Here is a 72089-nt window from a genome sequence, read left to right as displayed (position 1 = left end):
TTTAGCTCTGAACCCCATTTTTTAATAGGGTTATTTGTCTCCCTGTGGTCTAACTTCTTGAGTTCTTTGTATATTTTGGATATAAGGCCTCTATCTGTTGTAGGATTGGTAAAGATCTTTTCCCAATCTGTTGGTTGCCGTTTTGTCCTAACCACAGTGTCCTTTGCCTTACAGAAGCTTTGCAGTTTCATGAGATCCCATTTGTCGATTCTTGATCTTAGAGCATAAGCCATTGGTGTTTTCTTCAGGAAATTTTTTCCAGTACCCATGTGTTCCAGATGCTTCCCTAGTTTTTCTTCTATTAGTTTGAGTGTGTCTGGTTTGATGTGGAGGTCCTTGATCCACTTGGACTTAAGCTTTGTACAGGGTGATAAGCATGGATCGATCTGCATTCTTCTACATGTTGCCCTCCAGTTGAACCAGCACCATTTGCTGAAAATGCTATCTTTTTTCCATTTGATGGTTTTGGCTCCTTTGTCAGAAATCAAGTGACCATAGGTGTGTGGGTTCATTTCTGGGTCTTCAATTCTATTCCATTGGTCTATCTGTCTGTCTCTGTACCAATACCATGCAGTTTTTATCACTATTGCTCTGTAATACTGCTTGAGTTCAGGGATAGTGATTCCCCCTGAAGTCCTTTTATTGTTAAGGATAGCTTTAGCTATCCTGGGTTTTTTGTTATTCCAGATGAATTTACAAATTGTTCTGTCCAACTCTTTGAAGAATTGGATTGGTATTTTGATGGGGATTGCATTGAATCTGTAGATTGCTTTTGGTAAAATGGCCATTTTTACTATATTAATCCTGCCAATCCATGAGCATGGGAGATCTTTCCGTCTTCTGAGGTCTTCTTCAATTTCTTTCCTCATTGTCTTGAAGTTCTTATTGTACAGATCTTTTACTTGCTTTGTTAAAGTCACACCGAGGTACGTTATATTATTTGGGTCTATTATGAAGGGTGTCGTTTCCCTAATTTCTTTCTCGGCTTGTTTCTCTTTTGTATAGAGGAAGGCAACTGATTTATTTGAGTTAATTTTATACCCAGCCACTTTGCTGAAGTTGTTTATCAGCTTTAGTAGTTCTCTGGTAGAACTTTTGGGATCACTTAAATATACTATCATATCATCTGCAAATAGTGATATTTTGACTTCTTCTTTTCCTATCTGTATCCCCTTGACCTCCTTTTGTTGTCTGATTGCTCTGGCTAGAACTTCAAGAACTATATTGAATAAGTAGGGAGAGAGCAGGCAGTCTTGTCTAGTCCTTGATTTTAGTGGGATTGCTTCAAGTTTCTCTCCATTTACTTTAATGTTAGCAACTGGTTTGCTGTATATGGCTTTTACTATGTTTAGGTATGGGCCTTGAATTCCTATTCTTTCCAGGACTTTTATCATGAAGGGGTGTTGAATTTTGTCAAATGCTTTCTCAGCATCTAATGAAATGATCATGTGGTTCTGTTCTTTCAGTTTGTTTATATAATGGATCACGTTGATGGTTTTCCGTATATTAAACCATCCCTGCATGCCTGGGATGAAGCCTACTTGATCATGGTGGATGATTGTTTTGATGTGCCCTTGGATTCGGTTTGCCAGAATTTTATTGAGCATTTTTCGTCGATATTCATAAGGGAAATTGGTCTGAAGTTCTCTATCTTTGTTGGGTCTTTGTGTGGTTTAAGTATAAGAGTAATTGTGGCTTCATAGAAGGAATTCGGGAGAGATCCATCTGTTTCAATTTTGTGGAATAGTTTGGATAATATTGGTATGAGGTCTTCTATGAAGGTTTGATAGAATTCTGCACTAAACCCGTCTGGACCTGGGCTCTTTTTGGTTGGGAGACCTTTAATGACTGCTTCTATTTCCTTAGGAGTTATGGGGTTGTTTAACTGGCTTATCTGTTTCTGATTTAACTTCGGTACCTGGTATCTGTCTAGGAAATTGTCCATTTCCTGAAGATTTTCAAGTTTTGTTGAATATAGGTTTTTATAGTAAGATCTGATGATTTTTTGAATTTCCTCCGAATCTGTAGTTATGTCTCCCTTTTCATTTCTGATTTTGTTAATTTGGACACACTCTCTGTGTCCTCTCGTTAGTCTGGCTAAGGGTTTATCTATCTTGTTGATTTTCTCAAAGAACCAACTTTTGGTTCTGTTGATTCTTTCTATGGTCCTTTTTGTTTCTACTTGGTTGATTTCAGCTCTGAGTTTGATTATTTCCTGCCTTCTACTCCTCCTGGGTGTATTTGCTTCTTTTTGTTCTAGAGCTTTTAGGTGTGCTGTCAAGCTGCTGACATATGCTCTTTCCTGTTTCTTTCTGCAGGCACTCAGCGCTATGAGTTTTCCTCTTAGCACAGCTTTCATTGTGTCCCATAAGTTTGGGTATGTTGTACCTTCATTTTCATTAAATTCTAAAAAGTCTTTAATTTCTTTCTTTATTTCTTTCTTGACTAGGTTATCATTGAGTAGAGAGCATTGTTCAATTTCCACGTATATGTGGGCATTCTTCCCTTATTGTTATTGAAGACCAGTTTTAGGCTGTGGTGGTCTGATAGCACGCATGGGATTATTTCTATCTTTCTGTACCTGTTGAGGCCCGTTTTTTGACCAACTATATGGTCAATTTTGGAGAAAGTACCATGAGGAGCTGAGAAGAAGGTATATCCTTTTGCTTTAGGATAGAATGTCCTATAAATATCTGTTAAGTCCATTTGGGTCTTGACTTCTCTTAGTCTGTCTACGTCTCTGTGTAATTTCTGTTTCCATGATCTGTCCATTGATGAGAGTGGGGTGTTGAAATCTCCCACTATTATTGTGTGAGGTGCAATGTGTGTTTTGAGATTTAGTAAGGTTTCTTTTATGTATGTAGGTGCCCTTGTATTTGGGGCATAGATATGTAGGATTGAGAGTTCATCTTGGTGGATTTTTCCTTTGATGAATATGAAGTGTCCTTCCTTATCCTTTTTGATTACTTTTAGTTGAAAATTGATTTTATTTGATATTAGAATGGCTACTCCAGCTTGCTTCTTCTGACCGTTTGCTTGGAAAATTGTTTTCCAGCCTTTCACTCTGAGGTAATGTCTGTCTTTGTCTCTGAGGTGTGTTTCCTGTAGGCAGCAGAATGCAGGGTCCTCGTTGCGTATCCAGTTTGTTAATCTATGTCTTTTTATTGGGGAGTTGAGGCCATTGATGTTGAGAGATATTAAGGAATAGTGATTATTGCTTCCCGTTATATTCATATTTGGATGTGAGGTTATGTTTGTATGCTTTTCTTCTCTTTGTTTTGTTGCCAAGACGATTAGTTTCTTGCTTCTTCTAGGGTATAGCTTGCCTCCTTATGTTGGGCTTTACCATTTATTATCCTTTGTAGTGCTGGATTTGTAGAAAGATATTGTGTAAATTTGGTTTTGTCATGGAATATCTTGGTTTCTCCATCTATGTTAAATGAGAGTTTTGCAGGATACTGTAACCTGGGCTGGCATTTGTGTTCTCTTAGGGTCTGTATGACATCTGTCCAGGATCTTCTGGCCTTCATGGTTTCTGGGGAAAAGTCTGGTGTGATTCTAATAGGTCTGCCTTTATATGTTACTTGACCTTTTTCCCTTACTGCTTTTAATATTCTTTCTTTATTTTGTGCGTTTGGTGTTCTGACTATTATGTGACGGGAGGTGTTTCTTTTCTGGTCCAATCTATTTGGAGTTCTGTAGGCTTCTTGTATGCCTATGGGTATCTCTTTTTTTAGGTTAGGGAAGTTTTCTTCTATGATTTTGTTGAAGATATTTACTGGTCCTTTGAGCTGGGAGTCTTCACTCTCTTCTATACCTATTATCCTTAGGTTTGATCTTCTCATTGAGTCCTGGATTTCCTGTATGTTTTGGACCAGTAGCTTTTTCTGCTTTACATTATCTTTGACAGTTGAGTCAATGATTTCTATGGAATCTTCTGCTCCTGAGATTCTCTCTTCCATCTCTTGTATTCTGTTGGTGAAGCTCGTATCTACAGCTCCTTGTCTCTTCTTTTGGTTTTCTATATCCAGGGTTGTTTCCATGTGTTCTTTCTTGATTGCTTCTATTTCCATTTTTAATTTCTTCAACTGTTTGATTGTGTTTTCCTGGAATTCTTTAAGGGATTTTTGCGATTCCTCTCTGTAGGCTTCTACTTGTTTATTAATGTTTTCCTGTGTTTCTCTAAGGGAGTTCATCATGTCTTTCTTGAAGTCCTCCAGCATCATGATCAAATATGATTTTGAAACTAGATCTTGCTTTTCTGGTGTGTTTGGATATTCCATGTTTATTTTGGTGGGAGAATTGGGCTCCGATGATGCCATGTAGTCTTGGTTTCTGTTGCTTGGGTTCCTGCACTTGCCTCTCGCCATCAGATTATCTCTAGTGTTACTTTGTTCTGCTATTTCTGACAGTGGCTAGACTGTCCTATAAGCCTGTGTGTCAGGAGTGCTGTAGACCTGTTTTCCTGTTGTCTTTCAGCCAGTTATGGGGACAGAGTGTTCTGCTTTTGGGCGTGTAGTTTTTCCTCTGTACAGGTCTTCAGCTGTTCCTGTGGGCCTGTGTCTTGAGTTCACCAGGCAGGTCACTTGCAGCATACAAGTTGGTCTTACCTGTGGTCCCAAGGCTCAAGTTCGCTAGCGGGGTGCTGCCCACGGGCTCTTTGCGGCGGCAGCAACCAGGAAGACCCGTGCCGCCCCTTCTGGGAGCTTCAGTGCACCAGGGTTCCAGAGGCTTGTCTGCCTCTCTGAAGGTTTAGCTCTCCCTCCCACGGGATTTGGGTGCAGAGAACTGTTTATCCGGTCTGTTTCCTTTAGGTTCCGGCTGTGTCTCAGCCGCAGGGTTTCTGCCGCTCCTGGGCCCTCCCCTACGGGAACCCAGAGGCCTTATACAGTTTCCTCTTGGGCCAGGGATGTGGGCAGGGGTGGGTAGTGTTGGTGGTCTCTTCCGCTCTGCAGCCTCAGGAGTGCCCACCTGACCAGGCGGTGAGGTGTCTCTCCCACGGGGTTTGGGAGCAGAGAACTGCTGCGGGCCGGGATCCGCGGGTGTGGGACTTCCGGTAAACACAGGAAGTGCCTGGTCCTAGAGGAATTTTGCCTCTGTGTGTCCTGAGTTCACCAGGCAGGTTTCTTGCAGCAGAAAGTTGGTCTTACCTGTGGTTCTGAGGCTCAAGTTTGCTCGTGGGGTACTGCCTAAGTCCTCTCCGCAGCGGCAGCAACCAGGAAGATCTGCGCCGCTCTTTCCGGGAGCCTCCGTGCACCAGGGTTCCAGATGGTGTTTGGTGTTTTCCTCTGATGTCTGGATGTGTGCAGAGTGCAGTCTCTTCTGGTTTCCCAGGCATGTCTGCCTCTCTGTAGGTTTAGCTCTCCCTCCCACGGGATTTGGGTGCAGAGCTGTACAGGTTTTATACATGCTGAGCAAACTGGTCAAAGTTCCATCTGTGCCCATACCACACTGTATCCTCATAGTCACCCTCTACCTCTTTCTTGATGATCCCTGAGCCCTTGGAGGACATAATGTGGTATATGTGTTCATTTTAACCGAAGAGCCTACAGACTCTAATTCTCCATACCTTGGAAAGCTGTGAATCTCTGAGTTAATCACCATCTGTAATAAGTAGAAATTTCTCTGATGAACCAGACATTCTTAACTGATATAGTTTCAGGTGTGAGTTTCATTGTAAGGAGCAGGACTTAATTCTAAACTGTGGTTGGTTATTCCTATGATGTTTGTGTTGCTATTGTACCAGTGAACATATATCCTCAGGCAAGTCATTACTGTGGCTTGACAAAGTCACAGCTATATGATGCTGATCTTTACTTTTCTCCTCTGGTATCATGCATAGCACCTTCCAGTTCTATGAAAGCAAACTTGTAAGGATAAAGTTTCCAGGTGATGCCCCATTATAATATAATCCACCTTAAATAAGTTTCTGCATTTGTTCATTTCCATGTGACTCCTACAGTTCCTCTTCAACCCTCCTCTCCACTTCCCCACCCCTGTTTAACCCTTCCCATCCTACTATTCACTTTCAACACTTTATAAAAGTTAGTTTTCCCTCCCTCCACATAAAAGGCTTTTCTCATGGCCCCTTTGCAATTTCCTGGCCTCTGTGTATAATCCAAATGAAACACTTGCATCTGATATTCAGAACTAACACCCACAAATGAGAGAACATATGATATTTTGCATTCTGGATCTGTATTACCTTACTTGAAATCGGTGCTTTCAGCTCCATTCATTTAACTGAAACTTTCATAATTTCATTTTTTTAACAGCTGAATAATATTCCATTGGTTAAAAATACCATATTTTCATTATCCACTCATCAGTTGATAGAAATCTAAGCTGTTTCCATTGCCTGGCAATTGTAAATAGAGCATCAATGAGCACTGATGAACAAATGTAGCTATAGTCAGATATTGAGAAGTCCTGTGGATATACGCCCAAGGATGGTATAGCTGAGTCATGTGGTAGATGTTTCCCCAGTTTTCTAGGAAATTTTCACACTGATTTCTGTAGTAGTGACACCAGTTTGCACTCACACAGTCAGTGAATGTATCTCATCTTCCCATTTCCATGCCAGAATTTGTCATTATTTTTAGCTTTATAAAAAAAAATGTGTGTGTGCATGCATGTGTGCATGTGCATGTTTATGTGTGTGAGGGGGTATGTTGTACATGTAACTGCAGGTGCAAGCAAAGGCTAGAGAAGTTAGATCTCCCTGGAGTCCTTACAGGAAGTTGTGAGATGCCTGTTACACTTGCTGGGGATTGAACTTGGGTCCTCTGAAAGAGTAATACTTAATAAAGTGATCATGTGACTTCTGCCTTTTCATCTGTTTATGCAGTGGATTAGGTTGACTGGTTTATGTACAATGAATCATTCCTGTATGCTCTAATAAAGTCAATGTGATCATGATAGATAATGAGTTTTATGTATTCTTGAATTTGGTTGCCAAGAATTTTATTGAAAACTTTTTCATCTGTGTTTATCAAGGAGATTGGTGTGTGTGTGTGTGTGTGTATGTGTGTGTGTGTGTGTGTGTGTGTGTGTGTGTGTGTGTGTGTTCCTTTTTCTGGTTTTGGTCTCAGGATAATACTTTTTTTTAAAAAAAGGAATTTGAAATGCTTCTTTCTTCTCTGTTTTTGCATAATAGTTTGAGTAGAACTAAGGTCAATTCTTCATTGAAAGTCTATCTACAAATTCATCCAATTTTTTATTTTTCTAGCTGGAAGAGATATGAATTTTAAAGTATATTCTTATGATTCTCTGAATTTTTTCAGTATCTGGTTAATTTCTCCATTTCTGTCTGAGTTTTATTAATTCAGATTATCTTCTTCTAGTGGTTAATGTAGAGAATGTCATCAATCCTGTTCAGCTCTGTTTTGATGATTCTTTATTTTGCTTTTTGTGTCCATTAATTTAAACACAGATCCTTTATTTTCTTTTTCTGTCTACTTCTTTGGAGTGATTCTTATCTTTATAAGGCCTTCAGATACATTATTAAATTATCAATTTGTAGTCTCTCAAGTATTTTGATGTAAACATTAGTGTCATACACATTCTTTTCATACCTGCATTCAGTGTGTGTCCTAGATTTTAATGTGTTTTATTTCCATTTAATTTCAGGAATATTTTTATTTTCCTAATCTCTTCCTTCATCCCATTTTGATTCTGTAGAATAGAAGTTAGCATCTACGAATTTGTGACCTTTCTGTCATTTTGCTGAAATCCAGCTTTATTTCATAATGATCAGATAAAATGCAGGATATTATTAAATATTCCTATATTTACTGGAACTTTCTGCCTTAGAAGCATTCTATTTTGTAGAAAATTTCTTTGGGCTGCTGAGAAAATCAAATATTATTGACTGCCTTTGTCGAATGTTCTTTAGACATCTTTATGTCCATTTGATTTATGATGTCATTTAACAGCAGAGTTTTGGTCTATTTTTTTCCAGATTCCCTCTCTCTTGGTGAAAGAGAATCACCCACTATCATTGTGTTTATCTCAATCTGTGATTTTCAATCTAATTGACTTTGTTTTGGTTTGGTTTTGTGAAAGGATGTTTCTGCATTCTGTGTATATATGTTTAGAATGATAATATACTTTTCTTGGATTTTTTCTTTAATGAATATAAAGTGTTCTCCCTTATTGCCTCTGATTAGTTTTGATTTGAAGTCTATTTTGTCAGATATTAAAATAGCAATGCCTGCAAGTTTCGTAATTCTAGTTAATTAGAATACGTTTTCCATTCTTTTTGTGATAATCATAGTGAAATTTTTATTTTCAATTACTGGTGTCAATCAAGGATGCCAACATATCATCCTTAAAGGTGGCTCTTAGAAACGCTGTTATTTTTTTCAAATACAGCATTTCCCCTCAACCATAGTGTGATCAAACTGAGCTAAGGCTCCCAAGGACAAAACTCTGTCAGTCATATTTACATGATACTTATAAAGTAAAATAACCTTTTAAGTTAAGTACCATCTCTTGTTGGTCATGAGCTAAGTTTCTTGGTGGCAGCTAAAAAAAATGGATCTCATTTTTTTTTATTCAATCTGTTAGTCTCTGTCTCTTTATTGGGAATTTGAGACCATTAATTGTTATTTTTGTTTAACATTACTAGTTGCTGTCATTTTGTTGCTTTGATCATAGTTTGTTAGACCTCTCTGTATTCAATAGTCTGGGATTATTTGTTCCTTGTACCATTGTGGATATGTTCAATTTTTCTCTACAGATCCACGTATTTTTTTCTAGTATCCTCTTTGGAACTGGCGGTCATAAATTCCTTACAATTGTTTCAATCATGGATGAATGGTTTTTATTCCTCCTTCAATTATGACTGATAATTTTATTTGGGGTAGTAGTTTGGGTTGATATCTGTGGAATTTCGTAACTTGTAGAGGACTGATTCAATTATTTCTTTAAAAGTCTTCTTTATTCTATTATTCGGATAGGCCTGTCGTATTTGAGTTGACATTCTCTCTTGCAGATTTTAATATCTTTTTGTGTTCTGTACATTTAGTATTTTAAGTGTAAGATGATGTGGAGAACTTCTTTCATAATCCTGTCTATTTGGTGGTTTACATGTTTTTGCAATTTGATAAGTATATTTTAAGTTTTCTTCTATGATTTTGTTGAGATTTTTTTCCATGCCTTTAATTTGTGTCTCTTCTTATTAGTTATACATTTGGACTTTCTAGAGTGTCCTAGAGTTCCTACACATTCTGTTCTTGCAAATTTTTTTGGATTTGGAATTTTCTTTGACCATGTTATTTATTCCCTCTACCTTTTCTTTAGGATTTGATATTATGTCTTTCACTTCATCCAATATATTGGTGACAATTTCCTCTGAATTTGTTTGAATTCCTGAACTTTCAATTTCAAGTTTTACTAGTTTTGACTTTTTCCCAAAATTCTAAGAATATATTGAATTCTAATTTTATATCTTGAATTGTTACATTCAATTGTTTGTATTTTAGCATTCTTTATTGTCTTCTGTATTCATACCATCTTTGAATTTCTTGATCATGTTTCTTATTGCTAGTCTGAAATCATTGTTTTGTATATAATCTAAGTTACATTTCTCCAGGAACATTATTATAGCAGTATTAATTTTGGGAAGAGACTTATTGTTTACCTATTTGCAATGGAATATAGACTTAGGTTGTTGGTAATATTTCTTGGTAGGTAGATGTGTGTGTGTGTGTGTATCTGTGTGTGGGTCTGTGTGTGGGTCTGTATGTGTGCATGTGTGTGTGTGTGTGTGTATCTCTCTGTGTGTGCATCTGTGTGTGGGTCTGTGTGTGGGTCTGTGTGTGGGTCTGTGTGTGGGTCTGTGTGTGTGCATGTGTGTGTGTTGGGGGGTCTAGAAGTTCTGTTTCTGCTACCTACATAGTAAACGAAGAAAAGGATGCTTAGGGTTCAATCTTTGGGCAGTTCAGCAGTGAAATAGTCTAAGCTTAGCTTGGGCTAAATGAATTTGAAACCCAGGAGCAGACATTAAATAGAATTTGAAGATTCTCACGGGCCAATTGTCAGGATTCTAGGGACAGTGAGCAAGATTTTTCTTTAAACAGTGGGTGCTTGTGGAGAGGGCTGGGTAAGTTTATAGTACCTATCTAAAGAGGAAGAATAGAAGGGAGATTGCAAGAAAGATATGGTACATATGGTTCTCAGGAAGGTTGAAGGAGTGGGTGGAATTGTTGGTGTGGGTCTAGTGTTCCTCCTTGGAAAGGAGAACTCCTCAGATCTGGTGGATGAATGGAGTGGAATGGATTGATATAATCTAGTGTTTCTTCCTAGTAAATGGAACAAGTGTTTTGGGTAGCAATGGGTGGAGTTGGCTGTAGTGTGTGGAATTGATGGCAGAAGACTAGACTCCCTGCCTAGAAATATGGAGGTGAGGGGACTCAGTGAGCATGGATTGGATATTGTCATGAGTCTGGGCTTTGTACATGAAGAGGGAGCAGCAAAAAAAAAGGGGGGGGGAGGATACATGGATACATGGGTGTAAAGCCAGTTGTGGGCTGCTGGTTATAATTTTTTTAGTGACCCTAGAAGTCCCTAACATGATTATAGGAATTTTTGTTGAATAAAACAAATAATAATTTGATGATTCATGAAGAAAGCTAATGCCTTTTATTCCTCTTTTTAAAAAGCAATTACTTAAGCTTATCTTATGTTTGAAATACTAAATTTGCTGGGTTAAGAGAAAGAACCAGGGATCCAAGATAGGAAAGGAATAACTTTAAGCAGTAAACAAAATGGAAACTTTTAAAAACAATACATTAGAAATGATTACATCAGGGGTTCTTTTACTACTAAGAAAGAACAAATGCATGTTCCTCAGACATATACAGAAAAGAAATGGGTTGAGAACAACTGCTAAGTGTTCCAAATATTTTATTGTGTGTGAGTGTCTGTGGGGGGGGGGTTGATTACTTTAGTCTTCTCCATCCTAGTCAGAACAAACAGAAAATCTGAAAGACTGTTTTCAATAAAGTCGGTTTTATCCTGCTGTGAAACAAATGTTTCTATTCTTGCTATATTGGAAATCAGCAGTCGTACCTCTGCCACACATGGTCATAATTGTTGGGGTTATAAATGGTGATGCTTGAGAGAGTTAAATTCCTTATGAGCATATGGGAGAGAAAAAATTTTCAGTTGATGACCTTTGTTTCCAAGTTGGTGATGTGGCCAGACCTAAGGGCAGTTTTAATACCTATGGTATTTGAGGCCCTCATACTCTGTGTCAAAGATAATACATAAAGTAAGTTTTTATTATTCTCTTCTATTGACCATTGGACACAGAGGCTTTACCAGACTTCCACCTTTAGTCAACAGACCTTTTGCTAATAAATACTTTCTATATCCTTTCCTCTGGAGAAACAACAGATGATGATGTGACCCTCACAATGGACTATAGTGCAGAGAGGAGGCACTCTCACAGTTGCTGTCTCTCAACCTGTGTACCCTGTAGCAACATTGAACAATGCTTGGAAGTAAGATATCTGAGGAGAAAAAGCATAAAACAGTGCTATCCCAAGAAAACCAATTTACAAACTCCAAAAGAATTTGTCTTCTCTTCCTTCCTTAAGACCCACTTCCTGACTACAGTGGAAATATTTCACTGTTCACCTTGGTTTACTTAATGTGATGATTAGTTTTGTGTCAACTTAGCAAAAGCTGTAGTCATCTGACAGGAAGAAATCACATTGAGAAAATTCTTCTGTAAGATTGGGTTGTAGGTAAGCCTGTAGGGCATTTTCTTAGATTAGTGACTGATGGGAGAAGAACCAGTTGATTGTGGGTAGAGACACCCTTGCAGGCAGAGCAAGTTACAGAGAGCAAGCCAGTAAGCATCACCCTCCCATCCTCTGCATCAGCTCCTGCCTCCAGGTACTCGTTACATTTGATTTCTTATTATGAGTTCTCTCTCTCTCTCTCTCTCTCTCTCTCTCTCTCTCTCTCTCTCTCTCTCTCTCTCCCTTCCTTCCTTCCTTTCTTAGTTTCTTTCTTTAACTTTTAACTCTTTATTGATTCTTTGTGAATTTCATACCATGCAACACGATTACACTCATCTCCTCACCCTTCTCTTCACATCTGCCCTCCACCCCTGCAACCTTCCCCTAAAAAGAAAAAATAAAATAAAATCTCATCGTAAAAGTACACCATGTCACAATGTGTCACACAGTATACCCTTTTCTACATGCATATTTACTTGCAAAATGTTCATTGCAATGAGTCATTGCTTTGGTTCTAGGTCTCTGTCTTCTACACTATCAATAATGGATTCTCATAGAGACTTTCCTTCTGATATGCTGTTTTTGTACTGTGTCATGGAGATCTTACAGGTTTGGATATGCAGGACTGGTCCCCTCATATTCTCCCACAATTCATGGATGGTGTAGATGTTGGGTTGTGCCGATTCAAAGCCCTGGATCTAGTTTCTAGTGGAGCTATGTTAGTCAGCCAGCCAGATCTCCTGCACCCACACCAGAGCCAGCTCTGCAGCACTGTCCTAGCTAGATCACCCAATGCTGGAGCCTACAAAGGACAGGGCCAGCTCTTCCACTCACATGACCCCAGGGATAGCTCTCCTGCCTGTCCCAAGAGGCACAGAGTGAGGGGAAAGAGGGCATAATTCTCTCATCCATACCACCTCATAGCAGAGAAATGATGGAGCCAGCTCTCCTGTGTTTATGACCTAGGTCCAGCTCACCTGAGCTCTTGCCACTATTGTGTTAGCCATTAGCCAGAGCTCTACTGTGTAACCCAGGCATGGTGTAGTACCCACTCTTGTGATTGTTGCAGCTGGTGAGCACAGTCCTTGGACATCAGAGTTCCAGAAAGCAGCATGGTCATCTGTGAATATCTTATGCCAGTCTATGACACACAGCAGGTAGCCTATTCTGACTTCTTTCAGTGATGAACAGAAATATGGAAGTCAAATAAACCCTTTCCTCCCTAAGTGATTTTGGTTATGGTTTTTCACCACAGCAATAATAACCCTGAGATCATTGTATTTTCCTGAATCACAGTATTAATACTTGTTTCACTAATTTTTTCCACCATTCTGTTGGCAACTTTGCTTAGTTATAGTAGCCAGAACTGCTGAACATTGTCAGTGAAGCTAACTTAAACAGATAGACAGTCAGTCAGTCAGACAGACAGACAGACAGACAGAAATCTTTTATTCCCTACCTTTCTGGGGTGCATATGCTTCCAACAGGTATCAGATTATACACTGGTGCACAGTTGATGAACTGAAAGAGCATGTCCCTGCCCTCAGCAGGCTTATGCTTTGTAGAGGAAAATAGACAAAATCACCAAATACATAAATAACTGTCATGGCCATAAGACCATGTCTTGGTGGTTGTTGGCTGCCAGGACCATTATCACCAAATTATGTGCATTAATTATCCAAATTTAATAATGAAGAAATATGCATATGCAAGTGAAGTAATATATACTATTGGATTTAGTAAGAAAGAAGTGCTATGATTTGACCATAGACTGTAGAAGAATTGGTGGCTAAATTTTTGGTTCTGAGCTGGAATTAGAAAACACTGCAAAGTTATATCAGGTGCTGACTTAGATGATACAGAGGAGAAACAGTGTTTCAATGTAGCATGTTCAATGTACTAAGCCATACACACACACAAATATCATGCTTATCATGATATTTCTTGCCATATGAACAGTTTCTTTCTTCTGGTTCCTGGAAGAAGCCCTAATTTAAATAGAAATCAAGACACATTAAGCACATTAAGCACACTGAACACTGACTGACTGAGGGTATCTACATCCTAGAGTTAATTAATAAAAAGACATGTACAAGTGGTGGTGACACATGCCTTTAATGTTAGCACTCGGAGGTAGAGGCAAGCAGATGTTCATGAGTTTGAAGCCATCATGGTCTGCAGAGCTAGTTTGAGGACAACCAAGACTAAATGTGTGGGAGTACACACACACACACACACACACACACACACACACACACACACTGTCTTGATAAAAAACAAAAGATGACAGATGATAGATAGATAGATAGATAGATAGATAGATAGATAGATAGATAGGTAGATAGACAGATAGATGATAAATGAATAAGAAGCTTCTGTTAGGTTTATTTAGTGTAGCCCTAGGTAAAAGAATAGATAGTTGGGGCTCCTCAGTAACTATAACACTTAAATATTGTAGGAAACAGTCCAGAGGCAAGTGAGGACAGGTAAAACACTTGGTTTAATAGTGTTTACCGGCACAATGCAATGCACAGTGCCTACTACATAGGTGACCTTCAACGCATGTGAGGTGTATAAACTGAGAAGTGAACATGAAGATTTAAATTGTTTTTAATATTATAAGAAAAGGAAATGGGAGTAGCCCACAAAATTTATTTTAAAGTGTAGCTATAATAACTATGTGACCTAGCCATTACTTAGGTATCAAATAACACCTTTTCTAGAAGGCCTTTTCAGCAGCATCCTCACCAAATACAGAATTCTTCATCCTTCTTATAAAAGGACCTATTTCCATTAGCTTATATTTTCCTTAAATAATTTGCTTATTAAGTATGATATGTATATAACATTCTATCTCCTTATCTCATAAAGTAATTTTTAGGAGGTGTACTCACTTTCTTTCCTGTTTATTATCCCCTGAAGCATTTCCTATCTGCAAAAATAAAAAAAAATTTTAGCTATCTGGTATGTCTTGGATGGAGCTGAGCACACTTTTGCACATGTGTTGAATTAACTCTTTTGGTATTTCCAGTCAGTTGAAGGACACAACTGTACACTCTTACTACATCCTATTGCCTAACTTAGCAAGTACTTTAACTTCTTGTTGAATGTTCAGGAAGTTTTTGTTTGTGTTGAATGGAAGCCAAGTCTGATGAGATTTCTGGCACACAGGAAGTTGTTTACAGTTTCTCTTTCTCATTGGTACTATTGTGTAAAGGAACCTGCCTGGGGAGGTCCTTTACACCACAGTTGTGTATTCAGTGGCACACTGCTCAGCTGACCCATTTACCACTCAAATACTTAGGTAAGTTGTGCAAGCTTGAAATGTTTTCAGTGTGGGGCCATGTATGATAGATACCCTGCTGTATTATTTGCTTTAACATCACAAACAGGAAAATTCCCTTAAACACACAAATATGAAATATGAGCTAAATTTCTCAGATCACATGTATTAGTTGTATATGTTAAGGATATGCAGTATGTTGTTTCCATACAGGTATGTCACATACACTGATCAGATCTATCCATCTCTTCCCCAACCTCTCATTCCTCATTCCTAAATTCCTTATAATCTTAAGTAATCACTATCTCCTTTCAAATTCACAGTCTTTTTGAGGATCTAAATGTGAGAAGGAACACATAGTACTTGTCTTTCTGCATCTGACTGCTTTGTTTAGCACAATATCCTCTACCCACATCTATTCACTGCTAGTGACAGGGTTTTATTTTGAAGATAACCATTTGTGTGTGTGTGTGTGTGTGTGTGTGTGTGTGTGTGTGTGTGTGTGTTTCTTGGAGGCCAGAGGGCAGCCTCAGCTCTCATCTTTAGGTATTCTGTCCACCTCCTTTTAAAACAGGGTCTCTTTTGGCCTGAATCTCACGATAGGTTAGCCTAGAAGTTCTATGAATGACCTTCCACCGTCTCTATCTGCTAGGCACTGAGATTACAGTGTGGGCCACTATACCTAGCTTCCTTTTTTCTATTAATTTAATTATTTATTCACTTTACATTCCAATCACAGCTCCTCCCCATGTGGGTCCTGTTTCCCTTACTGAACTGCCTTCTCTGCCTCAGTGGAGAGGATGTACCTAATCCTACAGTGACTTGATGTGCCATGACTATCTTCTATGGAAAGTTCTTGGATTGAACTCAGGTCCTTATGCTTCTGAAGCAAGCACTTTACCAAGTAAGCTATTTCCCCAGCTCATATATCACACTTTCTTCTATCAGTTAGTAAGAACCTAAACTGGGGTTGTAGATTTCAGGGGTGTCCAACCTTTTGAGACTGTAACATGCTGTTGTCGTCCAAAAATGTGTAGGGCCACATCTGTAACTATTCTGAGATACCTAAGAACCATGAGCCACACCTTGGAATCAACTGGTTACCCACTGTGAATAGTGCCATAGTCTGTCACCATTTCTCCTCTATTCACAGACCCTATTTCCTCTGGATAGATACACAAATATGAGCATAGTGAGCCTCTCTTCATGTTTGTTTGAGATAATTCCAAGTTTTCTCCACATTCCATATGCTCATCCACAACATAGAAGAGATTTAGGGGCGGGTGATGTAGCTTAGTGGTAGAGTACTGTTCTACTATAGACAAGGTCATGGGTTCAGTTCCCAGCACTGAACAAAACAAACCAGATAAACAAAAGGAATACTGTTTTCCTCACATCCTTGCCAGCACATTTTTTCTAATAACCATTTTTCTAGTAATTACGTGTTTTTCTAATAGCTATTCTAATTGGAGGAAGATAGCATTCATTGTCATTTTGATTCACATTTTTTCATGTATATGTTAACTATCTGTATTTGTGTCTCTATTACGATCATATGCTTGGGTTTTTAAATTTTTATTGTTTGGCACATTTGTTTAGTCATATAATGATTCTTCATTGTTTCCCCTCCTCCTTCCCCTTTCCTATATGCTCCGCTCCCCCATTGGACACTTTCCTCTCAGCATATTCTCAGACATTTATATCTTTTTTTTCCTGCATGTGACCCACTGAGTTTAATTAGACTTTCTTGCTCAGATGTGAATGGGGAGTTACTCAGTGAGCAAGGACTACTTATCTGTGCTAACCAACTAAAGAAAATGACACTGCCTGTCTCAACTACCTTTAACTGTGAGTCTTTCAGGAAGAGGTGGAGTCTGGTGTCACCTCCTTCATCCATAATTAAATGTTGATGAACCCAGTCATGTGTAGATCTTATATAGATAAGCAGAGCTGCAGTCGGTCCAAGAGTGCCAAGGCTATATACTGTAAAGAAGTCATCCTTTTGTTGCTTATCCTTTGCCTTCTACATTCTTTCTACTCCCTCTTCACTGATCCCTGGAGGAAGTGGTATGGCTGCTCCACTTAGGACTGAGAATTCATTCCACCATTACTTAACCTCATCACTTTGGCCAGTTGTAGATTTCTGCATTAACTGCCACCTATGGCAATAAGAAGCTTTTCTATTAGAGGTTGATTGCTTCATTAATTTATGACATAAACATGAGTACAAAGAAAGAACTTTGATATTATAGACACTTAGCAAAACAATAATGTCCCTACCCCACACACACACAAAAGCATATGATAATATGGTAGGCTTGTGCCTAAGATTAAAGAATGAAGTGTGAGTTCTCTCTGTAGAGTGGGGCTCAAAGCAAATTGGAAAATAAATAGCTAAGTCTGTAAATGTTGTGCCACTATTATCTCTTACCTGGAAAGTCATTGTTTTAGCTAACGATATTTATAGCTCAGTAAGAAGACTTTTCTTCCTGAGAGACATTTATAGCACCTTCTGACACTATGAAGGCTAGCAAATAGGAGGAGGGCTCCCAACTCATCTCCAATTTGATTTCTTTATGTTCTGAAATGTGTGGTGTCTTAAGAGTAAAGTCATATCATAGCAAGAGCAGTGGCAATCACTTCTGTCATTAAATTATTTTTTGATAATTTCATAATGAATAGTATATTTACAATACTTTCAACCCACAATTCATCCTGCGTTCCCCCACTCCTTTTCATATTTATGTCTTCTTTATTGTGTATGCATGTAATGTGTATAACAATATGAATAAAGGAATGTATATATGTATTTATAAAACATATATATGTTATATATAACCACTGAGTCCATTTTGTGTTGCTTTCACGTACGAATGTTTAAGATTGACTATTTCAAATTTAATAACTTATCAGGGGTATCTTCTCCAGATAAAACAGATCCTCCCTTGCTCAGTATCCATTAGTTATCTGTAGCTCTTTTTCTAGAGGTGGGGCCTTGTGAAAGTTCCCCTGTCCACATTGGGACTCCCAATGGTATTGTCATGCTTTAGGCAACCTTGTTGTTAAGATATCATAAGCTTCCCTGTCATGTCTAGAAGACTCTATCTCTCACCAGGTAGCATTCTGCCCATTTTTCTTCAATAAGCCTTGGGTGTGCAGGTTGTACTGTAAAGGTACCAACTAGTTCTGGGTACCCCAATGGTCACTTGCTCTCAGTGGTTTGACCAGTTGTAGATTTCTGTAATTGTCTCAATTTTCTGCAAAACAAAGATACTTTGATGATGCATGAAAAATACACTTATTATAAGGTCAAGTATGTAGAATTCATGTAGGAATTAAACCAGCCATGGGTAGTTGTTTTCTTTGTTGATAGTACCAGACATGGACTTCCTCCTGTTCATCGGGCCTTAAGTCCAATTAAGAAGATGTTAGTTTATATTCAATAGTCAGAAATAGCACAAAGAAATTACTTAATGTTGCAACTCAAGAGTTTGGAAAAATTGAAAACAAAGAAATAACAAAATTTAGAGCAGAAATGAACTTAATAGAAATAAAGAAATACAAAGAATTGGTGAATTCAAGATCTGGTTCTTTGAAAAGCCCTTATACCAATTAACCAAAAGAAAGAGGAGACATAAGTTAATAAAATCAGAGATGAACATAAAAACATTACACAAGACAGAAAAGAAATTATAAAAAGAAACTTGAAAACCCTAAACATATTTTCTAGATTCATCCAATCTCTTAGTTTACACCAAGGAGATCAACAATCTAAACAGTCACATAACCAAAAAGGTGACTGAAACAGTAATAAAAGTCTTCTACTCGGTTTAATATACGGAAAACCATCAACGTGATCCATTATATAAACAAACTGAAAGAACAGAACCACATGATCATTTCATTAGATGCTGAGAAAGCATTTGACAAAATTCAACACCCCTTCATGATAAAAGTCCTGGAAAGAATAGGAATTCAAGGCCCATACCTAAACATAGTAAAAGCCATATACAGCAAACCAGTTGCTAACATTAAACTAAATGGAGAGAAACTTGAAGCAATCCCACTAAAATCAGGGACTAGACAAGGCTGCCCACTCTCTCCCTACTTATTCAATATAGTTCTTGAAGTTCTAGCCAGAGCAATCAGACAACAAAAGGAGATCAAAGGGATACAGATCGGAAAAGAAGAGGTCAAAATATCACTATTTGCAGATGATATGATAGTATATTTAAGTGATCCCAAAAGTTCCACCAGAGAACTACTAAAGCTGATAAACAACTTCAGCAAAGTGGCTGGGTATAAAATTAACTCAAATAAATCAGTTGCCTTCCTCTATACAAAAGAGAAACAAGCCGAGAAAGAAATTAGGGAAACGACACCCTTCATAATAGACCCAAATAATATAAAGTACCTCGGTGTGACTTTAACCAAGCAAGTAAAAGATCTGTACAATAAGAACTTCAAGACACTGAGGAAAGAAATTGAAGAAGACCTCAGAAGATGGAAAGATCTCCCATGCTCATGGATTGGCAGGATTAATATAGTAAAAATGGCCATTTTACCTAAAGCAATCTACAGATTCAATGCAATCCCCATCAAAATACCAATCCAATTCTTCAAAGAGTTAGACAGAACAATTTGCAAATTCATCTGGAATAACAAAAAACCCAGGATAGCTAAAGCTATCCTCAACAATAAAAGGACTTCAGGGGGAATCACTATCCCTGAACTCAAGCAGTATTACAGAGCAATAGTGATAAAAACTGCATGGTATTGGTACAGAGACAGACAGATAGACCAATGGAATAGAATTGAAGACCCAGAAATGAACCCACACACCTATGGTCACTTGATTTTTGACAAAGGAGCCAAAACCATCCAATGGAAAAAAGATAGCATTTTCAGCAAATGGTGCTGGTTCAACTGGAGGGCAACATGTAGAAGAATGCAGATCGATCCATCCTTATCACCCTGTACAAAGCTTAAGTCCAAGTGGATCAAGGACCTCCACATCAAACCAGACACACTCAAACTAATAGAAGAAAAACTAGGGAAGCATCTGGAACACATGGGCACTGGAAAAAATTTCCTGAACAAAACACCAATGGCTTATGCTCTAAGATCAAGAATTGACAAATGGGATCTCATAAAACTGCAAAGCTTCTGTAAGGCAAAGGACACTGTGGTTAGGACAAAACGGCAACCAACAGATTGGGAAAAGATCTTTACCAACCCTACAACAGATAGAGGCCTTATATCCAAAATATACAAAGAACTCAAGAAGTTAGACCGCAGGGAAACAAATAACCCTATTAAAAAATGGGGTTCAGAGCTAAACAAAGAATTCACAGCTGAGGAATGCCGAATGGCTGAGAAACACCTAAAGAAATGTTCAACATCTTTAGTCATAAGGGAAATGCAAATCAAAACAACCCTGAGATTTCACCTCACACCAGTGCGATTGGCTAAGATCAAAAACTCAGGTGACAGCAGATGCTGGCGAGGATGTGGAGAAAGAGGAACACTCCTCCATTGTTGGTGGGATTGCAGACTGGTAAAACCATTCTGGAAATCAGTCTGGAGGTTCCTCAGAAAATTGGACATTGAACTGCCTGAGGATCCAGCTATACCTCTCTTGGGCATATACCCAAAAGATGCCTCAACATATAAAAGAGACACGTGCTCCACTATGTTCATCGCAGCCTTATTTATAATAGCCAGAAGCTGGAAAGAACCCAGATGCCCTTCAACAGAGGAATGGATACAGAAAATGTGGTACATCTACACAATGGAATATTACTCAGCTATCAAAAACAACGACTTTATGAAATTCGTAGGCAAATGGTTGGAACTGGAAAATATCATCCTGAGAGAACTAACCCAATCACAGAAAGACATACATGGTATGCACTCATTGATTAGTGGCTATTAGCCCAAATGCTTGAATTACCCTAGATCCCTAGAACAAACGAAACTCAAGACAGATGATCAAAATGTGAATGCTTCACTCCTTCTTTAAATGAGGAAAAAGAATACCCTTGGCAGGGAAGGGAGAGGCAAAGATTAAAACAGAGACTGAAGGAACACCCATTCAGAGCCTGTCCCACATTTGGCCCATACATATACAGCCACCCAATTGGACTAGATGGATGAAGCAAAGAAGTGCAGACCGACAGGAGCCGGATGTAGATCGCTCCTGAGAGACACAGCCAGAATACAGCAAATACAGAGGCGAATGCCAGCAGCAAACCACTGAACTGAGAATAGGTCCCCTATTGAAGGAATCAGAGAAAGAACTGGAAGAGCTTGAAGGGGCTTGAGACCCCAAAAGTACAACAATGCCAAGCAACCAGAGCTTCCAGGGACTAAGCCACTACCTAAAGACTATACATGGACTGACCCTGGACTCTGACCCCATAGGTAGCAATGAATATACTAGTAAGAGCACCAGTGGAAGGGGAAGCCCTGGGTCCTGCTAAGACTGAACCCCCAGTGAACTAGTCTATGGGGGTAGGGCGGCAATGGTGGGAGGGTTGGGAGGGGAACACCCATAAGGAAGGGGAGGGGGGAGGGGGATGTTTGCCCGGAAACCGGGAAAGGGAATAACACTCGAAATGTATATAAGAAATACTCAAGTTAATAAAAAAAAAAAAAAGAAATTTGTAACAAAAAAAAAAAAAAAAGTCTTCTACTCCCTACCCCTCCCCCCAAAAAGCCTAGATTTTTAAATAACTAAGCCAATACTTCTAGACAATTTTTAAAAAAGAAACAAAGGAAGGAAGGAAGGAAGGAAGGAAGGAAGGAAGGAAGGAAGGAAGGAGAGAAGGAAGGAGAGAAGGAAGGAAGGAAATCACTTCCAAACTCCCTCTGTGAAGCCAGTGTCAGTCTAATGCCCATACCGGGTTAAGACTTAAGAACAACAATACAAACGAAGACTAGATGCCCATTTTTTAAAGTATGTTTCCTACTTTATTCTCTAGTAGCTTCACACATGACATGGAGGTACTTGATAAATTCTGGAATTGATTTTTATTTAGGATTACAAATATGTATCAAATTTTAATCCTCTGTGTTTAGATATACAGTTTCTCTGAAACCATTTGATAAAGAGGCTATCTTTTCTCCAGTGTGTTTTTTTGCCTTCTTTGTTAAAATATCAATTAGCTATAATTGAGAGGAATTGTATTTGAGTCCCTGTTCTATTGTATTGGTCTGTGTATCTGCTTTTGTGGCAGTACCATGCCATTTCTATTACTATCGCAAAATAATACCTTTAGCAATGTTCTTATTGTTCAACGTTGTTTAGGCTGTCTTCTGTCTTTTGTTCTTCCATATTAATAATTTTGCTATTATTAAATATTTCTCTGAATAACTGAATTATCATTTTCACTGGCATTGTATTGAATGTATAAATTTCTGTTAGTAGAATAGCCATTTTTATATTATTAATCCTAGCAGTCCATGATCACACTAGGTCATTCCATCTTCTAGTGTGTTCTTAAATTTCTTCCTTCATTGTTTTAGACTTTTGTTTGTAGTGGTATTTTGTCTCTTTGATTTGGTTTATTCTAAGATATTTTTCTCTCCAGACTATTGTGAATGGGCTTGTATTCCTAATTTCTTCATCATACTTACTGTCATTGGTACATAGAAAGTATACTGAGTTTATGTGTTATTTCTATATCCTACCACTTTGTCAAAAGTATTTATAACTTCTAGAAGCCATTTGACCATTTTTTAATTTGATAACTTGACTTTTTTAGCTCTCTTTTTTACTTGCATGTATAATGTAGGCATTAACCCTCTATCAAATCCCGACACATTCTCTCACTCTGTGAGGTGTATCTTTACTCTGTTTACTCTTCCACTATTGTACAGGAGCCTTTACCTTTACACTGGCTTTTCTTTGCTGTACTTTGGGATTCCATCGAGGAAATGATGACCTTGAAATCTTTTCCATGTGATTTAGAAGTTCAGTTCCTTTCACACATTTTGATTAGATTTCATAAAGGATGAAGATTGGGGTTTAAGTTATTTTCTTATTTTGAAATAGATCTCACTATTCGATACTTGAAATATGTCACTTCCTATACCATGAGGCATGCAGTTTATTTTGTTACTATTCCAGTCTGAGCTTTGGTCTTTCTTTCCCAAACTGCCACTGACAGTGTCTCCTTACCCATTTGAATAATTCTAGTTATATTATTTCAAGGGTTGTTTATATCAAAGATAACTGATTTTTACCTATAACTCATTGATTTGGCAGTATTTCCACTAGAGATGAACCATAATATACACAATGTTTTATATAAATAATAAAGGCATCAAATATACATTTTATTTAATTTTGATCATGGTCTTTCCCCTCTCTGAATTTCTCCTAGTTCCTCTTCTACCCAACATTATCCTCTCAATTTCATATTCTCTCTCTCTTTCTCAAAACAAAAGCAAAACAAGAAATAAAAAAACAATAAAACAAATATTAAAATGAAAACAAAAATCACACACACAGAGAGAGAGAGAGAGAGAGAGAGAGAGAGAGAGAGAGAGAGAGAACAAACAACAACAACAAACCTGATGGAGTCTGTTTCTGTTTTGCATTGGCCAACTGTCTCTGGGCATAGGGCCTTCTCCTAGAGTGTGATTGATAACACCCAGTGGCATTCCACCAGAAAGAACTGGTTTTTCATTTCCTAGCAAGGATCACTAAGACCTGAATGGAATGTCTTATCAAACCATTTGACAGGAAGACAGAAAGATTATAAATGCCAGAGGTGGTGAATGATGTCAGCACAATAACGTCTTCCCAATATAGTAGGACTGATGCACATAAGAACTCACAGAAGCTATATTTTACAAGTATATAGTTCATATATTTACAAAAAGGAAAATAACTTATGAATTAATTTGCAAGAAGTGCAGAGATTAAAGGTTTTAAGTTCCCATAAAGTCATGCATGATACTGAGCTCTATTTGTTAATATCTGGTGAACTGGACACCTTGTCCTTAAGATGTTCCCTAATGAAAACACTTTCACCACAAATTTCAATGCAATAGAACCTGCAATTAATGATATAATTGAGGATGAACCTAATTTTCTCAGAATAACAGTGCCACAATTTATTCTCATGTAATAGAGGAAAGTAACACAGTAGGACTTTGGAAGATAAATAAGAATTTGTAAGTGAATTAGAGAGAAAACACCGTACAATAAAAAGATTATGGGGGAAACTCTGAAATTTGAAGTATATCTTAGAGCATAAGGAGCCAAGAATGAAATTTTAAAATGCAATTTTAGGAGTAATTCAATCATATTCCCTTTGGGTAGATATAAAGCTTAATAATTATGCTGAAAATTGTCTTAATTTTTATTTTAGAAATCAATTTTAATGCTTTTTCTGGATAAGAACCTAAAATTAATCCTTTAAATGTACAGTGAGTTTTCCTATTCTTGCATTATAAAATGACAGTGTTTCTAATCTACAGTTGAGTTTCTACCCAACCCTTCCAACTTGTTGAAGAGGGTAGTACTCATACATGCCCCTGATCTTTGACACAATAATTGGTTTTCAAGGATTATCAATAATATATCAATTTACTGAGACATCTGAACTAGAGTTACAAATGATTGTGAACCACCATGTGAGGACTGGGACTTGAACCTAGGTCCTCTGGACAAGCAGCCAGCTCTGTTAATAACTGATCCATCTTGCTAGCACTTGACTCAGGCTTTCAGGTAGAACAATCTTCTTTACCTTTTTGTTAGCTCTTGCTCAATAATGACCCTTACCTAAGCTTGAGGGCAGACACTATCCATCTTACCTCCAAAAAGGTTTTATATGAGGCATACACCAAGATTTTTCATCTCACTGAAAGATGCTATGACAGAAGTCATGAAATAAAAGTATTGAAAATGATGATGCTCGACAATATACTTGTGTATATCATTATTTCTGTTTTAATTATTGCAGATTTAATGATGATTTTTAATTACAGTCAACTGCCACTGTTTTTTAATTTCCTACACAGATAATTGATACAATGAAATCAAATACTTAGAGATTTGAAAATATCTGAAGTCAATATACTATAATTCAAACACAGTTGGCATAATCATTTAGAGCTTTCATATACAAATATGTAGTTTTATTGGCATTTTTAGAAGCAAATATTTAATTTGTCAGTAGCAGTGTTTGTTGTGAAAAATCTGTAAAATAAAGAGAAACTAAATTTAAGACAATATTTGCAAGGAATGTATTGCACAAGACTGGGCAATTTAATGAGATGATCATACAGGCAGAATCAGGTCCATGAACATCCTTATTCTAAAGCTGAAGCAAATGATGAGAAGGCACAATTAAAATATCCCATAGTTTTTACCAATGAACCCTTTTTAATTAATGGCTTAAAGCGGAGAGCACTTTATATGTTTCTCCTGAACCCAAGGTCTCCATTCCTATAATGTCAGCATCTTATGATCAGCCACAGTCTGAAAATACTAAATAGAAAGTTCTCCCAAAGAAAGAAGAACACTCCTCCATTGTAGGTGGGATTGCAGACTGGTACAACCATTCTGGAAATCAGTCTGGAGGTTCCTCAGAAAATTGGACATTGAATTACCTGAGGACCCAAGCATATACCCAAAAGATGCCCCAACATATAACAAAGACACATGCTCCACTATGTTCATAGCAGCCTTATTTATCATAGCCAGAAGCTGGAAAGAACCCAGATGCCCTTCAACAGAGGAATGGATACAGGAAATGTGGTACATCTACACAATGGAATATTACTCAGCTATCAAAAACAACGAGTTTATGAAATTCGTAGGCAAATGGATGGAACTGGAAAATATCATCCTGAGTGAGGTAACCCAATCACAGAAAAACTCACAGGGTATGCACTCATTGATAAGTGGCTATTAGCCCAAATGCTTAAATTACCCAAGATGCACAGAACACATGAAATTCAAGAAGGATGACCAAAATGCGGATGCTTCACTCCTTTAAAAGGGGAACAAGAATACCCTTAGGAGGGGATAGGGAGGCAAAGTTTAGAACAGAGACTGAATGAACGCCCATTCAGAGCCTGTCCCACATGTGGCCCATACATACACAGCCACCAAACTAGGTAAGATGGATGAAACAAAGAAGTGCAGGCTGACAGGAACCGGATGTAGATCTCTCCTGAGAGACACAGCAAGAATACAGCAAATACATAGGCGAATGACAGCAGCAAACCACTGAACTGAGAACGGGACCCCCGTTGAAGGAATCAGAGTAAGGACTGAAAGAGCTTGAAGGGGCTTGAGACTCCATAGGAACAACAATGCCAACCAACCAGATCTTCCAGGGACTAAGCCACTACCCAAAGAATATACATGGACTGACCCTGGGCTCCAACTGCATAGGTAGCAATGAATAGCCTAGTAAGAGCACTAGTGGAAGGGGAAGCCTTTGGTCCTGCCAAGGCTGGACCACCAATGAACGGGATTCTTGGGGGGAGGGCGGTAATCGGGGATGGATAGGGAGGGGAACACCCGTATAGAAGGGGAGGGGGAGGGGTTAGGGGTATGTTGGCCTGTAAACCGGGAAAGGGAATAACATTTGAAACGTAAATAAGAAATACCCAATTTAATAAAGATTGGGGGAAATAAGAAAAAACAAGAAAGTTCTCCCAAATAAAGGCTTTTAAATTTATAACGTCATAGTTCTTCGCACAGCATAAAATTTCATGCTGTTCTGTATGAGCCTACTACATCCTGCTCAAGACACGAATCATTCCTTTATACAGTCTTTAAGCACTAGATAAGCTAACAGCTTGTTAGTCATTTAGTAGTTGTTTGGTAATTAGGTCAGCTGTTTGTTAACATAACACTGATGTGATCACAGTCTACATTTTAATAATATACCTATAGTTCAATAACATGATGCCGGCATGTAGGTAGGTTAAGAAGAAGGTATGGAGGGCTGGGGATTTAGCTCAGTGGTAGAGCGCTTACCTAGGAAGCGCAAGGCCCTGGGTTCGGTCCCCAGCTCCGAAAAAAAGAACCAAAAAAAAAAAAAAAAAAAAAAAGAAGAAGGTATGGAGTTGAAAAAATGACTCGGTCACTAAAGTACTTGCATGTGTCCATGTCCATGTGGGAGCCATGTGTGATGTTGCATATCTGTAATTCCAGCACTAGGAGGAGGTGTAAGCAAAGACAGGAGTGTCCCTGGGCCTGGCTGGATTGCCAATATAGCCAAATCTATGAGCTTCAGAGCTAATGAGAAATTCTGTATCAAAACCTATAGTGGGGAACAACTAAGAAGAAAGGAAAAGGAAGTCTTGATAGATTTGTTACTATACATACATACATACATACATACATACATACACATACATACATATTTACTATACTGTAACAACGTGTAAACATTACAAATGTTTAAACTATCAAATATAGTAAAGAGTTTGTTATAATAAAAGACATACTAAATTGATTGTTGAAAACATGAATAGGAAAAATGTTTCAATTGATAGCAAACTTAACATTTATGAATATATAAGCAAGGGGTCCCCTTAAAGTAATGGTCCAATTGTGGCCTTGAGTAATCATAAAGCTACTTATTACAAGCAAAAACTACTTACATAATTTCAAGAATAACTTTGGGCTGTAAGTTTTAAAATATACTTTAGAGGCCATGCTTGGCAATGACTAAAACTTACTGTCACATTTCAGGTAGAGTTGAAGAAGTTGGTCAAGAGAAAGGAAAACATCTAAAGTTTGTATGCAGTTTTGATGAAGCTGGGCTCTTCTGGAATCAGATGGTCAATACAATCTATTCTAATGGGACAAAGGAGGTACCAGGCCAAAAAAAATATGAGAGATGGAATAACCCTGCCACTGTGTGGCAGAGCTGCAAGACACATGTTAAAGCCAGGTATTGAGTGCAGTAAGAATAATCTATATTCTCACAAAACCAAGAACGAAGTATCTACCCAGTTTTGGCAATATGAGCTAACAATAAGGCTGACAAGTGTCTTGCTTGCCAAGTTATTTTACCACTGCTTTATCCTTGAGGTAAAACCAATTCTGAAGATGAAGAGTTAGCATTGTATGTTCTGTTTGACATAGAACACATCTGGCAACTCACAGTTTGTCAGGTATGAAAACGTCAATAGTCATGTTTTACTTTATCTCTACATTCAATCTCATATATTTAACTCTTTCAGGGCAAGTATTCAGATTGTCAAGACCAAATAAATCTTCCTGCTATTTGATCCCATTTACTCAGCCATTGGTATACACATTAATCTGGACATAATGGGGAGAAGGTAGCGCTTGGAGTCATTCACCATCATGATCCATCATGAGGGACTGGCAGTGTCCCTCAGCAGTTCTTACTGCTTGTATAAGTTTGGGAAAAAAGAGATCTAATAAATTCAGTCAGTTATAAGTTTTTCTTTTACTCATGTTGATATATTTTAGCCCCCTTTAGAACAGTGGTTCTCAACCAGTGCGTTTTGACCTGATCCTTTCACAGGGGTCACATTTCAGATATTCTATATATCAGATATGCAGGGTATCTGATATTTACATTACAGTTCACAACAGTAGAAAAATTACAGTTATGAAGTAGCAAATAATATAATTTTAGGGTTGGGGTCACCATAACATGAGGAACTATATTAAAGGGTCACCACATTAGAAAAGTTGAGAACCTGCTTGAGAACATCCTGTATCTTAGTAAGCTTTCCCCAAAAGTGGAATGTTTTATCTCAGAGGAAATTGCTAGATGGCACTTGGCCATGCATTTTTAACAGGTCAATTAAAGAGTAAGAATGAGAGGCACTGCAGTCTTCCACTAGCAGCCTTCAGATGAAACTCTCAGCTCCGCCTGCACCATGCCTGGCTGGATGCTGCCATGTTCCTGTCTTGTTGATAATGGACTAAACCTCTGAATCTATCTTGGTAATGTTCTGACCTCTTCAAAGCCAGAGCTGTTAATGATACAGCAGAGAGCAGTGATATTGGGGCTAAGTCTGAGGAAGAAGAGATCCAAGAAGAGTTAAAATGAGAAGAAGTGGCAGTGATGATGAGAAAATAAGAAATTGATGAAGAAATAAACAGATAAGAATTTTAAAATCTTGTGGGTATATGCCCAAGAGAGGTATAGCTGGATCCTCAGGCAGTTCAATGTCCAATTTTCTGAGGAACCTCCAGACTGATTTCCAGAATGGTTGTACCAGTCTGCAATCCCACCAACAATGGAGGAGTGTTCCTCTTTCTCCACATCCTTGCCAGCATTTGCTGTCACCTGAGTTTTTGATCTTAGCCATTCTCACTAGTGTGAGGTGAAATCTCAGGGTTGTTTTGATTTGCATTTCCCTTATGACTAAAGATGTTGAACATTTCTTTAGGTGTTTCTCAGCCATTTGGCATTCCTCAGCTGTGAATTCTTTGTTTAGCTCTGAACCCCATATTTTAATAGGGTTATTTGTCTCCCTGCGGTCCAACTTCTTGAGTTCTTTGTATATTTTGGATATAAGGCCTCTATCTGTTGTAGGATTGGTAAAGATCTTTTCCCAATCTGTTGGTTGCCGTTTTGTCCTAACCACAGTGTCCTTTGCCTTACAGAAGCTTTGTAATTTTATGAGATTCCATTTGTCGATTCTTGATCTTAGAGCATAAGCCATTGGTGTTTTGTTCAGGAAATTTTTTCCAGTGCCCATGTGTTCCAGATGCTTCCCTAGTTTTTCTTCTATTAGTTTGAGTGTATCTGGTTTGATGTGGAGGTCCTTGATCCACTTAGACTTAAGCTTTGTAAAAAGATGCCCCAACATATAAAAAAAGACACGTGCTCCACTATGTTCATCGCAGCCTTATTTATAATAGCCAGAAACTGGAAAGAACCCAGATGCTCTTCAACAGAGGAATGGATACAGAAAATGTGGTACATCTACACAATGGAGTATTACTCAGCTATCAAAAACAATGACTTTATGAAATTTGTAGGCAGATGGTTGGAACTGGAAAATATCATCCTGAGTGAGGTAACACAATCACAGAAAAACACATATGGTATACACTCATTGATAAGTGGCTATTAGCCCAAATGCTTGAATTACCCTAGATGCATAGAACAAATGAAACTCAAGACGGATGATCAAAATGTGCTTCACTCCTTCTTTAAAAGGGGAACAAGAATACCCTTGGCAGGGAATAGAGAGGCAAAGATTAAAACAGACACAGAAGGAACACCCATTCAGAGCCTGCCCCACATGTGGCCCATACATATACAGCCATCCAATTAGACAAGATGGATGAAGCAAAGAAGTGCAGGTCGACAGGAACCGGATGTAGATCGCTCCTGAGAGACACAGCCAGAATTCAGCAAATACAGAGGCGAATGCCAGCAGCAAACCACTGAACTGAGAATAGGACCCCCGTTGAAGGAATCAGAGAAAGAACTGGAAGAGCTTGAAGGGGCTCGAGACCCCATATGTACAACAATGCCAAGCAACCAGAGCTTCCAGGGGACTAAGCCACTACCTAAAGACTATACATGGACTGACCCTGGACTCTGACCTCATAGATAGCAATTAATATCCTAGTAAGAGCACCAGTGGAAGGGGAAGCCCTGGGTCCTGCTAAGACTGAACCCCCAGTGAACTAGATTGTTGGGGGGAGGGCGGCAATGGGGGGAGGATGGGTGGGGAGCACCCATAAAGAAGGGGAGGAGGAGGGATTAGGGGGATGTTTGCCCGGAAACCGGGAAAGGGAATAACACTCGAAATGTATATAAGAAATTCTCAAGTTAGTAAATAAAAAAAAATGCTAAAGTTAATGAAATGGGAGCTTGCTATTTTGTAGGAAATAAGAACAGTTCATGGCGAAAAAAAATTCACCCATTAATCTCCCTTTCAATAAAGTATATGAGAAAATAAAAAAAAATTAAAAAAAGAATTTTAAAATCATTGTTACCAATGGCTATAAAGATAGCTTTGCCCAGGATACAGTGACATTCCTAATGATTCTTCCTGGAGTGCCAGAAGCAGTGAAGAGGAAAATCCTGGAGATCTGAGCTTGCAAAAGACAGCAAATACTGAGTTCACCAAGCTACAAATGAAGATCCCAGTGAAGATGCTTCAGGAATACATCATCTGACAAATGACTCAGATAGTGAAGTATGCTGTGATTCTGTGGAGCAATTTGGACAAGAAGAGTATTAGGTAGGAGGTGTTCCCACTCAGCACTTAGAAAGTTCTGGTTTTTGTGAAGATGCTCAACTATCTCCTGGAAATGGCACCATTGGAAAAATGCAGATGGTAGCAGTCAAGGGAAAAGGTGAAGGGAAACACAGAGGAGAAGATAGCAGAAATAGCAGTGGAATAGCACACCGTGAGAAAACAGGTGGAGAGAGCAAGGACTTCTCCAGTGTCAGGAGAGGGAGAGTAGGGCATAGAATGCCACGTTTGAGCAAAGGAACCAAGGGTCAGCAAGTAGGAAGTGGGGGTGATGGAGAATGTGGGGGCTGGCTCAGACCGAGAGTCCAGAGGCAGCCTCAACATTCTTTGTGGTCTAATGTAGGTGGAAAAGTGTGTGACAACTCTTCAGACAGTTAATCAGATTTTAATTTAATCACACACAATCCTTTGTAACAGTTTTTCTTTAAGTGAGGATATTTACTGTCTGCTTCATAAGTGGTTTGTAAGAAAATGAAAACTTATTTATACCATTTTTATTAAGGCAGCAAGTGTATCAAAATCCTTTTTTCTGCAAGTTTTAAATGACAGTCTCAATTTTTAACCTCTTAGTGCCTCAGTTTTCCTTTGGGGTATACATCACAAGGTATCAGAAGTACTTTCAGTCTACAGGTCTCTATGACCACATAATTAAGGAATGCCTACCTAATGGAAACTTATGTTCCTTCTAGCCACTAGAACAAAAGGAAGATCGATTTAGATCCTGGAAGACTACATTTGATCTGCTCACTTTCTTTTTTTTTTTTTTTTTTCTTTTTTTTTTCTTTTTTTTTTTCGGAGCTGGGGACCGAACCCAGGGCCTTGCGCTCGCTAGGCAAGCGCTCTACCGCTGAGCTAAATCCCCAACTCGGAAGACTACATTTGAAAAATAATCATCCTTGTGTACTTTCCCACACCTGTGCTAGGTGATATACTTTATGCTTTGAAGATTTAATTTAAAAAGCTTATGGCAAACCCTTTGCTGCTTTTCCTTTTGAGACTTGGTAGTTCATGCCAGCCTCCAGGTCCCTGTGTAGCTAAAGATGACCTTGAATACCTGATGTTCCTGTCTCTAGGGCCACAGCCATGTACCACCATGGCCAGCTTTGCATAGTAAAACATTTTAATTTGTTCTTGATTTGTATGATGCTGGGAGGCGTTAGAATTATGTACCACATGTTTTCAGTAAGAGGGAAAGAATCAATCTCCATAATAAAGGGTTGTTCTTTGAAAAAAACATAATATGCTTGTCATAGACTTTACAAACACATTTTTTAAAATTGTAACTTCATTTTAAAATTGTGTATCACAACTTGGTTGATCTGCCTAAAACGATATATTAGCTTTTGCTTATGATTAAAAAAAACTCAAATATATTTTCTACTCTTTAGAAGGAAGACAAAAAGCAAATAACTGAATTATTATAGAAAGCTTTAGACCTATGGACATTTTGTTTTAAATTACAAAAGAAGGTGGTACGATAAAGGGATGGCTTTTTATTATGTAAATAAAATGCAAATCAAAGATGTAACCAATTGTGGTGCATTGAGAGTAGTCAAGTGTAACTAACTCCTAAGGGCAACCATTTGTATCTTACATATCAGAATTACTTTACAGTTTGAAAATACTTGGCACACACTTCTTGTATATAAAGGATATAATTACAGGATATGGTGGTAATGCTTTAAAAAATGAACCTCACTTTAAAAATTAACAGCTATGGTATTTTTTCAATAATCAGCTTTTCTGTTTATTGTAGAACTAAGCTAAGAATAAAAAGTTAATGAGGGAAAAAAAGAATGAGAGGCACTACTCACTATACCCACACTGAAGAAAAGAAAGTGGTTCAGTGACTTCCTCAAGACCATATTTCAGGTCCTAGTATGAGATGTTGGTTCATTTGTTTTGTTGCTATTTTATAGGGTTTTTTCTTCTTTTTTATTGGATGTTTTGTTTATCTAATTTCAAATGTTATCTCTCTCCCCAGTTTCTCCTCAGGAAACTCCCAAATCCATCCCTCCACCCACTGGTCCAACCACATCCTCTCACCCGCCTCCCTGCCCTAGCATTCCCCTACAGTGGAGCATCTAGCTTTCACAGGACCAAGATCCTTGCCTTACAAGGCAGTCCTTGGCAACATATGCAGACGGAGCCATGAATCAGTTCATGTGAACTCTTTGGTTTGCAGTTTAATCCCTGGGAGCTCTGGGGTGCCTGCTTAGTTGATGCTGTTGTTCTTCCTATGGGGTTGCAAACCCCCTCAACTGCCTCAGTCCTTTCTCTAACTCCATTTTTCAGTCCAACAATACACTACATGCATCTGCCTCTATATTTGTCAGGCTCTGGTAAAGCCTCTCAGGAAGAGCTATATCAGATTTCTATCAGAATGTACTTCTTGATATCAGTAATAGTATCATGGTTTGGTGACTGGATATGGGATGGAATCCCATATGTGGCAGTCTCTGGACGGCCTTTCTTCAGACTCTACACTTTGTCCACATATTTCCTTCTGTGAGTATTTTGTTCCCCCTTCTAAGAAGGGCTGAAGCATAACCAATTTGGTATTCCTTCTTCTTGAGCTTCATGTGGTCTCTGAATTGTATCTTGGGTATTCCAAGCTTTTGGGCTAATAACCACTTATCAGTGAGTGCATATCATGTGTTCTTTTATGATTGGGTTAACTCACTCAGGATGATATTTTCCAATCCCATTCATTTGCCTAAGAATTTCATGTAGTCATTGTTTTTAATAGCTGAGTAGTACTCCATTGTGTAGGTGTACCACATTTTCTGTATCCATTCCTCTGTTGAAGGGCATCTGGGTTCTTTCCATTCTGTGGCTTTTATAAATAAGGCTGCTATGAACATAGTGGAGCACATCTCCTTGATATGTGTTAGAGCACCTTGTGAGTATATGCCCAGGAGGGATATAGCTGGGTCCTCAGATAGTACTGTGTCCAATTTTCTGAGGAACCTCCAGACTGATTTCCAGAATGGTTGTACCAGTCTGCAATCCCACCAACAATGGAGGAGTGTTCCTTTTTCTCCACATTCAGTATCTGCTGTCATGTGAGTTTTTGATCTTAGTCATTCTGATGAGTGAGAGGTGGAATCTCAGGGTAGGATTGGTAAAAATCTTTTCCCAATCTGTTGATTGTTGTTTTATCCTAATGACAGTGTCCTTTGTCTTACAGAAGCTTTGCAATTTTAAGAGATTTGATTTGTCAATACTAGATCTTAGGGCATATGGTATTGATGTTCTGTTCAGGAAATTGTCCACTGTGTTAAAAAAAACTCTCCCCCACATTCCCTTCTATTAGTTTCAGTGTATCTGGTTTTATTTAGAGGTCCTTGATCCACTTGGACTTGAGCTTTGTACAAGGAGATAAGAATGGATAAATTTGTTCTTGGCTACATGTTGACCTCTAGTTGAACTAGCACCATTTGCTGAAAATGCTGTCTTTTTCCCCCCACTAGATGGCTTTAGCTCCTTTGTCAAAGATCAAGTGACCATAGGTGTGTGGGTTCATTTCTGGGTCCTCAGTTCTAGGCCATTGATCTAACAACATGTTTCTGTACCAATACCATACAGTTTTTATCTCTATTGCTCTGTAATACACCTTATGGATGGAGATGATGATTCCCGCAGAAGTTCTTATATTGTTGGGAATAGTTTTTGATATCCTGGGGTTTTTGTTATTCCAAATGAATTTGCAAAGAGCTCTTTCTAACTCTATGAAGAATTAAGTAGGAATTTTGATGGATCTTATTGAATCTGTAGATGGTTTTGTCATGATGGCCATTTTTACTATAATAATCCTGCCAGTCCATGAGCATGGGAGGTCTTTCTATCTTCTGAGTTCTTCAATTTTTTCTTCAGAGATTTGTAGTTTTTGTCATACAGATCTTTCCCTTGCTTGGTTAGAGTCACACCAAGGTATTTTATATTATTTGTGACTATTGTGAAGGGTGTCATTTCCCTAATTTCTTTCTCAGCCTGTTTATTCTTTGAGTAGAGGAAGGCTACTGATTTGTTTTAGTTCATTTTATATCCAGGCACATATCCAGCTGAAGTTGTTTAGCAGCTGTAGAAGTTCTCTGGTGGTATTTTTGGTGTCATGTAAGTATACCATCATATCAACTGCAATAATGATATTTTGACATCCTTCTTTCCAATTTATATCCCTTTGACCTTTTGTTGTTTAATTGCTCTGGCTAGAATTTCAAATACTATATTGAATAGGTAGGGAGAGAGTGGGCAGTCTTGTCTAGTCCCTGATTTTAGTGAGATTAGTTCAAGTTTCTCTCCATTTAGTTTGATGTAGGCTACTGGTTGCTTTTACTATGTTTAGGTATGGGCCTTGAATTCCTGATCGTTTCAAGACTTTTATCATGAAGAAGTGTTGAATTTTGTCAAATGCTTTCTCAGCATCTAGTGAAATGATCATGTGATTCTTTTCCTTCTGAGTTTGTTTATATATAGTGGATTACGTCGATGAATTTACATATATTAAATTGTCCCTGCATCCCTGGGATGAAGCCTACTTAACTATGATGAATGATTATTTTGATGTGTTCTTGGATTCGGTTTGGGAGAATTTACTTGATTATTTTACAATATTCATGAGGGAAATTAGTCAGAGGTTCTCTTTGTTTCTTGGGTCTTTGTGTCATTTAGGTATAACCATAATTGTGGCTTCAAAAAATGAATTGGTTAGTGCTCCTTCTGTTTCTATTTTGTTTAATAGTTTGGACAGTGTTGGTACTATGTCTTCTTCGAAGGTCTGATAGAATTCTACAGTAAACCCATCCAGACCTAGACTTTTTTTGGTTGGGAGACTTTTGATGACTGCTTCTATTTCTTTAGGAATTATGGGGTGGTTTAGATAGTTTATCTGTTCCTGATTTAATTTTGGTACTTGGTATTTGTCTAGAAAATTGTCCATTTCATACAGATTTTCCAGTTTCATTGATTATAGGCTTTTGTAGTAGGATCTCATGATTTTTTTGAATTTCCTCAGAATCTGTTCTTATGTCTCCCTTGTCATTTCGGATTTTGTTAATTTGGATATTTTTTTCTGTGCTCTCTGGTTAGTCTGGCTACGGGTTTATCTATCTTCTTGATTTTCTCAAAGAACCAGATCCTGGTTCTGTTGATTCTTCAAATCATTCTTTTTGTTTCTATTTGGTTAATTTCAACCCTGAGTTTGATTATTTCCTGCCATCTACTCATCTTGGGTGTGTTTGCTTCTTTTTGTTCTAGAGCTTTCAGGTGTGCTGTCAAGCGTCTAGTGTTTGCTGTGCTTTTGGAGGCGCTCAGAGCTATGAGTTTTCCTCTTAGCACTGCTTTCACTGTGTCCCATAAGTTTGTATGTTGTGCCGTCATTTTCATTAAATTCTAAAATGTCTTTAATTTCTTTCTTTATTTCATCCTTGACCAAGTTATCATTCAGTACAGTGTTTTTCAAATTCCATGTGTATGTGGGCTTTATGTTGTTTTTGTTGTTATTGAAGAACAGCTTTAGTCCATGATGATCTGATAGGATGCATGGGATTATTTTTATCTTCTTGTATCTGTTGAGGCCTGTTTTGTGACTGATTATATGGTCAGTTTTGGAGAAGGTGCCAACAGGTGCTGAGAAGATGGTATATTCTTTTGTTTTAAGATGAAATGTTCTATAAATATCTGTTAAGTCCATTTGTTTCATAACTTCCGTTACTTTCATTTTGTCTCTATTTAGTTTCTGTTTCCATGATATGCCCATTGATGAAAGTGGGCATTTAAGAGCACCTGGAAGTCAGGCTTCCTCTAGTTGTTGTAAGAGTGGGTGCAGAGCCAGCACCTCAGGTCTGCTCAGGGTCCACGTTCAGACCAGAAGGAACCTGTGCCACTTGCTGTGTGGCGGTTCCTATATCCCTGGATCCAGGGGAACCCAGTTACTCTGGGTGCTGGGGGTAAATGTAGCCTCTCCTGTGATCCTGGGCATTTCAGAGCACCTGGCAGTTGGGCTCCCTCTGGGTGTTGTAGGAGTGGGTGCAGAGCCAGCTCCCAAGGTCTGCTCCAGGTGCAGGTTCAGACTGGAAGGAACTGGTGCCACTGTGATCCTGGGCATGTTAGAGCACCTGGAGTCAGCTTTCCTCTGGGTGTTGTGGGATTGGGTGCAGAGTCAGTGCCGAAGGTCTGCTCAGGGAACTAGTTCAGATCAGAAGGGCATAGTTCTTTATTCTAAAAACTATTTTTTCAGTTTTTATTTATGTATATGTTTTTACGTCTATGTGGGTGTGTGCAATTTGTGTAATGGTGCCTATGTAAGCCCAAAGAGGGTGTAAGATCTTCTGGGATTGGAGCTTTAGGGCAATGTGAGCTACCAGATGTGGCTGTTAGCAACCAACCTTTTGTCTTCTGGGAGTTAGGAGAGAAGCTAAGATGTATGAATAACTAAACCAGCCTAGTCAACCATGGCCCTGCACGGCATTGACCCTGCACTGTTTCAGTTCAAGTCTCTTCAGCAACATAGTTTGACAAGTGATCAGCACTGTGAAATCTCTCCCTCGGAGGCAAGTACTCTCTCTTGTAGGCACTGGGTTTAAGCTTTCTCCTTCTCTTGGTTAGAGATTTTTTAGGGAAGTTCTTATTTCTTTCTTTTTTTTTTTCTTCTTTTTTTTTTCGGAGCTGGGGACCGAACCCAGGGCCTTGTGCTTGCTAGGCAACTGAGCTAAACCCCCAACCCATTTCTTTCTTATTAAAAAATTGTATTGCATTTATTTATTTGTGGGGGTGAGCTCACATATGACAGTGCATGTGCAGAGGTCAAAGGACAACTTACAGGAAGTAGCTTTCTTCTTCTACAATACGAGTCCTGGGGATTGGACTACCATGGTCTGCCTTAGCAGCAATGTTTACCTTCTGAGCCATCTCACTGGTCAAAATTCAATTTTGTTGAGATCCACTATTTCAGTGCTCTGCTAGACAAAAGGGCAGAGAATATCCCCTGAAAACATTCTCATTCCTGCCAGTATAGCTTACATTCTTCCTTCCTGGTTCTGCCAATTGAGACATCCTTCACAATTTGATAAAAGCAATGCATCATCCAAATTATCTTGCTCAAAAATTTTATCATTTTTGTCAGTTTCACAAGGAATTTTTCCCACACTCCTACTATAAAATGAACATATCCACAGGTGTCTTTTAAATACACCATTTCTATCTTTGGCTCATGCTAGGACGGTAGGAAGGCAATCTATGAGACTTGTATTTAGTCACCTAAGGAGAACCCTATGTACCCCAGTAAGAAGAACTCTTGTTCTCCAGACAGAAGTCAGCAAGTGGCTACATAGTCACGCTGGGCCTGGTGAGAGCTACCTTTGTTCACAGACTGTTGTCATGCCTAATGTCTGAGACTTTTGAATCCGGTCTTATTTTCTTTTTGTAATAATTCTCCTAATTTATCTTTAATGAACTTTACTACAGTGTCAAGAAGAAAGCAGGTGGCACAATTCAAAATGATATTTGAAAATTTTTTAAACTGTACAGCAAAGCTATTCTCTTATAAATCCTGTTCCCCATGTACCTACAGATTGCAATTTCACCAAGTTTCCTGTCATGGAAGACTGAAACTGCCTTCCCTTCTCTAACAATACTCTCCTCATTTCTGTCCTGAATCCATAAAGTTCAGATTTCCACTCACAGCTGTCCCTACAGCACCTCCTCTTCCAACCAGTTCCAAAGCTGTTGTTACTTCTCTTTGAAACACTTATTAAAGAATCACTTTAACATAACAAGTTCTATTGACTTTCCTATTTTTTCCTAAGAAGCTTCTACAAACACAGTGACTTAAGAAGCTCCCTGTTATGTGACTTTTCCTGGGGAGTCATAACTTACATCTATTTACTCTAAATAATTTACCATCAACATACCACAGAGATGGTTCCACCCTAGTGCAGCCTAATGAGGCATTGTGTTCCTTACAGCAGTACAAGGTGGAGGAGATTACTTTTGAAGGAAGCATGATGCTGTAACTCCATCACTCAAAAGTCTGCCCCAGAATGAAAAGAAAACACAAAAGCTGCAGCCCAGTAGCTTCCTGCACAACCCTCAGGCAGTTTGGCAAATCAGAGAGTCTCATTTTACTTGAAAGTTTTAGTTACTTTGGTACAGGGCCCTGAGTACTGAAAGGTTACCTGCCCAAAAAGTTAGGTGCTTGTCAATGGAACAAATAAATGTCAGCTTATATAAGGGGACAAAAAGAACCCACCTCTTTGCAGAAGCAATTAAAATTAGAACCTTTTGGTGAGAGGACTATCCTGGATTATCTGGGTTGGCACTAAAGGCAAATACATGTGTTTTTATTAAAAGAATGCTAATTAAGAAAAGACACACAGAAGACAGGGCAGGAGAACAGAAGTGTTGGCCTTTATCAAAGATCCATGTGACACAACCACACTGAGGGATGCTGGCTACTACACTCTAAATGAGGAGAAGGAGGACTTAGTTCTTCAGAAAGCTCATTACAGGTCTGCTCCAGCTGATGCCTTGCTTTTTAACTCTAGCACTGCTGGTTTTGTTCTTCATACTGCTAAAACTAAAAGATAATATAATATGTTTCTGTTGTTCTGCAGCCACCCAGTGTCTGGTTTATGTTTTTGTTTTTGTTTTGTTTTGCTTTTTGTTTTTTTACAGAAACTAATACCAACAACTTTAAATGAGTCTAGGAACTAGTAAGATGGCTCAAGGGTTCAGAGAATTTGAGTGATTCCTAACACTCCCATGGTGGCTCACAACTATCTGTAACTCCAATTTCAGGGTATGTGACACTCTTCTTGTCATCACAGGCACCAAACAGACATACATGCAATCACCCACACACATGGCAATGTTTAATGCATTTTTAAATGATACCAAAGTGTTACTTTTAAAATTTATTTAAGAGTTACTCAGTGAGGCTCAGTGCTTTCATAATATTTCTGACTAGTCATGCTTCTGCTTGTGAGTTTTTCCAACTTTTTTTTTATGTTTTTCTTAAGAATGTATTTTGTTTCTTAATTAATTAGTACTCTTTACCTAGTCTAACAGTATACCAATCCTATGTCAGGTTTACATGTTACTAAATAAGACTTTTAATAAGATTTTTAGCTTTTTTTCACGATGTATATTGAATTCGGGCTTGCTTTCAATGTATTTTTATCATGGAAATTTTAAACATTAGAATGGGAGAGACTAGTACAATAGACCTTCCCATTTCCCATTATTCAACTTTAATAATGACTGGCATATTTCCAAGAACTGATATTTTTCCCGTTAATAGTAATTTTTAAAAGATAGTGTGTGTGTGTGTGTGTGTGTGTGTGTGTGTGTATGCATGCATATATCTGTCCACGTGGATGAAGTTGTATATAACCATGCACTCACATGCAGAAGTCAATGATGGATGCTGAGTGTCTTCCACCATTCTTCTCTGCCTTATTCCCCTAAAATTGGGGTCTCTCACTGAACCTGCATCTCACCTGTTTGGTTAGACTGGCTGGGCTCCCAGCATCCAGAATCTGCCTGTCTCTGCCTGAAACCCTGACTGAGGTTACAGGTACATATGGCCAGGCCACATGAATTCTAAGGGTACAAACTCAAGTCTTCAAGTTTGCACAGTAGGTCCCCTTGCCCACTGAACCATCTCCCACACCAAATCCTTTCTTCTTTGACAGTTCCTAGGTGTAAATGGTAATTTTATCATCTACTTCCTCTAATCTACCCCAACCTCCCACTCTTGCTTAAACCCAGTCTTCCCTGAGAAAGTTCCCCTCCTACTTACATGCCTTTTGTTTTGTGGCCCATGGAGTTTAATTAAAATTGTTTTAATGAATATGGGTATGAGGTTAGAGTCGGAGAGTCATGATACTCAGGATCCTCTCCCCAAACCATGCTGGAATATTGACATGGCCCTATCCTGTGCAGAGCTTGGGATGGTAACAAGAGCTCCTATGAGTTCATGAGTGCTACAGCCATGTCATGTCCAGTATTCCACATCAATCCTTTCTTCTTCCAGCTCTTGGTCTTTCTGCCCTCCATTCTCTGAACTTGCTAGTGGTGATAAAGATGTGCCAATTAGAGATTAGCAATCAAATGTAATTTGTTCTTACTATTTTCATCAATTAATAAGTCTGCATTAACTATCATGTGTTATAAAAAGAAGCATCTTTGATGAAGGTTGGGAACAGTCTTGATTTTGACCAGATCTACAATAGAGTATACAAATTCCCTCCTGTGGAACAGACCTCAAATCCTGTTGTATACAGCAGTTGGGTACTTTTATAATAAGCATGCCTCCATTACAATAGCAGAACACATCTTGTCCAGGCGGGCAGTGTAACTCACAGAGGTCACAGGTGAGTAAAATAGGCTGAGGCGTGAGGTTTCGGAATGAAATTTTATGTGATAGTGAACAAATGGGGTCATTTGGCTATGGTAAATTCCAAGAGAATGCTAGCTATGAGAGTTTAGCTATGATGCACAAGTCATCAGAGAAATGCAATACAAATACTTACCTGTGTACATGGCTATCATCAACCAGATATAAAGAAGCAACCAGTTGCAAGTGTAGAGACAGGGTATTATGCATATGAAATTAGTAGAAATGTGAAATGGTGTAGTTGCTATGGAAACACATTTTGGAAATACCTCAAAAAGTTCAAATTAAAACTACTAGATCACTATTTTTGTCCCCTTTTAAGTGAGATTCAAGTATCCTCACTTGGGCCTGCCCTCTTGTTTAGCTTCTTTGAGTCTGTGGAGTGTAGTTTATGGCTGTACTTTATGGCTTATATCCACTTACAAGTAACTACATACCATAGATGTCCTTTTGGGTCCAGGGTACCTCACCCAGGATAATATTCTCAAGTTCCATCAATTCGCCTAAAATTTTAATCATGTCTTTTTTAAATGGCTAAATAATATTCCATTGTGTAGATTTACCATATTTTCTTTATCCATTCTTCATTTGAGGGGCATTTAAGTTGTTTCTAGTTTCTGGCTATTATGAAAAAATCTGCTGTGACCATAGTTGAACAAGCGTCTCTGTGGTATACCAGGGCATATTTTGGGTATATGCCCAGGAGTAGTATAGCTGGATCTTCAGGTAGAATTATTCCCAGTTTTCTGAGAAACTGTCAAGTTGATTTCCAAAATGTTTGTACAAGTTTGTACTCTCATCAGCAGTGGAAGAGTGTCCCACTCTACCCACATCCTCTTCAGCATGTGCTATCTCTTGAGTTTTTGATCTTAGCCATTCTGACTGTACGAAGGAATCTCAGGGTCATTTTGATTTGTATTTTCCTGATGACTAAGGACTTTGGCATTTGTTCAAGTGCTTTTTGGCCATTCAAGACTCCTCTGCTGATAATTCTCTGTTTAGCTCTGTACTCAATTTTTAAATTAGGTTATTTGGGTTTTGGTATCTAATTTCTTGAGCTCTTTATGTATTTTGGATATTATCCCTCTGTCAGATGCAGGGATGGTGAAGATCCTTTCCCAAACTATAGGCTGTTGTTTTGTCTTATAGACAGTATCCTTTGGCCTTTCAGAAGTTTTTCAGTTTCATTTATCAACTGTTTTTTTTTTTAATTTTTTTTTTAAAGATTTATTTATTTATTATATATAAGTACACTGTAGCTGTCTTCAGATACACCAGAAGAGGGCATCGGATCTCTTTACAGATGGTTGTGAGCCACCATGTGGTTGCTGGGAATTGAACTCATGACCTCTGGAAGAGCAGTCGGGTGCTCTTAACCGCTGAGCCATCTCTCCAGCCCCATATCAACTGTTGATCATAGAACTGATCTTATGTTCTGTTCTGAAAGTTGTCTCCTGTACCAATGAATTCAAGGCTATTCCCTACTTTCTGTTCTATTAGACTTAGTATCCAGTTTTAAATTGGGGTCTTTGATCCACTTAAATTTGAATTTTGTGCAGGGTGATAGATATGGATCTAATTGCATTCTTCTACATGCTGCCATCCAGTTGGACCAGCACCATTTGCCAAAGATGTTCTCCCTTTTCCATTATACAATTTTGACTTCTTTGTCAAAAATGAAGTGTCCATAAATGTGTGGGTTTATTTCAGTGTCTTCAATTCAATTCCATTGATAAACCTGTCTGCTCCTATACCAATAACATGCAATTTTTATTTCTATTGTTCTGTAGTGCATATTAAGGTCAGGGATGGTGATATCTCCAAAAGTTCTTTTATCAAGTGGAATGTTTTTTAGCTTTCTTGGATAGTTTGTGTTTTCCATATAAAGTTGAGAAGTGCAGGGAACTGTTTGGGAGAGGATACAGAGAGGGGAATGGGGTTGTTTTCAGGATCAGGTGAGGGAAGAGACTGAAGAGAGATCCAGAGGGCCAGGAGAATGAATGGATAATTGCAACTGGCAGGGGTAGGGGTAGAGGCATCTCAAGGACATGCTAGAGACTAGGGAGTAGGGAGGTTCCCCATTAATCAATGGTGGTGACCTTAGCTGAGACTCATGGCTGTGGGGATATAGAACTTTAAAAGGCCACCTCCTATAGCCAGGTCAAAACCCCATTGGAGCAATAGGGACAACAGCCCATCCACAAAACTTTCAACCCCAAATTTATCCTGACTACAAGAAATGTAGGGACAGGGATAGAGCAGAAATCCCTATTAATGATACTCTGTTATGCTTGCAGACAGGAGCCTAACATGACTGTCCTCTGAGAGGCTCTACACAGCAGCAAACTAAAACAGGTGCAGAGACTAATGGTCAAACAGGGGATGGAGTGCTGGGACTCTCTTGGAAGAGTTGGGGAAAGAATTGAGTGGCCAGAAGTGGATAGGCTCACCACAGGAAGACCAACAGAGTCAACTAACCTGGATCCTTGGAGGCTCTAAGAGACCTAATCACCAACCAAAGAGCATAGAAGGGCTGGACCTGTAGCAGATGTACAGATCAGTCTCCATGTGGATTACCCAACAACTGGAGCAGGGGCTATTCCTAAAGTCCCTAACTGAGCTGCCTTGATGGTCTCAGTGGGAGAGGATGCATATTACCCTGCACAGACTTGATGTGTGGGGAGATACCCAGGGGGCCTCTACCCTCCCAGAGGAGAAGGTGAGGGAGAATGTGATGAGGGACTGTGTAAGGAAGAACTGCAAGGGGACAGCAATCAGGATATAAAGTGGAAAAATAAATGAATTAAAAAAAGAAGTGTGTGGCATGTCTTACAAGGACATGACAAATTTCCTGTTTGTGTATAGTTTTCAGTTTCCTAAAATTACATTAATCAAGTCAAAATATTCCTACTGATAGGAACAATTCCATGACCACATTGATCATGAGAAATAGTTCTACTTTATTATAAAATATTTTAAGACTGTGAAAGATTTTATATAAACCTTGTTATTTAGAGCAAGAAAATTTGTAAACCATTTGTTCTTAATAAATTCTAGTAGTCAATTGTTCATTTGATGTAAAATGACTTAGAAATAATTATAGCTATTATCTGTCTGTGTAGACCAATGTTTTATCTGACATCTGCATCTGAAATCAATATAGTGTTAGTACTTTGCAGTGTAATGCCTTGTATGGGCCTATACTGGAAAGTTTAAATGTAAAATTCATTGATGACAACTGTGGGGGTTGGAGGGACTACCTGATCACACGGAAATCAATTTTCTAGCTTTTTATTCAAAAAGATAGAAATTCAGACCTTAATGTGATATTCTGTTTCTTGTTTATTCAACATAATTCACAAAACAAAGCTGTGATAATCACCTATATGACCATGAATAGATAATGAAAATAAAGATTTTGACACCATAATAATAATTAATCATTATTCCCCTTTAGAAAGGAGGAAGCCTTGCCACATGCATCACTGGATGAGCCTTAAGAATGCTATGCTGCTCCTTTTAAGTTAGAGGGTGAGGGGTTCATATCATCACTAGTCATCAGATGGCCAATGGGATCTACTTAGTGGAGACTGAATTTGGCCTGATCACACCATAGTGTGTGGCCATTCGGGTTCTCTTAGAGATTGCCTTGGTTTCTACCATTTTCCCAGCACGGGACCTGGAGAGCCCTGGTTAGAGGTCACTGGATCATTCTGAAATAGGGCCCAGGGGCACTGTGGGCAGTCCTTGCCTCTTGTAGATTCAGCCTTAATTTCTGACATCCCAGGAAGCCCAGACCCTGCACAAAGTGGATATCAGAGTGACTACTGTAAGGAGTAAATAACAAGAATAGTTTTACCAAAGAGAATGAGATGCCACATCACGTCTGCCTGTTACACTGATCTGAGTGCACCATTAGAAAACTGAATGTTCCAAAAACCCAGGACATTTTTGGAACTTGTATGCTGTATAACAACTTTGTGTAAATTTTTATACAAGGATTATTTTATTAATTGTATAAAATAGAAAAATAGGGGGAAAAATACTATGCTACCATCTTAAAGATTCTACCCAGCAGCTGACTGAGACAGATACAGATACCCACAGATAAACATTGAACTGAGGTTGGTGACCCTATGGAAGGGTAGGGGAAGGATTGAAGGCCCTCGAGGAGATGGCAACCCCACAAGAAGACCAACAGTATCAACTAACATAGATCTGGATCTCCCAGACACTGATCCACCAACCAAAGAGCACACACAGGCTGCTCTGAGGCCCCCTGGCACATATGTAGCAGAAGGCTGCCCTGTCTGACCTCAGTGGGAAAGGGTGTTGCTAATCCTGCAAGACTTGATGCACCAGGGTAGAGGGATAATGTTGGGGGTTGTCCTCTCAAAGGCTAAGCGGAAGGGAAAGAGGAGAAGAGCTCTGTGAGCAGGGACAGGGTGGAAGCAGCATTTGGGATATAAATAAATAGATAATTAAATAATTTAAAAAGAAAAAAGAACATTATACTGAATAAAATAAAGCAGTCAGAGGAGGGTGAACCCTGCATAAAGCTAAAGAAGTATATTAAAGAAGTATAGTTTTATGCAAAACAGGAAGTGCAGAAGTGGGGCCTAGTGAAAGTAGGAAATGCCACTGATTCAAGTAAATGAATGATCAAAGTCTTTCACTGTTGGAGACACTTGTACAGTCATGTGACCAGGGGAAAGGAATGAACCTCAAAGCTCTTGGAGGTATAACGTTCCACACAAGAAAGAACATACACAGGCTTTGAGTTGGAGGCAGGCCTGTCCTGTTTGGTAAGCAGTGGTAAGAGGCTAGTGTGTGTTAATTCCTCAGTGAGTCAGGGGGAAAGTAGAAGGAAATTAGATCCAAGAGGCAACAGGAACTATGTCACGTCTATCCTGCAAGTCACTGCCAGGACTTTGACTCTGGGTGAAGCTGTTAGGCAATATTGGGTACAGTACGTGGACTGACTCATGTATTGACGATAACAAGCTGAAGAGAAAGAAAAGCAGAAGCAGGGAGGCTTATTAGGAATGTAGCCCAGGCTGTGGTCAGGCATGAGTCTAAATCAGTGATTGTGGAGAACGGGCTGCCTGGAGAGGGGTTGTGTTTGTGAAATTAGCAACTATCACGGAGGAGAAGCCACAATCAAGGAAAGGAAGTGTTAAAGGATGAGGGAAGAAAATACCAATGTTTTAAATAAATGTTTATGGATTCTGAATTTACCCTGAGGGTGGCAGACAGGCAGGCAGACAGGAAGACAAACAGAAATGATCCGCATCGTTACCTATGTTGTGTATAAATGATGTGTCAATCATGTAATAGAGTTCATGCCGAGTTTATAGGTTTACTAACCGTAAAGTAATCTATCAGGTTAGTAAACAACTGTCTAGAAGAGTCTGGATGAGCATATCCTTATTCTAAATAAGCCTCTTGTGGGTTGTGCTTGTTAGCTAGTATTGCTATTACATATTACATCTTCAGGAATCTAGAGGTTGACATCAGAGCACATATAAGCCATATACCATATTCGTCTGTCTGCCATTGACTAGAAACTCTTTGTACTTTACTTCTTTATTTGATTATGGAAAATAGCCCCTAGTCACTTTATGCACAGTAGATCAATAAGTTGGGGAGTGGCAATTAAATATTAACTTTCAGGTTTAAAAATGAGATATACTATAAAATAATCACATTGACTTTCTTTCTCTCGCTCATAAGACAACTCACAAAACACTCACTGAAAAGAATGCTCTGAGTAGAAGCAAACTACTAGAATAAGCTGTGAAGCAACTAGTCTAAAAGGGCTTACTTATTAATGTGTTAGGTGGCAAGGTTAACTACAATTACCAGTGTAATTTATAAAGCCATTGTCAGCACTCAAACTTATACAGCTCATAGATTTCCCAAGCCATTTCTCATCTCTTTTTGCTGCTTAAAATCATTGCTTGCATCTCCATTTTTTTGTTTAATATCAAACCCCAAACACAGTGAGATTAAATGAGAATTTGTTTACTCTCTCTTTTTTAGTATGCAGGGGATCCTCTGAAGGGGAAAAAGATGCCCTTTATCCCAGCAGAGCTTAAAGAGTACAACAAAGGAAGTCAGAAAAGGAACAAAGAAACAACAGCAAGATAGGGGCTTCACACCTTTTAAAACATGGGAAGCGGGGTTGGGGATTTAGCTCAGTGGTAGAGCGCTTGCCTAGCAAGCTCAAGGCCCTGGGTTCCGTCCTCAGCTCCTAAAAAAAAAGAACCAAAAAAAAAAAAAAAAAAACCATGGGAAGTACTTCGTGTATTATCTCATTTAGGAATCATAGTAGCACTTTGAAAAGGGGGCTCTGTGTCAATTTCTCTTTGATGCACTCAAATATTTGAGAAGAAGCAACTTAATGAGGAGTAATTTACTGTAACTCAGTTTCATTGTGAAGAAGGCACTGTGTCTATGGCTCTATGTGGTGCAATCTTGTATCATAGTTACTCGCTTCCAAATGTTAGCAGTGGAGATGGAACAAAAACCAGGGCACTCAAAATCTCAAGACCTAAATCTCAGCAACCTACCTCCTCTAACTGAGATCTACCTCCTAAAGATTCCAAAATGATGCTACCAGCTAGAAATCAAGTATATAAACACACAAGCCTATGGGGACGTTTTATGCTCTAACTTTCTACTCCTGGCCTCCATAGACTCATGGCTTCTAATAATGCAATACACATTCAATCTGATTCTAAAAGTTTTCATAGTCTCGTACACTCAGCATTGTTCAAAGTTTAAAGTCTCTTCTAAGACTCCAGGCAGTCTCATAAATGTGAGTTCCTGTAAGGTCAGAAAACAAGTAATATATTTCCAACATACAATGGTACCGAACAAACATTGCATTCCAAAAATGGGGAATGGGGATGTAGTAAGGAAGATTAGACCAAAATAACAAAATAATAATGAAACTGGAAGGGAAACACTAAATCCCACAACTCAGTATTGAGCGTCTGTGATTGATGGCATTGTTTGGGCTCTAGTCACTGGGTAAGTGGTTCCTCAGTGCTATTGCCTGCGTATATGTGGTCCCTCTATATGGCCAGATCCACTTGATGCATGCAGCTTTTCTTTTCTTTTCCTTTTTTTTATTAACTTGAGTATTTCTTATATACATTTCAAGTGTTATTCCCTTTCCCGGTTTCCGGGCAAACATCCCCCTCCCCCCTCCCCTTCCTTATGGGTGTTCCCCTCCCAACCCTCCCCCCATTGCCGCCCTCCCCCCATAGTCTAGTTCACTGGGGGTTCAGTCTTAGCAGGACCCAGGGCTTCCCCTTCCACTGGTGCTCTTACTAGGATATTCATTGCTACCTATGGGGTCAGAGTCCAGGGTCAGTCCATGCATAGTCTTTAGGTAGTGGCTTAGTCCCTGGAAGCTCTGGTTGCTTGACATTGTTGTAGTTTTGGGGTCTCGAGCCCCTTCAAGCTCTTCCAGTTCTTTCTCTGATTCCTTCAACGGGGGTCCTATTCTCAGTTCAGTGGTTTGCGGCTGGCATTTGCCTCTGTATTTGCTGTATTCTGGCTGTGTCTCTCAGGAGCAATCTACATCCGGCTCCTGTCGGTCTGCACTTCTTTGCTTCATCCATCTTGTCTAATTGGGTGGCTGTATATGTATGGGCCACATGTGGGGCAGGCTCTGAATGGGTGTTCCTTCAGTCTCTGTTTTAATCTTTGCCTCTCCCTTCCCTGCCAAGGGTATTCTTTCTCCTCATTTAAAGAAGGAGTGAAGCATTCACATTTTGATCATCCGTCTTGAGTTTCGTTTGTTCTAGGGATCTAGGGTAATTCAAGCATTTGGGCTAATAGCCACTTATCAATGAGTGCATACCATGTATGTCTTTCTGTGATTGGGTTAGCTCACTCAGGATGATATTTTCCAGTTCCAACCATTTGCCTACGAATTTCATAAACTCGTTGTTTTTGATAGCTGAGTAATATTCCATTGTGTAGATGTACCACATTTTCTGTATCCATTCCTCTGTTGAAGGGCATCTGGGTTCTTTCCAGTTTCTGGCTATTATAAATAAGGCGCATGCAGCTTTTCTTGCGACCATCTATGGTTTTGGCTATCTCCAAATTTGTGGTGTCAACCCTGAAGCTTATGTTTCACCTTCCCGTTTCTGCCATGTGCCTTCCTGTCGGGACTGTGATTCTGCCACACATAACCACGTCTTGGTAATGTTCTGGTCATTTCCTAAGGCTCCATGACCTGTCATGCTTGCTCCTTAAGTGTGCTCATGCTTCCAGAGGAATGGCTTTTTGATGGGCTGCACCTGAGCTTCAGTTGTGACAGACAGTAAATCAGAGCTGTGATCTGTCACAGCCACAGCCATAGAGTAGCTTCTTCTCTCATGCCTCTGTTTCTCCAAAGAAGTATGGAACTTTAAAGGGGGAGTTTGAGAGGAGTAATTATACCATCTTGTGGAGTAGAGTCAAGTTGCTGAGGTATGTTAGGATTGACACGCATGAGGAAGAGTTCTTTCGGGTTAAAGACCAAATTGCTGCTCAACTTCCAACACAAAGAGGCATATAATATTCATCCATGGTTGTGCTTTTGTGCGAGGAATGGAATACTGGAAAATGGAAAAAGAAATCAAGGAGGTTAAAATCCAGTGGAAAAAAATCATTAAAGGTGAGTTTGTTGGTAGATATTAAAAGCAGAAGTATGCATAAAAGTTTGTGCAAATCAAAAATGGATCTTATTTATTCATTCAGTATATTCCATTAGCAATTAAGCTCCTACTGTGTGCAGGACTCCTTTCTGGCCCCATAGAGTTGGTTATGGACAAAACATACAAAGTCCTCTGGGATTAAAGGGAAGTGGACAACAAACAACTAAACTAATATATCAAAAGTTAGTTTTATAAAATATGAGTTTTTTAATGTCATGTGTGGCTGAATAGTACGACCATGTGCTGAATAGTTTTATGTCAGCTTGACACAAGCTAAAGTCATCTGAGAGGAGGGAACCACAATTAAGAAAATGCCTCTATAAGATTAGGCTCTAGGAAGCCTGTAGAGAATTTTTGTCATTAGTGATTGATGAGGATGGCTTAGCCCATTGGGGGTGTTGCCATCCCTGGGCTGATGGTCCTGGGTTCTATAAGAAAGCAGACTGAGCAAGCCATGGAGAGCACCCCTCCACAGACTCTGCATCAGCTCCTGCCTACAGGTTCCTGCCTTGATTGAGTTCTCATCCTGGCTTCCTTCAATAATGAGCAGGGATGTGGAAGTATAAGGCTTCCTCAACTTACTTTTGGTCATGGTAATCCATCACAACAATAATAGCCCTAAGTAAGTCAGGACAGCAGAGCCATAATAAACAAGATTTTTTTCTTTCCTGATTCTGTCTTTAAATGATGTTTTCATACAATTGTGACATAGCCGATTGTTACACAGAAGTCATTAGAGTGTGCAGTCAGGGTAAATAAAGGCCTGCTTTAGCAAGAAGATTTGTTTAAATTAATATAAGTGGGCCCTACTTGATAGATTTGTCTTCAGTTTATCACTCTATCCTCTAGTGCTAAATATTGGAATATCATCATAACAGGATTCTATTAATATTTGCTAAATGACATTTTATGTCTACATATAGTTTAACACTTAAAAGCACAGAACATTCCACTTAAAAGCTTTTCAAGGCAGTGACTTTTAATGGGAGAATGTGAATCATCCTTTTGCTCTGAGAGTACAGGACTTGCTTTGAAAAGCTTTATAAAAGACTTAAATACAGTGTGCATCCCACATGCTATAAAATTCACCCCTCTTAAAGTATATGGTTCATTGGTTATTTGTGTATTCTGTAAGTTGTGTAACCAACATAATTATCTAATTCCCAGAAGATTTTTATCAGTCCTGAAAGAGCCCTCATTCAGACCAAACCCATTAGCAGTCACCCTATGTCCTCTCTTTCATCTGCCCTTAGGCAACCACTGATCTGTCTCCTGTCATATGCAATTGCCTGCCCTGACATTACATAGAAGTAGCAAAAAGTATGTGGCTTTTGTTCTTGACTCCTTCACTTTCTATTAAAGTAGAATAATATTCATCGTGTGACTCTATTTGGACATTAACATTGTTGCCAATTTCAGGCTTTCTGAATAATGGTACAGTGAACATTGTGTGTGACTTCGCATGTGGGGGCAAAAGTTAACAGGTCTCTTAAATAAATATGTATAAACCCAAGTGTGTCTTAAAGCTATACAATTATGTCTTCAAATATTTCATATTGAAATGCATTTTTAAGTTTTATTTTTATCTTAAAGCACTGCCCGTGTGTGTGTGTGTGTGTGTGTGTGTGTGTGTGTGTGTGTGTGTGTGTGTGTGTGTAAGTGCCCACAGAGTTCAGAAAGGTTACCAGATCCAGATCTGCTGGTGCTGGAGGTACAGTCCATTGTAAACCATACCATGTGAGTTCCTGAAACCAAATCTGGATGATCTGCTAGAATAGCAAACAATTTTAACTGCTGAGACAACTTTCCAGCCCTCTCTATGTGTTTTGTTTTGCTTTTTTTTTTATTCTTTTTTTTATTCTTTTTTTTTATTAACTTGAGTATTTCTTATATACATTTCGAGTGTTATTCCCTTTCCCGGTTTCCGGGCAAACATCTCCCTCCCCCCTCCCCTTCTTTATGGGTGTTCCCCTCCCAACCCTCCCCCCATGGCCACCCTCCCCCTAACAGTCTAGTTCACTGGGGGTTCAGTCTTAGCAGGACCCAGGGCTTCCCCTTCCACTGGTGTTCTTACTAGGATATTCATTGCTACCTATGAGGTCAGAGTCCAGGGTCAGTCCATGTATAGTCTTTAGGTAGTGGCTTAGTCCCTGGAAGCTCTGGTTGCTTGGCATTGTTGTACATATGGGGTCTCGAGCCCCTTCAAGCTCTTCCAGTTCTTTCTCTGATTCCTTCAAAGGGGGTCCTATTCTCAGTTCAGTGGTTTGCTGCTGGCATTCGCCTCTGTATTTGCTGTATTCTGGCTGTGTCTCTCAGGAGCGATCTACATCCGGCTCCTGTCGGTCTGCACTTCTTTGCTTCATCCATCTTGTCTAATTGGGTGGCTGTATATGTATGGGCCACATGTGGGGCAGGCTCTGAATGGGTGTTCCTTCAGTCTCTGTTTTAATCTTTGCCTCTCCCTTCCCTGCCAAGGGTATTCTTTCTCCTCATTTAAAGAAGGAGTGAAGCATTCACATTTTGATCATCCGTCTTGAGTTTCGTTTGTTCTAGGGATCTAGGGTGATTCAAGCATTTGGGCTAATAGCCACTTATCAATGAGTGCATACCATGTATGTCTTTCTGTGATTGGGTTAGCTCACTCAGGATGATATTTTCCAGTTCCAACCATCTGCCTACAAATTTCATAAACTCGTTGTTTTTGATAGCTGAGTAATATTCCATTGTGTAGATGTACCACATTTTCTGTACCCATTCCTCTGTTGAAGGGCATCTGGGTTCTTTCCAGTTTCTGGCTATTATAAATAAGGCTGCGATGAACATAGTGGAGCACGTGTCTCTTTCATATATTGGGGCATCTTTTGGGTATATGCTCAAGAGAGGTATAGCTGGATCCTCAGGCAGTTCAATGTCCAATTTTCTGAGGACCCTCCAGACTGATTTCCAGAATGGTTTTACCAGTCTGCAATCCCACCAACAATGGAGGAGTGTTCCTCTTTCTCCACATCCTTGCCAGCATCTGCTGTCACCTGAGATTTTGATCTTAGCCATTCTCACTGGTGTGAGGTGAAATCTCAGGGTTGTTTTGATTTGCATTTCCCTTATGACTAGAGATGTTGAACATTTCCTTAGGTGTTTCTCAGCCATTCTGCATTCCTCAGCTGTGAATTCTTTGTTTAGCTCTGAACCCCATTTTTTAATAGGGTTATTTGTTTCCCTGCGATCTAACTTTGTGAGTTCTTTGTATATTTTGGATATGAGGCCTCTATCTGTTGTAGGATTGGTAAAGATCTTTTCCCAATCTGTTGGTTGCCGTTTTGTCCTAACCACAGTGTCCTTTGCCTTACAGAAGCTTTGCAGTTTTATGAGATCCCATTTGTCGATTCTTGATCTTAGAGCATAAGCCATTGGTGTTTTGTTCAGGAAATTTTTTCCAGTGCCCATGTGTTCCAGATGCTTCCCTAGTTTTTTTTCTATTAGTTTGAGTGTGTCTGGTTTGATGTGGAGTTCCTTGAACCACTTGGACTTAGGCTTTGTACAGGGTGATAAGCATGGATCGATCTGCATTCTTCTACATTGACCTCCAGTTGAACCAGCACCATTTGCTGAAAATGCTATCTTTTTTCCATTGGATGGTTTTGGATCCTTTGTCAAAAATCAAGTGACCATAGGTGTGTGGGTTCATTTCTAGGTCTTCAATTCTATTCCATTGGTCTATCTCTCTGTCTCTGTACCAATACCATGCAGTTTTTATCACTATTGCTCTGTAATACTGCTTGAGTTCAGGGATAGTGATTCCCCCTGAAGTCCTTTTATTGTTGAGGATAGCTTTAGCTATCCTGGGTTTTTTGTTATTCCAGATGAATTTGCAAATTGTTCTGTCTAACTCTTTGAAGAATTGGATTGGTATTTTGATGGGGATTGCATTGAATCTGTAGATTGCTTTTGGTAAAATGGCCATTTTTACTATATTAATCCTGCCAATCCATGAGCATGGGAGATCTTTCCATCTTCTGAGGTCTTCTTCAATTTCTTTCCTCGGTGTCTTGAAGTTCTTATTGTACAGATCTTTTACTTGCTTGGTTAAAGTCACACCGAGGTACTTTATATTATTTGGGTCTATTATGAAGGGTGTCGTTTCCCTAATTTCTTTCTCGGCTTGTTTCTCTTTTGTATAGAGGAAGGCAACTGATTTATTTGAGTTAATTTTATACCCAGCCACTTTGCTGAAGTTGTTTGTCAGCTTTAGTAGTTCTCTGGTGGAACTTTTGGGATCACTTAAATATACTATCATATCATCTGCAAATAGTGATATTTTGACTTCTTCTTTTCCGATCTGTATCCCCTTGACCTCCTTTTGTTGTCTGATTGCTCTGGCTAGAACTTCAAGAACTATATTGAATAAGTAGGGAGAGAGTGGGCAGCCTTGTCTAGTCCCTGATTTTAGTGGGATTGCTTCAAGTTTCTCTCCATTTAGTTTAATGTTAGCAACTGGTTTGCTGTATATGGCTTTTACTATGTTTAGGTATGGGCCTTGAATTCCTATTCTTTCCAGGACTTTTAACATGAAGGGGTGTTGAATTTTGTCAAATGCTTTCTCAGCATCTAATGAAATGATCATGTGATTCTGTTCTTTCAGTTTGTTTATATAATGGATCACGTTGATGGTTTTCCGTATATTAAACCATCCCTGCATGCCTGGGATGAAGCCTACTTGATCATGGTGGATGATTGTTTTGATGTGCTCTTGAATTCGGTTTGCCAGAATTTTATTGAGTAATTTTGCGTCGATATTCATAAGAGAAATTGGTCTGAAGTTCTCTTTCTTTGTTGTGTCTTTGTGTGGTTTAGGTATAAGAGTAATTGTGGCTTCGTAGAAGGTATTCGGTAGTGATCCATGTGTTTCAATTTTGTGGAATAGTTTGGATAATATTGGTATGAGGTCTTCTATGAAGGTTTGATAGAATTCTGCACTAAACCTGTCTGGACATGGGCTCTTTTTGGTTGGGAGACCTTTAATGACTGTTTTTATTTCCTTAGGAGTTATGGGGTTGTTTAACTGGTTTATCTGTTCCTGCTTTAACTTCGATACCTGGTATCTGTCTAGGAAATTTTCCATTTCCTGAAGATTTTCAAGTTTTGGTGAATATAGGTTTTTATAGTAAGATCTGATGATTTTTTTAATTTCCTCTGAATCTGTAGTTATGTCTCCCTTTTCATTTCTGATTTTGTTAATTTGGACGCACTTTCTGTGTCCTCTCGTTAGTCTGGCTAAGGGTTTATCTATCTTGTTGATTCTCTCAAAGAACCAACTTTTGGTTCTGTTGATTCTTTCTATGGTCCATTTTGTTTCTACTTGGTTGATTTCAGCTCTGAGTTTGATTATTTCCTGCCTTCTACTCCTCCTGGGTGTATTTGCTTCTTTTTGTTCTAGAGCTTTTAGGTGTGCTGTCAAGCTGCTGACATATGCTCTTTCCTGTTTCTTTCTGCAGGCACTCAGCGCTATGAGTTTTCCTCTTAGCCCAGCTTTCATTGTGTCCCATAAGTTTGGGTATGTTGTACCTTCATTTTCATTAAATTCTAAAAAGTTTTTAATTTCTTTCTTTATTTCTTCCTTGACCAGGTTATCATTGAGTAGAACATTGTTCAATTTCCACGTATATGTGGGCATTCTTCCCTTATTGTTATTGAAGACCAGTTTTAGGCCGTGGTGGTCTGATAGCACGCATGAGATTATTTCTATCTTTCTGTACCTGTTGAGGACCGTTTTTTGACCAATTATATGGTCAATTTTGGAGAAAGTACCATGAGGAGCTGAGAAGAAGGTATATCCTTTTGCTTTAGGATAGAATGTTCTATAAATATCCGTTAAGTCCATTTGGCTCATGACTTCTCTTATTCTGTCTACATCTCTGTTTAGTTTCTGTTTCCATGATCTGTCCATTGATGAGAGTGGGGTGTTGAAATCTCCCACTATTATTGTGTGAGGTGCAATGTGTGTTTTGAGCTTTAGTAAGGTTTCTTTTACATATGTAGGCGCCCTTGTATTTGGGGCATAGATATTTAGGATTGAGAGTTCATCTTGGTAGATTTTTCCTTTGATGAATATGAAGTGTCCTTCCTTATCTTTTTTGATGACTTTTAGTTGAAAATTGATTTTATTTGATATTAGAATGGCTACTCCAGCTTGCTTCTTCTGACCATTTGCTTGGAAAGTTGTTTTCCAGCCTTTCACTCTGAGGTAGTGTCTGTCTTTGTCTCTGAGGTGTGTTTCCTGTAGGCAGCAGAATGCAGGGTCCTCATTGCGTATCCAGTTTGTTAATCTATGTCTTTTTATTGGGGAGTTGAGGCCATTGATGTTGAGAGATATTAAGGAATAGTGATTATTGCTTCCCGTTATATTCATATTTGGATGTGAGGTTATGTTTGTGTGCTTTCATTCTCTTTGTTTTGTTGTCAAGACGATTAGTTTCTTGCTTCTTCTAGGGTATAGCTTGCCTCCTTATGTTGGGCTTTACCATTTATTATCCTTTGTAGTGCTGGATTTGTAGAAAGATATTGTGTAAATTTGTTTTTGACATGGAATATCTTGGTTTCTCCATCTATGTTAATTGAGAGTTTTACAGGATACAGTAACCTGGGCTGGCATTTGTGTTCTCTTAGGGTCTGTATGACATCAGTCCAGGATCTTCTGGCCTTCATAGTTTCTGGCGAGAAGTCTAGTGTGATTCTGATTGGTCTGCCTTTCTATGTTACTTGACCTTTTTCCCTTACTGCTTTTAATATTCTTTCTTTATTTTGTGTGTTTGGTGTTTTGACTATTATGTGATGGGAGGTGTTTCTTTTCTGGTCCAATCTATTTGGAGTTCTGTAGGCTTTTTGTATGTCTATGGGTATCTCTTTTTTTAGGTTAGGGAAGTTTTCTTCTATGATTTTGTTGAAGATATTTACTGGTCCTTTGAGCTGGGAGTCTTCACTCTCTTCTATACCTATTATCCTTAGGTTTGATCTTCTCATTGAGTCCTGGATTTCCTGTATGTTTTGGACCAGTAGCTTTTTCTGCTTTACATTATCTTTGACAGTTGAGTCAATGATTTCTATGGAATCTTCTGCTCCTGAGATTCTCTCTTCTATCTCTTGTATTCTGTTGGTGAAGCTTGTATCTACAGCTCCTTGTCTCTTCTTTTGGTTTTCTATATCCAGGGTTGTTTCCATGTGTTCTTTCTTGATTGCTTCTATTTCCATTTTTAATTCCTTCAACTGTTTGATTGTGTTTTCCTGGAATTCTTTTTTTTTTTTTTTTTTTATTAACTTGAGTATTTCTTATATACATTTCGAGTGTTATTCCCTTTCCCGGTTTCCGGGCAAACATCCCCCTCCCCCCTCCCCTTCCTTATCGGTGTTCCCCTCCCAACCCTCCCCCCATTGCCGCCCTCCCCCCATAGACTAGTTCACTGTGGGTTCAGTCTTAGCAGGACCCAGGGCTTCCCCTTCCACTGGTGCTCTTACTAGGATATTCATTGCTACCTATGGGGTCAGAGTCCAGGGTCAGTCCATGTATAGTCTTTAGGTAGTGGCTTAGTCCCTGGAAGCTCTGGTTGCTTGGCATTGTTGTACTTTTGGGGTCTCGAGCCCCTTCAAGCTCTTCCAGTTCTTTCTCTGATTCCTTCAATAGGGGACCTATTCTCAGTTCAGTGGTTTGCTGCTGGCATTCGCCTCTATATTTGCTGTATTCTGGCTGTGTCTCTCAGGAGCGATCTACATCCGGCTCCTGTCGGTCTGCACTTCTTTGCTTCATCCATCTTGTCTAATTGGGTGGCTGTATATGTATGGGCCACATGTGGGGCAGGCTCTGAATGGGTGTTCCTTCAGTCTCTGTTTTAATCTTTGCCTCTCCCTTCCCTGCCAAGGGTATTCTTTTTCCTCATTTAAAGAAGGAGTGAAGCATTCACATTTTGATCATCCGTCTTGAGTTTCCTTTGTTCTAGGGATCTAGGGTAATTCAAGCATTTGGGCTGATAGCCACTTATCAATGAGTGCACACCATGTATGTCTTTCTGTGACTGGGTTAGCTCACTCAGGATGATATTTTCCAGTTCCAACCATTTGCCTACGAATTTCATAAACTCGTTGTTTTTGATAGCTGAGTAATATTCCATTGTGTAGATGTACCACATTTTCTGTATCCATTCCTCTGTTGAAGGGCATCTGGGTTCTTTCCATTTTCTGGCTATTATAAATAAGGCTGCGATGAACATAGTGGAGCACGTGTCTCTTTTATATGTTGAGGCATCTTTTGGGTATATGCCCAAGAGAGGTATAGCTGGATCATCAGGCAGTTCAATGTCCAATTTTCTGAGGATCCTCCAGACTGATTTCCAGAATGGTTTTACCAGTCTGCAATCCCACCAACAATGGAGGAGTGTTCCTCTTTCTCCACATCCTCGCCAGCATCTGCTGTCACCTGAGTTTTTGATCTTAGCCAATCGCACTGGTGTGAGGTGAAATCTCAGGGTTGTTTTGATTTGCATTTCCCTTATGACTAAAAATGTTGAACATTTCTTTAGGTGTTTCTCAGCCATTCGGCATTCCTCAGCTGTGAATTCTTTGTTTAGCTCTGAACCCCATTTTTTAATAGGGTTATTTGTTTCCCTGTGGTCTAACTTCTTGAGTTCTTTGTATATTTTGGAAATAAGGCCTCTATCTGTTGTAGGACTGGTAAAGATCTTTTCCCAATCTGTTGGTTGCCGTTTTGTCCTAACCACAGTGTCCTTTGCCTTACAGAAGCTTTGCAGTTTTATGAGATCCCAATTGTCGATTCTTGATCTTAGAGCATAAGCCATTGGTGTTTTGTTCAGGAAATTTTTTCCAGTGCCCATGTGTTCCAGATGCTTCCCTAGTTTTTCTTCTATTAGTTTGAGTGTGTCTGGTTTGATGTGGAGGTCCTTGATCCACTTGGACTTAAGCTTTGTACAGGGTGATAAGGATGGATCGATCTGCATTCTTCTACATGTTGCCCTCCAGTTGAACCAGCACCATTTGCTGAAAATACTATCTTTTTTCCATTGGATGGTTTTGGCTCCTTTGTCAAAAATCAAGTGACCATAGGTGTGTGGGTTCATTTCTGGGTCTTCAATTCTATTCCATTGGTCTATCTGTCTGTCTCTGTACCAATACCATGCAGTTTTTATCACTATTGCTCTGTAATACTGCTTGAGTTCAGGGATAGTGATTCCCCCTGAAGTCCTTTTATTGTTGAGGATAGCTTTAGCTATCCTGGGTTTTTTGTTATTCCAGATGAATTTGCAAATTGTTCTGTCTAACTCTTTGAAGAATTGGATTGGTATTTTGATGGGGATTGCATTGAATCTGTAGATTGCTTTTGGTAAAATGGCCATTTTTACCATATTAATCCTGCCAATCCATGAGCATGGGAGATCTTTCCATCTTCTGAGGTCTTCTTCAATTTCTTTCCTCAGTGTCTTGAAGTTCTTATTGTACAGATCTTTTACTTGCTTAGTTAAAGTCACACCGAGGTACTTTATATTATTTGGGTCTATTATGAAGGGTGTCGTTTCCCTAATTTCTTTCTCGGCTTGTTTCTCTTTTGTATAGAGGAAGGCAACTGATTTATTTGAGTTAATTTTATACCCAGCCACTTTGCTGAAGTTGTTTATCAGCTTTAGTAGTTCTCTGGTGGAACTTTTGGGATCACTGAAATATACTATCATGTCATCTGCAAATAGTGATATTTTGACCTCTTCTTTTCCGATCTGTATCCCTTTGATCTCCTTTTGTTGTCTGATTGCTCTGGCTAGAACTTCAAGAACTATATTGAATAAGTAGGGAGAGAGTGGGCAGCCTTGTCTAGTCCCTGATTTTAGTGGGATTGCTTCAAGTTTCTCTCCATTTAGTTTAATGTTAGCAACTGGTTTGCTGTATATGGCTTTTACTATGTTTAGGTATGGGCCTTGAATTCCTATTCTTTCCAGGACTTTTATCATGAAGGGGTGTTGAATTTTGTCAAATGCTTTCTCAGCATCTAATGAAATGATCATGTGGTTCTGTTCTTTCAGTTTGTTTATATAATGGATCACGTTGATGGTTTTCCGTATATTAAACCATCCCTGCATGCCTGGGATGAAGCCTACTTGATCATGGTGGATGATTGTTTTGATGTGCTCTTGAATTCGGTTTGCCAGAATTTTATTGAGTAATTTTGCGTCGATATTCATAAGGGAAATTGGTCTGAAGTTCTCTTTCTTTGTTGTGTCTTTGTGTGGTTTAGGTATAAGAGTAATTGTGGCTTTGTAGAAGGAATTCGGTAGGGCTCCATCTGTTTCAATTTTGTGGAATAGTTTGGATAATATTGGTATGAGGTCTTCTATGAAGGTTTGACAGAATTCTGCACTAAACCCGTCTGGACCTGGGCTCTTTTTGGTTGGGAGACCTTTAATGACTGCTTCTATTTCCTTAGGAGTTATGGGGTTGTTTAACTGGTTTATCTGTTCCTGATTTAACTTCGATACCTGGTATCTGTCTAGGAAATTGTCCATTTCCTGAAGATTTTCAAATTTTGTTGAATATAGGTTTTTATAGTAAGATCTGATGATTTTTTGAATTTCCTCCGAATCTGTAGTTATGTCTCCCTTTTCATTTCTGATTTTGTTAATTTGGACACACTCTCTGTGTCCTCTCGTTAGTCTGGCTAAGGGTTTATCTATCTTGTTGATTTTCTCAAAGAACCAACTTTTGGTTCTGTTGATTCTTTCTATGGTCCTTTTTGTTTCTACTTGGTTGATTTCAGCTCTGAGTTTGATTATTTCCTGCCTTCTACTCCTCCGGGGTGTATTTGCTTCTTTTTGTTCTAGAGCTTTTAGGTGTGCTGTCAAGCTGCTGACATATGCTCTTTCCTGTTTCTTTCTGCAGGCACTCAGCGCTATGAGTTTTCCTCTTAGCACAGCTTTCATTGTGTCCCATAAGTTTGAGTATGTTGTATCTTCATTTTCATTAAATTCTAAAAAGTTTTTAATTTCTTTCTTTATTTCTTCCTTGACCAGGTTATCATTGAGTAGAGCATTGTTCAATTTCCACGTATATGTGGGCATTCTTCCCTTATTGTTATTGAAGACCAGTTTTAGGCCGTGGTGGTCCGATAGCACGCATGGGATTATTTCTATCTTTCTGTACCTGTTGAGGCCCGTTTTTTGACCAATTATATGGTCAATTTTGGAGAAAGTACCATGAGGAGCTGAGAAGAAGGTATATCCTTTTGCTTTAGGATAGAATGTTCTATAAATATCCGTTAAGTCCATTTGGCTCATGACTTCTCTTAGTCTGTCTACATCACTGTTTAATTTCTGTTTCCATGATCTGTCCATTGATGAGAGTGGGGTGTTGAAATCTCCCACTATTATTGTGTGAGGTGCAATGTGTGTTTTGAGCTTTAGTAAGGTTTCTTTTACATATGTAGGTGCCCTTGTATTTGGGGCATAGATATTTAGGATTGAGAGTTCATCTTGGTTGATTTTTCCTTTGATGAATATGAAGTGTCCTTCCTTATCTTTATTGATGACTTTTAGTTGGAAATTGATTTTATTTGATATTAGAATGGCTACTCCAGCTTGCTTCTTCTGACCATTTGCTTGGAAAGTTGTTTTCCAGCCTTTCACTCTGAGGTAGTGTCTGTCTTTGTCTCTGAGGTGTGTTTCCTGTAGGCAGCAGAATGCAGGGTCCTCGTTGCGTATCCAGTTTGTTAATCTATGTCTTTTTATTGGGGAGTTGAGGCCATTGATATTGAGAGATATTAAGGAATAGTGATTATTGCTTCCCGTTATATTCATATTTGATGTGAGGTTATGTTTGTGTGCTTTCATTCTCTTTGTTTTGTTGCCAAGACGATTAGTTTCTTGCTTCTTCTAGGGTATAGCTTGCCTCCTTATGTTGGGCTTTACCATTTATTATCCTTTGTAGTGCTGGATTTGTAGAAAGATATTGTGTAAATTTGGTTTTGTCATGGAATATCTTGGTTTCTCCATCAATGTTAATTGAGAGTTTTGCTGGATACAGTAATCTGGGCTGGCATTTGTGTTCTCTTAGAGTCTGTATAACATCAGTCCAGGATCTTCTGGCCTTCATAGTTTCTGGCGAGAAGTCTGGTGTGATTCTGATAGGTCTCCCTTTATATGTTACTTGACCTTTCTCCCTTACTGCTTTTAATATTCTTTCTTTATTTTGTGCTTTTGGTGTTTTGACAATTATGTGACGGGAGGTGTTTCTTTTCTGGTCCAATCTATTTGGAGTTCTGTAGGCTTCCTGTATGTCTATGGGTATCTCTTTTTTTAGGTTAGGGAAGTTTTCTTCTATGATTTTGTTGAAGATATTTACTGGTCCTTTGAGCTGGGAGTCTTCACTCTCTTCTATACCTATTATCCTTAGGTTTGATCTTCTCATTGAGTCCTGGATTTCCTGTATGTTTTGGACCAGTAGCTTTTTCCGCTTTACATTATCTTTGACAGTTGAGTCAATGATTTCTATGGAATCTTCTGCTCCTGAGATTCTCTCTTCCATCTCTTGTATTCTGTTGGTGAAGCTTGTATCTACAGCTCCTTGTCTCTTCTTTTGGTTTTCTATATCCAGGGTTGTTTCCATGTGTTCTTTCTTGATTGCTTCTATTTCCATTTTTAATTCCTTCAACTGTTTGATTGTGTTTTCCTGGAATTCTTTCAGGGATTTTTGCGATTCCTCTCTGTAGGCTTTTACTTGTTTATTAATGTTTTCCTGTGCTTCCCTAAGTGTGTTCAGGTCTTTCCTGAAGTCCTCCAGCATCATGATCAAATATGATTTTGAAACTAGATCTTGCTTTTCTGGTGTGTTTGGATATTCCATGTTTGTTTTGGTGGGAGAATTGGGCTCCGATGATGGCATGTAGTCTTGGTTTCTGTTGCTTGGGTTCCTGCGCTTGCCTCTCGCCATCAGATTATCTCTAGTGTTACTTTGTTCTGCTATTTCTGACAGTGGCTAGACTGTCCTATAAGCCTGTGTGTCAGGAGTGCTGTATACCTGTTTTCCTCTCTTTCAGTCAGTTATGGGGACACAGTGTTCTGCTTTCGGGCGTGTAGTTTTTCCTCTCTACAGGTCTTCAGCTGTTCCTGTGGGCCTGTGTCTTGAGTTCACCAGGCAGCTTTCTTGCAGCAGAAAATTTGGTCTTACCTGTGGTCCCGAGGCTCAGGTTTGCTCGTGGGGTGCTGTCCAGGGGCTCTCTGCAGCGGCAGCAACCAGGAAGACCTGTGCCGCCCCTTCCGGGAGCTTCAGTGCACCAGGGTTCCAGATGGTCTTTGGCTTTTTCCTCTGGCGTCCGAGATGTGTGTGCAGGGAGCAGTCTCTTCTGGTTTCCCAGGCCTGTCTGCCTCTCTGAAGGTTTAGCTCTCCCTCCCACGGGATTTGGGTGCAGAGAACTGTTTATCTGGTCTGTTTCCTTCAGGGTCCGGCGGTGTCTGTGGCAGGGGTCCTGCCGCTCCTGGGCCCTCCCCCACGGGAGCCCAGAGGCCTTATACAGTTTCCTCTTGGGCCAGGGATGTGGGCAGGGGTGAGCAGTGTTGGTGGTCTCTTCCGCTCTGCAGCCTCAGGAGTGCCCACCTGACCAGGCGGTTGGGTCTCTCTCTCACCGGGTCTGGGAGCAGAGAGCTGCTGCGGGCCGGGATCCGCGGGTGTGGGACTTCCGGTAAACACAGAACGTGCCCGGTTCTAGAGAAATTCTGCTTCCGTGTGTCCCAAGCTCACCAGGCAGCTTTCTTGCAGCAGAAAATTTGGTCTTACCTGTGGTCCCGAGGCTTAAGTTCGCTCGTGGGGTGCTGCCCAGGGGCTCTCTGCAGCGGCAGCAACCAGGAAGACCTGTGCCGCCCCTTCCGGGAGCTTCAGTGCACCAGGGTTCCAGATGGTCTTTGGCTTTTTCCTCTGGCGTCCGAGATGTGTGTGCAGGGAGCAGTCTCTTCTGGTTTCCCAGGCCTGTCTGCCTCTCTGAAGGTTTAGCTCTCCCTCCCACGGGATTTGGGTGCAGAGAACTGTTTATCCGGTCTGTTTCCTTCAGGGTCCGGCGGTGTCTGTGGCAGGGGTCCTGCCGCTCCTGGGCCCTCCCCCACGGGAGCCCAGAGGCCTTATACAGTTTCCTCTTGGGCCAGGGATGTGGGCAGGGGTGAGCAGTGTTGGTGGTCTCTTCCGCTCTGCAGCCTCAGGAGTGCCCACCTGACCAGGCGGTTGGGTCTCTCTCTCACCGGGTCTTTTTCCTGGAATTCTTTCAGGGATTTTTGTGTCTCCTCTCTATGGGCTTCTACTTGTTTATTTATGTTTTCCTGGAATTCTTTCAGGGATTTTTGCGATTCCTCTCTGTAGGCTTCTACTTGTTTATTAATGTTTTCCTGTGTTTCTCTAAGGGAGTTCTTCACGTCTTTCTTGAAGTCCTCCAGCATCATGATCAAAAATGATTTTGAAACTAGATCTTGCTTTTCTGGTGTGTTTAGATATTCCATGTTTGTTTTGGTGGGAGAATTGGGCTCCGATGATGCCATGTAGTCTTGGTTTCTGTTGCTTGGGTTCCTGCGCTTGCCTCTCGCCATCAGATTATCTCTAGTGTTACTTTGTTCTGCTATTTCTGACAGTGGCTAGACTGTCCTATAAGCCTGTGTGTCAGGAGTGCTGTAGACCTGTTTTCCTCTCTTTCAGTCAGTTATGGGGACAGAGTGTTCTGCTTTCGGGCGTGTAGTTTTTCCTCTCTACAGGTCTTCAGCTGTTCCTGTGGGCCTTTGTCTTGAGTTCACCAGGCAGCTTTCTTGCAGCAGAAAAGTTGGTCTTACCTGTGGTCCCGAGGCTCAAGTTCGCTAGTGGGGTGCTGCCCACGGGCTCTCTGCAGCGGCAGCAACCAGGAAGATATGCGCCGCCCCTTCCGGGAGCTTCAGTGCACCAGGGTTCCAGATGGCCTTTGGTGTTTTCCTCTGGCATCTGAGATGTGTGTGCAGAGAGCATTCTCTTCTGGTTTCCTTGTATGGCTTTTTTAATACCTGTGGTTTTTGCGCATTGTTTTCTTAAATTATCAATTGAGTTGCTTAACATCAGCCACCAACAAGGCCCTGTATATCTTGGCTCTGTAGCCCCCTAACTTGCGGCCTGGAAGGTGTCTGCTTTGGGTTGGCACTCTGGTTTGGTGGCACTCTAGAGTAGTGCAGTGCACTTCTGAGCAGCTTGTGTTTGTCCAGAAATATTGCTTCTTTCTAGAGGAATCTTGAAAATGTAAACATAATAGGATTCTGTGGATCTGTCTAATCCAGTCCCTTTATTATACAGAGCTGGGAAATGAACAAGATTCATGAGGCTCAAAATGGTTGCCCAAGTACCCCCAACTACTTAGAGACTTGTGTTGGTTGTTTATAACAAGGTAATTTACAAACTAGGATATGAAGCATGTTTCTTGGCTCAGTGCTCCATCTCATTGGGTTGCCTGTTTGTCCGAACTTTAAAATCATAAAAGGAAAAAGAATCTATGTAGGTGATAAATTCCACTTAAAAGCTTAAGACAGTGGATTTAGAGTCACATAGGTGGAAATAATTGTCAATCTTGTAGTTGTTAATTCACAGAGGTATGGAGGAATGATAGAATTAATGAAGAAATACTGATTTGTGCCTAAAGAAGAACAATAGGGGGTTGGGGATTTAGCTCAGTGGTAGAGCGCTTGCTTAGCAAGCGCAAGGCCCTGGGTTCGGTCCCCAGTTCTGGAAAAAAAAGAAGAAGAAGAACAATAGACTTCTACAAACAGAGGCAGTCTTAAACAAATTTCTAGCTTTTCCTACTGACTGCCCTTGGGTGCTATCAGATCCAAAGAAAACTCCCATTTTCCCAAATCCAAAAGGCAGAAGGGGACTAATGGCTATCTGTGTTAGCACACCGAAGTGCATACTGACCTCCAGGCTCCCTCAATATTACAAGTAACTGTTACACACCTCAAAGTCTGTGAATTGTGGTTCTTTTTTTTTTAAATCTCCTCCTCTATGCTAAACTCCCTCCAGTTCACAGTCTTTCCTCCCCACAGAGATTCATTCTCCTTATAACCCCGCTATTTCTCTCTCTCTCTCTCTCTCTCTCTCTCTCTCTCTCTCTCTCTCTCTCTCTCTCTCTCTCTGTTGCTGTTAGATCCTCACCTTTTTATGTTTCTCTCTCTCTCTCTCTCTCTCTCTCTCTCTCTCTCTCTCTCTCTCTCTCTCTCTCTCTCTCTCTCCACTCTGTTCCTGTTTCTTTATTGCACAAGTCCAGTCTGCTATCCATGTTCAGTCTTCCTTCTCTTTCTGCTCTGGATTCTTCCAGATGCCTCTGCCTCTTCCTTCTCTTATATCTAGAATATAAATGTTTCCCTTACCCATACTATGCCATATACATGTTGTCAGTTTATACAGGTGCCTTGTTTCTTTTTATCATGTTCTAGCATTTATTTACCTATAGTTTTAAAAGGAAATACAAAAACTAATCATTTTATCCAATTTTAGTCAAGATGGGCAATGGATTATGTGTTTAATCACTTGATCTCCTACATGGCGTGATGGACGTAGTTTATCCCATCACAGTCAGTCCAAAGTGGGAATTGGTTCATTCACTATTTACAGTAAATCACCTGCCATAAACAGCTGTTGTAACTGAAAAAAAGCACAGCACTACAGCATGGACTTGTATGGAGACCTCATAAATGTGTCCTTAGGTCTTTGTGTAAGGCTGTAATAAGAACAGTGGCAGCTGAAAGTCTTGGCAGCTCTCCGTCCCAGAAGAGGTTCCTGAGCCTTTCTGAGTCTGAGAATATACTGTTCTCAACAGGTGTCAGGACGGGATCCAGCACAAACATAATTGATGTTGGTCGTTTCTGTATGTGATGTTGGGAATGTCACTCAGAATCCAAATCCCTTGTTTTTAATCTTAAAGTGATACCTTTCATCACCTTCTTAAGTAGCAAGAACAGACTTCCTGGTTCCTCAGCACCGTACTGACTTCTGACCTAAATAATTCTGGAAATGTTCTTCTCCCCTGGAAGCTGCTTTTCTTTCCCTTGTCTGAAAAAGACCAAGTACCCTAGTTATAAGGATTCTCTGGGCATAGTTTTAGCAATACACCAAAACAGAGAGGTGTGAAAAAAATCTCTAAAATCCAAAGGTGAGCGGCAAGGCTCTGTAGCCTATGATGGAAGGCTAAGTCCAGTCTCTATAACTTGCTCCAATTTCACACTTTGGGGTTCTTGGGAATTTTAAAAAATTTTTATTTGCTCTTTGTGAATTTCACTTCATGTATCCCAATCCCACTCATTTCCCTCTCCCTTTAAACCCACCCTCCATCCTTGCAACCTTCCCCCAGACAGAAAAAAATCTCATTGTAGACGCTGTAGAGTGTCACAGTGAATCTCCCAGTATACTCTTTGCCTACACATCTTTGCTTGCTTATGTTCATTTCAATGACTCCCTGGTCTGGTACAAAGCCTTTAGCTCCTGCTAAACTATCAAGACCGGAACCTCACTAGGACTCCTCTTAGATATCCTGCTGTTGCCCTGCATCATGGAGATCCTGAGTTTGGGGTCTGTAGCATTTACTCCTTCATGTACTCCAGCACTTCATCAATGGGGTAGATAAGCCAATTGAAAACCACTGTATTTGGACCTGAGAGATGTGTGAGTTGGTAAGCCTGCTGGCTCTCTAGCTCTCATTACCTAGGGGCTGCCTCACCAGCAACCCTCTAAACCTGGGCCATCTCTACCCTGTTGCCCAGGCAAGGTACAGGGACTGATCTCCTGAGTGTTGCAGCTGGTGTGGGACATGGTCAATTGTCTCACTCTCATGACTTCTACCCAGATCTCCCACTTGCCATAGATGGTGACGGATGAGAGAGAGGAGGAAGGCCTCTCTCCCTCATCCTCAACACTGCCCAGTGGTCAAGAGGCAGGACAGGATCTCCTGCTCTTAGAATCATTGAGCCAGCTTTACCACCTGCCATACATAGGTGACAAGGGGTGAAAGTGAGGAAAGGTTTCTCCCCTTATCCATATTGTGACCCTACAGACAAGTTGGGGGGCAGCTTTCCCATGTTCACACACGGGGAGCCAGCTTAGCCACACTCCAGCCATCAATGTCAGCTCTACAGTGCGGCAGCAGGTGAGGGACAGGGTCAGCTCTCCTGCTGTCCTGCCCCCAGGGTCAGCTCTCCATGATGTCCAGGTGAAGGGTGGGGGCAGTTCCCCACAGCCCTCAAACATTAACATGTCCCTAGGTGACAGCCCAGACCAGAGACATATACCTGGCTTTTGGTGGTAACAGACTCCTGCTACTGTAGGGCACAGATCCAGATGTGGCCCCCAGTGGCAGCCAAGACTCCACCATAGTTCCAGGTGGCATCACCAGCTACGCACATCAGGCTGTTCCTCACTATCCTTGAATATTTTTCTCTTCATTGCACCCACATCCTTCTTTTTCTCTTTCTCTTCCAAGTCTCCACCACTCGCTCGCTCCTCACAGTGGTGCCCAGGGTCTCTAAGTGCCTGGAGTCATCTCAGGAGTGATTTCAGGAGTGCTATGCCTTGTTCATGCAGTATGGCAGTAGGCAGGGGTCATCTTAGGCATAGTATGCCCACTCTCTCCACCAGCCCTGCATGTCACTAGACTGGTGGTCCTCTCAGGCTAGCTCCCTGTCTAGGTCCCATAGCACAGATCTGGTTATTGTCTTGGGCTCCGATTTTTCAGGGAATGTTAGGCTCCTTCTCATTCTGATGTTCACGGGTCAGAACACTGAGTGTCAACGTAGCCTCTCTCCCCCTGCCACCTACTGATGCACAGGCACTGTGTTTGTGTTTTAATGGGTTACACAGAGGAAGAACACATTCGATTTAGAAAATTTAGTCTAGTAAATTTAGTAATTTTACTGAATTGTACTAAGAAAGTTCTACACAAAATAAAAAAAACATCAGGACACTCCTGTTACTACACAAAGTTAGTTTCCACTTCGTATGAAATCAGTTTATTTTTGCTTCAGTGTGATTCCTTTACTCAGAAGAAACTGCCTGAATTAAACAAGTTTTTATATTGCTATGAAACGTGCCAGAAGCACACCAGAAGTATTTTCCTTCCTAAGAAATGTGAAGTATCCAATTCTAATTTTTCTTCTTCAAAATAGAAATAACTGGGCCAGCAGTGGGTGAAGATCTTCACACAAGCCGTGGTACATGCATACCTCCATAATAAATAAATGTAAACTAGAAATAATTTCATGGAGTTTCTTCATATTCAAGCAAGAGATTATTATTAGAATAGAGGATAGTAGTAGAAAATTGAGTGAATCTTAAAATAATGATTATTACAGATATGGCATAATAAAGAACTAACGTATTAAATCATATTAGTTAATCAAAATTCCAACTACACATTATTATTCTTACAGAAAAAAGAAAAAATCTTATAATCCCAAAATATGTCATAAAGACCTCATCATTTGTCTACTCAGAAAAAGTTATCAAATTAATTTAATAACCCTTTTAATAGTTTATATTTATGGGATATATACATGATACTCCAGACTAGTCCCTTTGACATTTATAGAGCTGTTTTTTCTCCAGTGTCCCAGATTTTCTTGAGTTAACTATCAGAAACATTTAAAGAAATTCTTGTCTCTTGCTGTTAAGCACAAGTTGCTATAAAAATAATTAAGGTTTTATTTTCACAGGCAAATCAAGTGAAATATTGTGTCATTTCTTAATGGTTTATTTGTAACAATGGCACATGGCTTTTTAGAAAAAAATTCCTTATAAATTTGAATCCATTTTGATTTTCATCTGGAAAGTTACTTCAAATATCTGTTTTGCTTTCCTTTCTGGAGTCGAACAACCTTTTGTTTGGTTTTCATGGAAATGTTTGTGTGTTGACTTGCACATGTTTAATTCACATACACATTAGCAATGATGCCTATTACTCAGTTAGTAAGAATTTGGTATCAGGCAGGTGAGCTGTTTCTGCAGGGAAAGGTACTTTTTGCCAAGCCTTGCAAACTCAGGTCAATCCTCAAGTCTCAGGTGGTTGAAGAACTGAACCTTCTCCACCAAATTGTCCTCTGGCCTCCTCACATGCACAGTGGCAGGTACTACAATCTCCCACAAAATAAATGAATAAAAACCAAGTGGACCCATATATATATATATATATATATATATATATATATATATATATATATATATATATGTGTGTGTGTGTGTGTGTGTGTGTGTGTGTGTGTGTGTGTGTGTGTGTGTGTATATATATGTTGACCTTGGTGTTGCATTCATGAAACAAAAGATTTTCAACACCTAGTGAGCATGATATAACCATTCTTAAATAAAATTTTCTTGTGAACTCGGTATAGTCACTTCAAGGGTCAAGACCCTAAGTGAATCACTTCCACAGTGAGGTTCTAAACTCTTTGAAAGAGTTCTATCAGTCTCGTTAGATTTGTCTCATTTGTTAAAGTCTAAAGAAATGGATAAGTTAATGTATGTGCCCTCATCCTCCTCCATCTATCAGTCTGCCTGGCTTATGGCTCAACTCATTCACAAGAGAAATTATTCTACATTCATTCTTTACGCTATGGTTTGTAACTTTAGATTTCTGTGGACTTACATGATTGAATCTCACTTTACATGTTCAGTTTAGAGATGATCACATGCTGATTTCAACTCCCCGTGATAAGCTAGAGCATGTGAGTACAGAGGGTTGTTATAGAACTAACTCTGTAACCAAAGTATTTGTTTGCTTGGTATTTGAAAGAGGAAGCTGCAAACATCTCCGAGATACAGATAGTGTACTCATTCCAAAGTGTCTATGTGAGCTACGAGAAGGATATATGTGTCCTCAGTATTACTGTTAGCCATCTGGCTCCCACCTCTGTCTTTCTCAGACATCTCTAGTTACAGCTTTATTTGCCTTGGCCAGACAAGTATTTTTGATCCCTACATAGGCCAGAGATATGAAATGACCATCAAGCAATGGCATCTGTGCATTGGCTCTGGGACAGCTCCCTAATCTGTCCCTGTATTTCCTCTGCCTCCAGTTGTCTTTGCTCTTGGGCAACGACAATGATTATATTTCTCTCCCTTCCTTCCAGAAAGCCTCTTTTTGGTTTGAATCCCAGACGATAAAAATGTACACCATGTCATAACTTACTGGATAAGCAATGACCTCACGACAACAGGGCAAGGGACATGCTCATCCAACTGCCATTCCCCAAACTGCACTAACTACAGACGCAAACGAGCAACTGGAGTAAATAACATGGAAGAAAATTTTAGACTTAAGTGAAACTATGTAGACAGTAAAGGCAAAGCCACAGCTCCTGGTAACCCGGCATGACTGTGTTATTAGAGGAGATGAAATCTATCTCTGTCAAAAAATAAACTCTTTATCTGAACCACCCTGGAATCCCATACTCATTGCTCACAGCCTAAGTATTGAGGGAAGACCAGCAAGCTGAGAGAAGGCTGCCTTTCCTCTTTCTTGCCATGGATTTGGGGTGGCCTAAACTGTCATCCTGCACCTTGGCCTTAGCAAATGCCATGGTAGGGTCATCTCAGGAGGGTGCTTAGACTCGCTCAGTCGAAAGACAAAGGGAGATAATAAAGACGACTCATTTCCTTCCTGATTTTGATCAGTGAGTTTAAAAAGT

General features: G+C 39.6%; 1 non-coding gene and 1 pseudogene across 1 annotated transcript; one reads left to right on the top strand and one right to left on the bottom strand.

Annotated features, from left to right (window-relative positions):
* The first annotated feature begins 28992 nt into the window (after window positions 1-28992).
* On the top strand, window positions 28993-31609 carry Acbd5-ps1 (acyl-CoA binding domain containing 5, pseudogene 1; annotated as a pseudogene).
* Window positions 31610-69147: 37538 nt separating this feature from the next.
* LOC120102697 (small nucleolar RNA SNORA17) lies at window positions 69148-69277 on the bottom strand. Its single transcript, XR_015687388.1, has one exon. It is a non-coding gene; the product is annotated as a small nucleolar RNA SNORA17 (small nucleolar RNA).
* Between the last annotated feature and the right edge of the window lie 2812 nt (window positions 69278-72089).

The sequence above is a fragment of the Rattus norvegicus genome, chromosome 4, assembly GCF_021556685.1.
Source record: "Rattus norvegicus strain SHRSP/BbbUtx chromosome 4, alternate assembly SHRSP_T2T, whole genome shotgun sequence".
In the NCBI taxonomy this organism is placed as follows: Eukaryota; Metazoa; Chordata; class Mammalia; order Rodentia; family Muridae; genus Rattus; species Rattus norvegicus.
This window is presented reverse-complemented; position numbering and strand designations above follow the sequence as displayed.